Genomic DNA, 72,089 nt, shown 5'->3' on the forward strand with positions numbered 1-72,089 from the left:
TTAACAGGTAGAGGCTGGTTCAAAAGGAGGCTGTATAATTTTTATAACACAAAACTTAGATTCCAAGGTGGTGAAGGAACTTGAGCCCCTCTCAAGGCTTTGCAGAATTTATGTGAAGCAAGTGTGGAACCAACAAATCCAATATGAAAATTAGAAATTGCAGCTAGCTGCATTTTAATTGTAAAATAAGTTGTTCCCTCATTAAACTGTGCTAACAACTCCAGAATAGTGTGGATAGGAGCAGAAAAAGGGATCTACATCTTTTTTTCTGTGTCTAACGTACGAATCTCCTTCATTTACTGTTATACAGCTTTCATGTAGATAGCTTATGAGAGGATAATAGAATTTGACGCACTGGTGAAGACAGCATAGATTGTCTACCTATCAACAGAACTGGAGATACCAAGCTGTCAGCTTGAGAACATGAATGTGCAGATGAGGCATTCCTGTCGGATGAGACAGGTGGTCTGGAATCTGATCCAGAATCCATAGTTTATTCCATAGGTGAGGCCAAAGAAAAGAAACTACATTTGTTGAGACCAATATGGGGCAGAGGATTACTCCTCTCCAACCTGCTCCCTTTCTGAAGAAATTGGGGTTTGGGGAAAGGCATATAATAGACGAAGAGGCCAATCATAAATGAAAGAATCCCTCGGGGACTCCTCTTGTGGGGATCGAGGCAAAGTAGCTGCTGCATTTGTTGTTCAGAGGGAGTGCAAAAAGGTCACACACCAAGGCTGGCCCCACTTGCAGAATTCTGATTGAGGGACCACTCGTGAGGCATAATAATGTATCGGCTCAACTTGTGTGCCATCATGTTCTACTTTCCTGGAATGTGTGTTGCTACCAGAAAGTGACTGAACGAGATCACCCACTGCCATACTCTTGAGTGCGTCTCAACATAAGGGGTATGATCTGGTCCCCCCTTCTTTGTTGATGTACTAAATATATTGTCCACGTGAACTGCAACTGTGTCCAGAAGACCAGCATTCTGAAAGGCTTGCAAGGCTAGTAGCACTGCTCTCATCTCGAGGAGACATGTGTGTGAATTGGCCTGTTCTGTAGACCAGGTAACTTGGACTGTTTTTCCCTGGTAAGGTCCCACCCTACCGGGGAAGCATCTGTGGTCACTGTGGCCTTGGAACAAAAGTGCAACCTTGTACAAGTTGATCTGACTGAATCCACCATGAAAGAGACTTCTTGCAAGTGTTCGTGATTCTTACTGGGGCTGACATGGATTGGTGAAGGATTGACCACTGTACTGCAAGCAGACACTAAGATTCTCATGTGGAATCTTGCTAGTGGGACTAGTATTATTGCTGCTGCCATAGAACCCAAGGCTTGAAGCACCATTCAAGCAGATACTGTTGAATTGTGTAGTAACTTTCTGACCTGATCTCTTGCGGTTATCACTCTTGATGATGGGAGATGTGCTACCATCTTGATTGCATTTATGCTTGCTCCCATGAACTCCAATTCTTTAGAGGGGTTTAGATGCGACTTTTTATAATTTACTGTAATCCCTAACAAAGAACACGTTCAAAGAACCAGGTCTTTTGTTTCTAGGAGTAGATACCAGGTCAGGGCAGTGATAAACCAGTCGTCTAACTATGTAAACACCCGCAATCCTTGCTCCCACTACTGCCATACATTTGGTAAACACTCCGGGGCATTGTAGTGAGGCCAAACAACAATAGTACTTTGAATGGATAGAGACCGGCTCCCAGCCGGAAGCATAAATGACTTCTGCATCTCCAGTCCGTCTTTATGTGGTAGTACAGCTCCTGAAGGTCTATTGAGCATATTCAATTGTCCTTTTCCAAGAATAGAAGAATGGACTGAACCATAACAATACGGAACTTGCTTCAAACTGATTTGTTCAAACTGCTGAGATCCAAAATTGGTCTCCTGTCCCCTCTGCCTATTTTAGTACTAAAAAGAACAAGTATCGGATCCTTTCTAGTCTGGGGCCACTACTTGGATGACTCGTCTAGCAGTCTTTGTATCTGGATGGCAGCTTGATCCCCTCTGATTGGGTGGAACATCGAGGAGTTTTTTAGTCTTGCGGTGGTGGACGGGAAAAGGGTATGAAGTATCCTCTGGATATGATCCTCTGCACCCACCTGTCATCTGTTATGTTCAGCCAGACTCTCAGGTGCAGGGATAGTCAACCCCCAATTGCTCCCAGAGAACCGCAATCGGGCCTCCTTTCAGCAGTGGTGAAAGGATTTGCCAAAGAATGCATCTCTAGTACCTTGATGCTGAGCTCCTCTGCTGTGAGGTCAGCGTCTTCCCTCATTGTTCCCCCCTCTGCCCATGGGGGAACCTTCTCCACAAGCATGAGGAAAAGACCCTTGAGATTTTGTGAACCACACCTTTCCACTGCTTCTCTAACTTGAGTATATTTTTCCACTCCTCAGAGACCAAATGCCCACTGCCAAAAGGGTTTTCCCACCCTTCTCACACTTGGACAGCGCATCTCTAACTTTTGGGCCAAATAGGGAAGTTCAGTCAAATGGGGCATTGATGAATGAAGACTTAAAACTGCTCAGAGAAGTCACACATGTGCACCCAGGGGCAAGCCTCCTCATAGAGATGCCTAAACCTGCAGCTCTACCAGTCCCTTTGGCTACATATGAGATGAGCTTTATGGAGGCATTTACAGTAGCATGTGGGGGGCAATTGAGAAGTGACCGAATCCTGTACCTCCTCAGACTGCTCCTGAGACGGTACCTTACAGCGCATTGATCAGATCCCTCTGCAATCTGGTAAAATGGGAAAGATAATTCAGGGACCTCAAGGCAAAGATCACTGAACAGAAGACATACTTCTCACATATGTCCATCTCAGAATCCCTATTAGGAGGATGAATACTAAAACTTTCTTCTGCAAGTTCTTTTTTCATGACTGCTACGATGACCATGGCATCTACTGGGACACATTTTGACCAAAATCTTTTATCCTCCAGTGCAATTACTTTATTTGGTCTTCAAGTAGCAGGTTCAATGGAATATGGAGCCTCCCACACCCGCTGAGAGATCAACTTAATGAGCACATCAGTAGGCTGGATCACCTACGAGGGCAGATGGACGGGATCAAAAAGCCACCACATACACAGATTAAGGATTGCTTGGCTTCCAGCCACTTCTGTTTCAAAATCTCTAGGATGTCCCCGAAGGAAACGTCTGGAGGTGAATGTGGGGATCCCTCAACTTCAAAGTCAATGTTTTCGGTACTGGACTTCTCTATGGAGTCTAAGTGCTTCCACTCACACTTCCTCTTCCACGGAACCTTTGCCATGGGGTGTTTTGAGGAGGTATCAGAAGATGAGGGGGGAATCCTTGTGGGTATCCTGGGGCTTCTGGACCCACTATCCCTGTGGGAGGTCTGCAAGGCAGAAAGCTGCAGATCTGATGGGGGTAGATACTGACTGTTCTGCTGAGGCAGACACTGCCCTCTCCAGAGCATGTTACAAGGAACTCAGAGGGGAGGTCTGAACAGAGGAAGGGAAGGTCCTTGGCTCCAATGCAGACAATACTGGATCCTCTCCAAGTAATCTTCCGAGAGACTTCTAATTCAGAGAGTTGACAATGCCAATGGTGATGTCTGTCTCCCTGTGGAAGGAGAAGTAACTCTGGATAACACTGGGTGGAAGTCCTAGGTAAGACATTAATGCGTTTGAATGGGCTTCCCATAGGAACCAACAACAGCTGATCTAATCCATCTATGGGAGCAGAGAGATTTGGATCAGAAGCAGTTGCATCCAATGGGGGAGGGGGAGTAGTCATGGAAGTTTTTAGCTATGAAAGAGCCTTAGGATCAGACAGTTTAGCCACGTTAGGAGACAGCTCCATTGGTATCTGAGCACAAGGTCTTTTCCTTTCCTTGTCTGAGCTTCTGGAAGACAGGGAGGAAACTGGGATTGACTATCCAGATTGTGAATAGTCTTTCTATTTTTTGTCCGAACCAGAAATGGCCTCCCCAAAGGAGGAAGGCAAAATACCTTTAAGGATCAGTCTATTTCTATGTGCAACAAGGACCTGATGGTTGAACGCTTTACACAGATCACAGCCTTCCTGCAAGTGAAGTGGGGCCAAGCAATCGACCCATATTGTGGGAATCACTCAAAGGAATTGTTTCCACACTTTGAACACTTCTTAAAGCCAGCTGGTGTATCTGAATTATCCACCATAATAACCAATATCCAGACAAAAATACAGTTGTGTACACTTGCCATAAATGTAAATGTTAACAGTGCATTCACTGTTGCAGTCATCACATTTGCTTTATCCCTGCCAGGGTAGCCCTCCGCCTGAATACCAGAGGCTTAGTATTTCTGCATCAATTGCTGTCGCTTCAGGACTGATGTCAGGTCATCAGTAGTATAAAGTAAGCCAGCCGCCATTATGTCAGTTTTTCTTGTCCTGTCAGGAGCCCCCAAGTGGGAGCCAGGTTATGGTGGAAGAACCCAACCAGTAGAAAGTAAATACAAAAATGTTCCTTGCAAGGAGGAAAAAAAAAAAAAAAAAAAAAAAAAAAAAAAAAAAAAAAAGAGGGGGATGGAGGGGAAACCAGGACTGCAACAGTGAATACACTTTAACATCTACATTTATGGCAAGTGTACACAACTGTACTATGTTCTTCATGTTTCACGGTTACTGTCATCACATTTGGGTTGATTTCCAAAGCTGAGGAAAAAGGTGGAGGCAGTCAAGGAGACTAGGGGCTGGCTAGGATGCCCTGCAGGACTGATGTGGCAAAGGCTGCCCCACATTTGGAGAAGATAGGCAAGTGGTAATGCTTGGTGAAAGTTTGAAGAGATGTCCAGGTGGCAGCCTCCAGGATGTCCCTGTTGGGGACTCCTCTGAGGAAAACTGCAGAGGTGGAGGCTGCTCTGGTGGACTGAGTACTGACCCCCTTAGGGGGAGATTCCCCATGTTGCTTGTAACAGAAATGGATGCAGTGTGTTATTTGGAAATTGTTTGTTTGGAGATGGCTTTGCCCTCTACCCCTGCAGCAAAGCTAACCAGTAACTGATCAGACTTTCTGAATGATTTAGTCCTATCTAGGTAGGATCTGAGCCGTCTGTGTACATCTAGAAAGTGCAGGATCCTTTCCCCCTTGTTTTGTGGGTCAGAGAAAAATGATGGCAAATGGATTGGTTAAGAGCCACACTGGACACCACTTTGGGCATGAAGGATGTGTTAGTCCTGAGGGAAACCCTGTCAGCAAGGAAGATGATGAAGGGCTCCACAGCCATGAGTGCTTGTAGCTCGGAGACTTTTCTGGCTGAAGTGATGGCCAGAAGAAAAGCAGTCTTCCAGGAGAGAAATTTTAACTCTGCTGAAAATGCTGGTTCAAAGGGTGGGCAGGGTGAGCTTTTCCAACACAAAGTTAAGGTCCCAAGCTGGTGTAGGTGCTCTGCTGGGTGGCCTCAAGTTGCTAGCCCCTCTTAGGAATTGTTTGACCAGAGGGTGTGAGAAAAGGGGCTGCTCAGTGTGGAAATGATCAGAGACTGCAGAGGCATGAATTTTGAGAGAGGAAAGAAAGAGACCACTGTGTAGCAGGTCAGCTAGGTAATCCAGGATGAGGGGGGGTGGGGAGGGCTGTGCCATATCAGCTCCCTTAGCCTGAATCCAGGTGCAGAACTTTTTCCATTTGTCAGCATAAGACTTTCTAGTGCTAGGGCGTCTGGCCTCACGTATAACATCTAGAACCTGTTTACTGAGGTTGGCAGATTGATCAGTGGTTAGGGAATAAATCAGGCTGCCAAATGAAGGGTCTGCAATTGGGGATGCATGAATTCTCCTTCCCTCTGGGTGAGGAGGGTTGGGGTTTGATTGAGATGTCATGGTGGCAGTGAGTACCAGTGCTGGCAAAGCCAGTCAGGAGATATAAGAACTGACCTTGGTTATTCCTCCTTTATTTTGAGACGTACCCTGGTGATGAGTAGTAGTGGAGGAAATGCATAGACCAGTAGATTGACTCAGGGGAAGGATAGGGCATCCACTTTACAAGCCATCCAGTGATGTTCCCTGGTGCAGAACTTGCTGAGCTGATGGTTGGTATGGGAGGCAAAGAGGTTGACCTTCAGGGTTCCCCATTTCTGAGTTATTAGGGTGAAGGTTCTTTTGTCTAGCTGCCACTTATGCGAGTCAAGTAGATTTCTACTCAAGTGGTCTGCCAGAGAGTTGAGAGAACCTGGCAGGAATTGTGCTAACAGGTGGAGTTGCATGGCAGAAGCTGTGTGCCAAAGGGTCATGGCCAGCCTGCATAGAGGGTAGGAGTGAGTCACCCCCTGCTTGTTGATATACCACATCACAGTGGTGTTGTCCATTTTGATCAGGAGAGCCCCTGGAGAGAGCAGGGGCCTGAAAGCTGTCAATATGTGCTGGACAGCTAACATCTCTTTCTGGTTGATGTGCAGATGGATTTGCTGTGTGCTCCACTGGACCTGTATTAACCTGCCGTCCAGGTATGCACCCCAGGCATAGTCTGACGCATTTGTGGCGGGGGTGGTGAGAAAATAAGTCCCTTGTTATGGGAGCATGCTACTGCCCAGCAAAGAAAATCTTTCCCTAGGCAAGGTATCATTGGTATAAGAGTTTCCAGGTCTTTAATGTGTTGACAACAAAGTCTTTTTAGGTACCACTGAAGTTTCCTCATATGCAGTCTGGCATATGGAATAAGTAGAATGTGAGATGCCATGAACCCTAGAGCTTGCAGGATATTCCTTGCAGATAACTGGGGTCTGGTGGCTAGATGAGAGAAGTAGGCTGTCAGGTAAGTTTGCTTTTCTGGTGTAAGGAATGCCATCTGGGATGCTGCGTCCAGGCTTGCTCCCAGGAATATAGTCCTATGGATGGGTACTAGTTTGGATTTCTTTTCACTTAATCGTGCATCCTAGGGAGGTCAGTGGGGACTTTATAAAGGCCAGGTGCTTGAACAGCTTTTTCTCACTGTCTGTCTGACTTAGGCAGTCATCTAAGTATGGGTAAAATTGGATATTCCTTTGTCTGCAAAAGGCAATGGCAGGAGCCACATTTTGTGAACAGTAGATAAGCCAAAGGGAGGTGCAGTGAACTGAAAGTGCAGGAATCCTGCCCTGAAATGCAGATATTTCCTGCATGATTTCCTGATAGGGGTGTGGAGGTAGGCCTCTTAGGTCCAGGGTGGCTAGCCAAGCATCCTTGGAGAGCTTGGGCAGCAGTTGCTGGAGGGTGAGGATTTTGAATTTTGGTATTACCGGGAAGGTGTTTAGAATGGATAGTTTGAGGATGGGGCACCAGGTGCCCTCTTTTCTGGGTATCAGAAATAATCTCGAGTAGAAACCTTGGCCCATCTGTTCTGTAGGATGTGCTCTATTGCCGTCAGAGAGCAGGGAAAGGACTTGCTTTTCACCTCTGCCCACTGGTTTACAGGTAGATCTGGGAATCCTTTTGGGGTTGGAAGAGTGTGGAAAGAAAATCTGTACCCTTGGGACACTATGTTGAGGACCCAGTGGTCATTGGCAATAGCTGCTTGGTGACGGGACAGTTTTCCCTCTAGGGGTAAGTGCAGGTGGATAAGGAGAGTCACTGAGTTCTTACCATCAAGGGGTGGCTTATAACTCCCTGGTTTTGAAGTGGAGGAATTCCACTGTTTAGATCTCTGCATTCCCTGTGGCTGCTGTGGGGGGGGGGGGTGTTCTGCTTCCCTGGGGTCTGGGCTGAACTAGAATGGACTAGTGATTGGAGGGGCAATGCCTGCTGGACCTGCAGGAAAGCCTTAACTGTCTGCATAGATTTAGCTTTTTCTTTCATATTTTTTTAAGACTACCTCTGCCTTGGTGCCAAATAAGTTGTCTTTATGCAAGGGTGCATCCAATAATTTTGATTTAACATGGTCTGGCAAGGGCTGTTCCTTAACACATTAACCGCAGGTACCGTCTCATAGTGCCTCTGTGCTTACATCCGAGCACGCTATGAGACACTAGTAATTGAAGCATGCTACCCCCCCCCCCCCCCCCGAGTGCCTTCAACAAGCAGGAATTACTTTACAGTGCTATTTCATCCCTATTTTGTAAAAACTAAGTTGAAAAGGTAACTGAACTTTGGCAGTTGACTTCTCAACTTAGGTTTCACAACACAGTAATCATATGCTTACATTTAATTTTTTCAAGAAAATCAGCTTAGCATGCACTGTGTTTTCCTCTGCTTACACCAAGCCGATTGCATCCTGTGAAGCTAGTGGTGGCAGCCAATCAGAGAAATCTGAGCCACCACTTGTATAACACCTCCCCCCCCAGACATGTACCCACTGTAGTTTACGAATAAATAGAGGGGTCCAGCTGCAGATATTCTCTATTTCTAAAATGTGAAGAATTTACTTCCACTGCTGCTGGATCTCTCCATTTCATGTCCAGATCTGTTCATGAGGAAGACATGTTTGCAGCATAAAGCAGCCTATGGAACTGGGGCTTTTGTAGGAGCATGTTTCTGCAAAAACCTGTGTATTTTACGGCAAATCGGTGATGATTGAATAATGGCAGGCATTTGGATAATAGTGTTAATATCCTTCAGATAATACTTAATTGCCACATGTGGATACTTTCATTAACTTACCGTTTCCCTTACAAAACCCAAGATTTCACACAGGACTGAGTATAGATGCATTACATAAATGGTTGCCTTTATTTTATTTAGAAAAGAATAATTTTAAGCAAAAGCAGAATTTAAAAATCAAACAATGTGGTCCCCATTGAAGAGTTGTAGCATAACTAAGGTGCTGGATTCCTGGTGTGAAAGTAGGCAAATAAGTGACAGCGAGTTATAGGGGTCTGGCCTTCTTTGCTGATGAAGATGGGTGTTGTTCTGGGTTGCAGTGCTCCATTTCGTTTGTGAATGTTTGCTTGGTTTTGGGATATTTCTTTCTGTATCGTTAACACACAGAAAAAATCCTTCTGAAATGGGTTTGGATATGGTTTACCTTCTAGTATGCATCATCCATACCTAGTGATATAACACTAACTACATCATTGCCACTCTTCAAACAAAAGCTCAAAAATCACCTCCAAAGTCACTGGCTATGTCCTTGTAGTAAACCTGACTAATCAATACCTATACCCTGTTTTTCTCCTCTTCTACCTTCTTCCTAACATTTAATAATTAGTCTTGTAACTAAGACTATCACTAAACCAAACTATATTCAATGTATTGCTTAAATCCCTCAATTCTGATGTAAATTATTGTACTTAACTCTTACTAGAGTGCATCTAGTTCACCTTTTTAAGAAAGATTATGTTCTATGTTAACTTTCTGAAGTGTCTTTGATCTCTGAAATGTTATACTGTATATGTTTTTTAATCCTTTTTTACCATGTAATGATATTTTTTGTATACGTTTTTGTTTGTATTTGTGCAGAGCTTTTCTCCCCGGGCCTCTGCTGAAAATGGATATATATCCAGCTGGACTAGCCCGGTTAACAAATGTAAAATAAATAATAAATATTTTGCTGCATGGGCTTCAACCAACCAAAATCATATACATTGATAATGAGCGGAGGATTGTTTACAGTCAAGATGCACATTTTGACTGCTGCCCTGAAAAGTATTCTTAGCAACTGTTTATAAGAGCAAGATTTAAAATTTATTCCTATTTCTGGGTCTTTGACCACCTGTTACTTTTGGTTTTGTCCAGATATGGTGTGCCGAGTCATTGAGAGGTATGGTAAGTACCAATCTGAAATTATTTACCAGCAGTTTGGGGGTGTGGGCAGTTTGTACCAATGGTCTGTACAATTGTGGTGTATTCACTGAAGTAGAAGCCTTGTAAGTAATCCACCACCAGCCCCCCCCCCAAAAAAAAGTTTTGCGTGGTTGTGAAGATTAGATCTCTGCATTACATCTCGGCAGTGAGTTTTTTGCTTCCCTGTTTCCCAAAGGACTTTTCCCAGTGTTGTGAGGTTGCTGCAAACAAATGCATTCTGTGGTTGAGTGGATGGGGGAAATGAACTTGCTTTGTGATGTACTAGGGTTGGGAGCATATCCATTCTCACTTAATATTTTGCTTTTTTTGAGGGGTCATGGGAACAACCTCAGTCTCCCTGCATCTGGGATGGATCAAGCCATTGCTAGGCTAATCATACTCTAATCTATAGTGTTTACACAGTCTCCATAATGGCACTTTTTTTTGCTCATCTGTTGCATCGTTCTATTGGGAACTAACAAATAATACTTTGAAGCGTTTTGTAGGAGGATTATGTTTTTATTCTTTCTTGTTACCTGCAGTTCACAGCATTTCTGTAATCTCTTTAGATCCCATGTTTACAGCTATGTATACTATCGGACACAAATTGTGATATCACACTCTGGACTATCATTTTATTCCCCACTTTTCTGGCACTTTGTCAATTTGCATTTCTGTCCTATGTATCATTGTAAAATTCCTATGCTTCTTCTTAAAACACATACACCTTCAAAGTGTTCCTGCAGCTGCAAGATTGCAAGCTGAGACCTGCACCCCTCACTTTGTTACTGTGTTTCTGCCTGGGAGAGAGCATGAAATAAAGCACTGTTACAATTGCCAGTACTTCAACAGAGCCAGCCACAGGAGATAGTGAGAGAAAACAGAAGCCTTCATTCGTGCAAAGATGATGGCGGCTGTGGGGACAACTTGTAAAGTGACTGGCAGAAGGGTCTGCCACATTATACCAGGTCATTGCTGGACTGATAGTAGCAGGCAATGGATACAGAGGTCAGAGAGTCAACAACTCCTTCTAAGGTGTTCATAGCTAGCTAGCTTGCTGTAAATTTAACTGTTCTAATTGTATCCTCAGTGAACCAGGCTCAAGCATGTGTCCATGCCCAGTGGTCTGATTTAGGCTCTCTTCCTTCAAAGATTGAATCTACACAACACATTGTTCTTTTTGGAAATGCATCTTTTTTGAATAGGCTTCCCAAGACTATGTCTGTGTCCTACAGAAAATCTGGGTGCTGAACACAGTGAAGACCTCTAGAATGCCTCCAGGTCTTCATCAACTTGTTTCTGTCTTTCCCAATTTTCCAAGAAGAAGAAGCTATCTTCTAGGTTGAGGATGTCTTCCCAAATGTGAAGCAGTGATGTTTTACTTGGTTTTATTCTAAGAGCCTCATTAAATGATGACTCAGTTGTGCAGTAGTCACAATCCTAAGTACCTCAGAACACCTCCTGAGAAGAACACTTCTCAATATTTTCTCCAGCCTGGAGTGGCATCAACATGGATTGGTAGGTTTTAGACATGTCCTGGGATAACAGTATCATAGAGCTGCTAGAGCCCTACCAAGAAAGAGCTCCTTTTAGTGACCAGGCATTTCTCTGCAGTGCTCTTGGAACAGGCCCAGTCTGTACACCATAAGCTGCCTTTTCCTTTGGAACTAGGTAAAAGCTCTGTTTTTATTGATCCACAGGTGGAGTGAGAGTGTTTTCCCCCAGTTTTGCCTCTTGCAGTTTCAACAGGTACATCTGATTTTAGATTGGACTCTCCAAAGGGGGGGTCATGCTTATGCTGCAGCAGCACCTGGGTCATGCCACTAGGCTTGATAGATGACTTGGAATATTAGTACCCAAGATCCATGAATGAAGTTCCTTCAGTTTGCTATAAGTTTCTCTGTAGACTTCACTTTCAGTACAAGATAGTGCAGCTTTTTCTTTCCTGTGCACAGGTTCTATCTGTTCCCTTACCTATGCGACTGGCTCCTGGTAACCCCTCAAAAGACTGAGGGGCCTTATTGTGCACTGTCTCATGGCTGGAGGCCCTGGAAATATTAAACTGTTCTTACTGTACCTCTGTAAAAAGAGAACTACGTATTTCAAACATGCATTTCTCCACACATCATACCCATTTGTTCTTCACATCATACCCACTTTTTTTCCCCTGAAATAAATTCCCCATGCTTGCCAAATGATAGTATTATATATTTTTTGGCATTTAGTTTTGATCCATGGTTTCGATGTCCAGTATTTGTATGGGAAAGGCTCTCTGAGGATCCGAGTCCAGGTTAGTTTCAATATACGATGCACAAGAGACATAGGTGTAGTTAATTGACAATACCCCTATTAAAATCAAAGTTAGCAACTGGCCCCCAAATCTGACTCAAGATGCCCAATCCAAATAGCTGGACCTCTTCAGTCATGACTGATTTGGGCACCCAGGTTGATAGCAACCAGACTTTGACCACCATGTTCCTTCTGTTGTACAGAAAGCTTTCTATATAGCCCTCCTCATAAGTAAGGGTATTTCATCTAGGGACATGGAGGTCATAACATCCCTGTATTCTTCCCTTATAATACCCATTATTTAGTACATCCCTTTCGGCATGTACCTCACAAAGCACATGCAGCAGCTGGACAGAACAGTTCCTCACCAGGAGAATCCAGGGCCTCAAACATCTGCCATACACAGAGAGGGTGAAAGCCCTGTCCCTCTACTCAGTTTCATATTCACTCCTCGTAGGTAACCCATTTCATTTGGTGGTCAGGGGAGTGCTTTAGCATACATGAATAGGCTGCAGAAGAGATCATTAGTGGAAATAGAGACAAATAGATAATGAATAAAGGCAATTGTGCATTTGCAAGTGAAATGCAGACACCAGGTCACTTCTGTGTTTACATTCTCTACTTTGATGGGGTTTGTGACACTGCTACCTGAATCAGCCCTCCTTTCCAGAATAGGTACACTTGTCTTTTCCAAGCCAGCTCTAGGAGATGCCCTGGCTACTCATGGAAAGTACAGTTTTGTACCTACCATAAATGTAGATGTCCGAGAGGTATGCATCTGCAGTCCTAACATATGGGTTGTCCTGCCTCAGGCAGCCCTTCGGTCGGCCGGATTCCAAAGTCTGGGTCTGGCCTCTGCTGATGTCGCACTTCACCCGACGTCATAGCTGCTGTTTATTGGGTATAAAGGCATCAGCCGACGCCATTTTCCTCAGTGTTTCTTGCCCCAGATGCCAGGTGCCCTCTAGGAAGGCTAAATTTGGATAAATGCAAATGGTTCCAAACAGTAGAGAGCAAACAATATAAGCATGTATATACATATATACAAATACACCATAACAGATTCCCCCAGCTAGCTACAAGATGGGCAAATACCCTAGGAGTACCACAGAAGGGAAGGAGGGAGGGTAATCCTGACTGCAGATGCATACCTCTCGGACATCTACATTTATGGTAGGTACAAAACTGTACTATGTCCTTCAAGGATGCATCTGCAGTCCTAACATATGGGTAGGATACCATAGCCAAACTGGGGGTGGAGGCACTAAGATGATTATGGTGTAGTTAAGATCCCTTGCAAAACAGCAGTTGCAAAACCTGCTCGGGATCTGGAGTATAAAGGTAGATTATAATGCTTGGCAAATGTATGCACAGAGCTCCAAGTAGCAGCTTCTAAAATGTCTTTGGTAGCCACTCCTCGTAGGAAAGCTGTAGTAGTGGCTGTAGCCCTTGTGGAGTGAGGTCTGATGTTTTCTGGAGTTGTCTTTCCATGAAAAGAGTAACAAAATCTAATGCAATTTCCTATCCATTTTGAGATTGTCTGTTTTGAAATTGCTTTTCCTTCCATTCCTGTTGCATACGCTACCAGAAGCTGGTCAGTCTTTCTGTTGGTCTTGGTTCTGTCCAGATAATAGCGCAATTGCCTGTGCACATCCAATGTATGTAGTAGTCTTTCCCCCCTGTTCTGTGGGTTGGGGAAGAATGTTGGCAGGTGGATTGCTTGGTTCAATGATACCCTGGAGACCACTTTTGGCATAAAAGTAGGATTTGTTCTCAAGGACACTCTATCCTGATGGAAGTTAAGGAAGGGCTGTACTGCCATTAATGCCTGTAATTCAGAAACCCTTCTTGCTGAAGTGATTGCAAGCAGGAAAGCAGTTTTCCAAGATAAGAACTGTAATTCTGCTGTTGCTGCTGGTTCGAAAGGGGGAAGTGTTAACTTTTCCAGCACAAAGTTAAGGTCCCATGTAGGCAAAGGTGGCTTCCTTGGAGGCTTTACATTTTTAATTCCTCTCAGAAACTGCCTGAGTAGAGGATGAGAGAAGACTGGAGGATCCATGTTGTATTCTGCTGAAATTGCTGATGCATGAATCTTAATGGAGGAGTAAGACAGGCCATTGTGGAAAAGTTCTGCCAAGTATTCCAGGATGTTAGCTATGTTTGCTAATGATACATTTTCTCCTTTTGCTGCACTCCAAATGAGGTATCTCTTCCATTTGGCTGAATAAGTCTTCCTTGTGGAGGGTCTGCGAGCCTCCAGGATAATGTCTTTAACCCTCTGGGATAAGTCTGGGTTATTTTGCTTTATGTAATATTCCAAGCAGCTAGCTGCAGTGTTTTCAAGTTTGGATGTAGGATCTTGTAGTTGTTCTGTGTTAGCAGTAAAGGAACCAGAGGTAGAGGCCATGCGTGTGTCCGAGACATACTCCTCAGTAGCGGGTACCAATGCTGCCTCGGCCAGACTGGAGCTATCAGGATGATCCTTGGGTGATCTTCTTTGATCTTCAGTAGCACTTTGTGCATCAAAGGAAGAGGTGGGAATGCATATGCTGTCAGGTTTTCCCAACTGAAGGATAGGGAGTCCATCTTCCAAGCAAGTGGGTGGTATGCCCTTGTGCAGAATTTCCTCAATTGGTGGTTGTGTGGGGATGCGAACAGGTCTATTTCTGGTAGTCCCCATTTCTTTGTAATGGTTTTGAAGATGTCTGGATGCAGCATCCATTCGTGGGCATCCGTGGTAGTTCTGCTTAAGGTGTCTGCTAGTGAATTTTCTTTTCCTGGCACAAATTTGGCCTGGAGTTGAATGTTGTGGTTCAGGGCCACATTCCACAGGTCCATTGCCATCCGGCATAGAGGATACGAGTGTGTGCCTCCCTGTTTGTTGATATACCACATGACTGTGGTGTTGTCCGTCCTTATCAGCAAATGACCTTGTTGAAGAAAAGGTCTGAATGTCTGAAGTGCCTGTTTCACTGCCAGCATCTCTTTTTGATTTATATGTAGGTTCAGCTGGTCTTGTGTCCATAGGCCTTGTATACACTTGTCCACCATGTGTGCCCCCCAGCCTAGGTCTGAGGCGTCCGTGGTGATAGTCTGGCTTGGGTGAGGTTTGTGGAAGGGCAGACCTCTGTTCAACTGACAGGCCTGATCCCACCACCGGAATTCTTGTTTCAGGCATGGAATTATTGGAATCTGGGCTTCTAGACTGTGCTTGTGTTGAGACCATATATTCCTTAGGTACCACTGCAACTTCCTCATATGTAGCCTGGCATGTGGAATCAATATTATGCAGGATGCCATGTATCCCAGGGCTTGCAGGACTTTCCTTGCTGTAAGCTGGTTCTGCGTTGTTAATGCCATGAAATAGAGTGGTAGTTGCTTTTGCTTTTCTGCTGTGAGAAATGCCATTTGATTTGATGTGTCCAGTTCTGCACCCAATAATGTTATCCTTTGGGATGGTACCAGCCTTGACTTTTTCATGTTGACTGTGTATCCCAGGGCTTGCAGTAGTTGTATAACCTTTTCCAAATCTTTTGTTAATTTGGTCTTGTTGTCCGCTTGTATCAGGCAGTCATCCAGGTATGGATAAATTTGAATTCCCTGAAGCCTGCAATGAGCAATTACTGATGCCAGGCATTTCGTGAATACTCTGGGCGCAGTAGATAAGCCAAAGGGCAATGCTGAGAATTGATAATGCTCTGATCCTGCAAGAAATCTGAGGTATCTTCTGCAAACTGGTCGTATAGGGACGTGCAGGTATGCCTCCTTGAGATCTAGAGTCACCAGCCAAGACTCCTTGCCCAGCATGGGAAGAAGTTGCTGTAGGGTCAGCATTTTGAATTTTGGAACAATGAGATATGTGTTCAGAGCGGACAGGTCGAGAATAGGTCTCCATTGGCTTTCTTTCCTTGGTACCAGGAAAAGTCTGGAGTAAAATCCTTGCCCTTGTTCCATAGGCGGTACCTTTTCTATAGCGCTCATCCTTAGGTGGTTGATTTGTGCTAGAGCATTTGTTTTTTTGGTTTGGTGGTAGATTTGGCATTCCTCTCTTTTTTGGTAGAGTGTGGAAGTGAAACCTGTAGCCTTTGTCTATTGTCTGTAAAATCCATTTGTCTCCTGTAATGTAATGCCAGTTTACAGAAAATAAGGCAAGCTTTCCGCCTAAGGGTGCTTGCAGTTGTTCCCTGGTAGGCGGTATCAGAGTCAAGTCATTGTGTCTGTCCTGTGGGAGTGGTCGTAGCTGAATCTGTGGCAGTACTTCTCTGGTTGTTAGGCTGCCACTGACGTCCCCTGTAGGTACCTCTGGATTGACCTCTGCCTCTAGGGCGCCTATTTCTGCCTCTTTGTGCTCTGGAGGTGTCTGGAAAGGACCAATTCTTCGAAGGCCAATTTCTACTAAACCTCGGAGGCTGGACCTGTAAGAAATCCTTGACTGTTTGGACAGATTTTGCTTTTTCTTCCACCTTCTTTAACACTTGCTGTGCAGGGGAACCAAACAAACTTTGTTTCTCCATGGGAGCATCTAGAAACTTTGACTTTACATGGTCTGGTAAGGATTGCTCTTTTAACCAGGCATGCCTTCTAATCACTAGCTGATCTAAAGGAAGCCTCCAGTGCATCATAGCCGCATTTTAAGGAATGATTACTGACCTGCTGAGTGTTATGTACCAAATCCTGAAGGGACTTACGGTCTATAGGTTCAGGAGAGGACAGTTTTTTATTTAGCTGGTCTAACAAAAATTCCTGATACTGAATCATGTGGAATTGACAGTTTAAGGCCCTAGCCGAAAGAGTAGCAGAAGTATAAACTTTTTTACCCCATCTCTAATGCTCTAGATTCTCTTTCAGAGGGGAGGGGGTTTTTGGCAGAGGCAGCTGCTACAGCTTTGGGGCCCTGTGAAATGGTTTCAGGATCTGCAATAGGAGCCTTATACAAGTGAAAGTGTGTGTCCGGGACCCTGTAATATCTGTCAGGCTTGGCAGGGGCCGGGGGAAGAGAGTCAGGGGCAGTACAGGCATCATTGTAAGCATCATGAACAACTGTAAGTACTGGAGGAATGGCTAAAGGCCTATGCTGTGGTAAATGTAAAAAGGTCCTTAGCCTTTTCCTTGAATCTGAAAAATCCTGGCCCTGCCATTGAAAATGCTCTCTCATAGCATATAAGGTTTCCCCAAAAGAAAATTCCTCAGGAGGAGAGGCAGAAGGAATGGAGTCTTCTGCATCAGAATCCTCATAAGGAGAATATGGGCCTTCTGGAGGACCTGAGTTTTCTGAATCATCCGAGGAATAGTCTGTAGAAACAGGATCCGGGGGCTCTGCTCTAGGCCTCTTCTCTGGAGGGGGTTGAGAGGCCCTGTCTGGGTGAGGTTGGGATCCCCTGATCAAAGAAATGAGATCCTCAGCCAAGCTGAGCATTTGGGAACTGGAGGTAGGCCTGTGTGAGGGGGTTTTAGCAGGCAAGGCCTTAGAAGATTTAGCTGCTTTAGCCCTAGAAAAAGCCTTGATAGACATAGATGCAGGGGGCCTAGCAGCTCCACGTGCAGGAGTAGATATGTCTAAAGGAATAGTATCTGATAAATCCTGGGAGCCTGCTACAGCAGGGGTAAGTTCAGTAGCGGATTCAGCCATGCTGTGTGAGGCCTCGGCTATCGGAGGCAAGCTTTCGGCCGAAGGAAGAACAGAGGACTCTGTTTCGGCCGAAACAGAGACACTCGCGGTTGGCTTAACCGTGGTTTCGGCCGAAACCGCGGACCGCGAGTGTCGGTCCTTTTCCTTACGCTTTTTAGCTAATTGTGAAGTCGGAGTCTCCGACGGCATTTTGTAAGCAAAAGCAGGACCAAAAAACTCCTCTGCAAACTCCGACCGACGTCTAAGTGTCCGTCGGTTGAAGGAAGCACAGGCTAGACAAGCTGATATGTCGTGGTCTGGGCCTAAGCAAGGAAGGCAGTAAGAGTGGAAATCCTTATGAGGTATTTGTTTCCCACAAGTTAAACAGTTATTTACTTTTTCTGACATTGGCTGAGGCAAGAAAGAGTCCCCAACGGGGTACTTAGCTTTTTAGAAGTCTTCGGTAGTAGAAATCTCTGGATCTGACCGACCGGCACTTGCGAACAGCTTCTGCTTCGGGCACCACGCGGCAAGAAAGACTGAGGAAAATGGCGTCGGCTGATGCCTTTATACCCAATAAACAGCAGCTATGACGTCGGGTGAAGTGCGACATCAGCCGAGGCCAGACCCAGACTTTGGAATCCGGCCGACTGAAGGGCTGCCTGAGGCAGGACAACCCATATGTTAGGACTGCAGATGCATCCTTGAAGGACATCCTGGGTTTCCTGGGTCAAAGTCAAGCCACTGACACCAGTATGTTATTACTGATTTTACACTAATTGTGACATTGATCAACCAAATATTTGGGACAATATTTCTGCCTTTGTCACTTGTGCATCTAATTCTAATCAGATGGATGGTTCAGTGAGATAAAAGTTTTATTTTGGACCAATTTTTACATGGATCAACCAGATAGTTTAGATATTTCTGACTGTGTGCCTGATTCTAGTCAGCGAGATAAATATTAGTTGTACACCAATTATGGCATGGAGCAACCATATATTATGGACAAGATTCATGGTTTTGTCATGTGTAGAATGTAGGTGAGAGAAAGGGCTTAATAATATGCAAGTGTCATACTACTTTTATTAATTTACTCTGGTCTTTCTCTGACAGACGGCAATGACTCAGTCTTACATTACACCTGCGCCAGGAATGTAATGAATGTCTCTACTCAACAGGTTATGTGCAGCAGTTGTCACCTTTGTCTGAGCATGATGAACCTTGCAGTAATGAAATGCAAGTCATTATCACAACACTGAGTCATCGTCACTCGTCAGGTAAAACCCTCAGCAGCTGTCACTGCTATTCACATTACTAGCTGTTATCACATTGTTGAATGCACCTGCCAAATTTTGGTTTCTGTCATTGAGGAGTAATGCAGAAGTCCCCCCCCCCCCCAAAAAAAAAATTCTCTCTTCTTTTTCCCCCATTATTTTTATTGTAAGATAAAGGTATCCATTGTGGTTATGCGTTTCATATTTTTTGTGGATGACTCTCCTGTCACTCTCAGTCCGTTCAGATAAAGTAAATGCATCATTCGGTTAGTTCCCACTTTGGTTCCTTATATCCATTGCTGAAAACGCAGAGGTAAGGAAGACTGCAGACACTGAATTAAATCATGAGACAGTGCTGGTAGGAGCAGTGGGAAGTCAGCACTGGTATGGGACACTTCAGGTGCCACTGAAGCCCCACAGCTGTCCAGGTTCCATTAGTAGAGTGGAGGTCCTGAGCCTGCTTTTTTTTTTCTTTCTTTACATGTCCTTTCTGCATCCCCTCATCAGTATCCAATCATGCAGTATTTTCCTAGAGCAAGAATGTTTTTGTTTACCACAATTTGTACCCACAGCCACACTAATAGTCAGGGTTTTCCTGGTTGGTAGATATGGTATGGAAAGATGTCATCAGCTATCACAGTTTATAACTCATGTCATGAAATGTATTATAAGTTTTTATAATTTGGTAAATACCTGTGGTAGGAATTTCAACAGGTTGACAGACTGCATTTTGAAGACAGTATTAGTACTTGCAAGATGGTAAAAGAACTTTGTATGCTGTGCATATGTAGATATCACAGTGATGGCTCAGGTTATGAAAATTATATTGTTTCATATTTTAGCTAATAACTGGGGTAGGGAACATGTTAACATGCTGTAGAAAACCCACTTTTTGAAGACAGTATCAGTACTTGCAAAATGGTAAGAGAAGTGTATCTGTGTACTGTACGCATGTACAGAGATCACAAATTGTTTATGACTTAAGCCATGAAATTATAATTTTAATTTTTTGGTAAATAATTTTGCTAGGGAAGATATCAACATGCTAAGACCACATTGTGAAAATAGTATTAGTACTTACAAAATGGGAAAAGTACTTTTTAGGACTAAGGTTATAAAAATTATATTGTTTCATATTTTAGTGAATGACTTAGCTAAGGAAAGATGTCAATGTGCCAAGTAATACCTCATTTTTAAGACTGTATTAGTCCTTACAACATGGTAAAAGAAATGTGGTCTCGTGCTGCATACATATATCAGTTTAGAGCTTATGTAACTTATGAATTTTTCATATTTTGGTAAATAACTGCAAGGGAGCATGTCAATATGCTAAGTAATACCTCATTTTGAAGACCGCATTAACAGTTCCAACATGGTAAAAGAACCATGTCTGTGTGTTGTACACATGTACAGGTAAAGTTTGTTTGGGAGTTAGGTTATGGAAATTTTTTTTTTTCATATTTTGGTAAATAACTGCGAGGGAACATGTCAGTGCCCTCAAGTAATATCTCATTTTGAAGATAGTTTCACTCCTAGTAAAAGACCTGTGCGCTGTACAGATGTCAGTTTTAGTCTTGTAGGATTATGAAAATTATACATTTCCAATACTTTTTATTATGCCCATAGCTTTGCAAGTGAGCATGGTGATGACAAATGATGCATCATTTTAAAGCTGATACCGAGCCACACAACTTGTACACTATGTAGCCTCTGTTACAGGTGATGAGATATTAAGTTCCGTTTATGAATTATTAGAATTATATTAATCATATTTCTGTAATGGTTAAGGTATCATTTTAAAGCTGACATTCATACAAATTAAATACAAATTGTATGGGTCTACATGGTACACTGAAAGATATTGTGCTTTGTTTTTCCAAAAAGGTAAAAAAATATGCACAATATCAGCATTCCTTGGCAAACATTTAATAATGACAGATATGCACTAAACATTTATACGGTTGGAAAGGTCAGTGTCTGCTGAACAACTTTCAGATTTACATTTTTAGTCTAGCTCTTAGAGTTATGAACATTTGTTTTCTGTATGGTATTAAAATGGATTTTCTGAAAATGAGCTCAGGCTGCACTGTTGTTCCTATGGTGGAAGTAAGCAGGCAGCATTTTCTGAGCTGCTCGAGTGAATGAGTTAAGCCATGCATATCTTCCAAAGACAAAACCAGTGACTGCTGCCCTGCAAGAAGCTTCTAGGGCATCAAAACCACAGTGTAAGGTGTGTTTAGTCACTTGACTTGCAGAATGCATTAACTCTTGTAACCTTTATTTTCCGCGCAAGAAAGGAAGACACTGAGGAGTTCCATGGTATGTTGCTGAAATTTCAGCATATGGAACTGGCACTTTAGTGTGCCGAGAACAAGAGTAGCAGAGGTGTTTACTTTTACCCCATCTGTCTAGTGCTAGGCAATCCCCATCTGAAGGGGTGGGATTCCTAGCAGAGGTTGCTTTAATTCCTTTAGGCTCTTGAGAAATTACCTCAGGGTCAGCAGTAGGGTTTTTGAAAAGGAATTTGAGAGAGTCAGGGACCAACACCTGTCAGGTTTTCTGGGTGCAGGAGGGAGGGTGTCAGGAGTCAAACTGGATTCCAGGAAAACATCGTCCACAACATCCAAGACTGGGGGAATGGCCAGGGGTCTGTGCTGTGGAAGATCCAAGTGAGTCTCTTTTTAGACTGAGGGTAGTCCTGACATTCCCACTGAAAATGCTCCCTTAAGGTATGAAGGGTTTCCCCAAAGGAAAGTAGTCGATTTATGTAGAGAATCAGTAGTGCCAAGTGCTTCCTCAGAAGCCAGAGCCTGCTCAGCAGCTTCAGACCCATCCAAGGGTGAGACAGCCAGAGGATCCTTAGTCAAAGATGAGTTTTGCGGCATACCAGACTCAGAAAGGGTCTCAGTAGCAGCCTGCAAATCCACAGAAGCAGGCATCAGGGGGTGAGGAAGCACCTCACTGAGGACCGGAGAACCGACTACTAGCTTAACAGAAGCATTGTCTGTAGATTTGGACCTGTGCGGTCTGTGTCTGTCTTTATCCTTATGCTTTTTCAGAAGATCTGCTGTCGGATGGCTTACTGAAGCAATGTCGGAATTAGAGGGCTGTAAGCAAAATTATCTAGCTACAATAATGGCCCAACAACGTATAGTTCTGGCATTAAAGCACAAAAGCGACAGGGAGGAATGCCGTGGTCTGGGCCTTACCAAGTGACGCAGTAGGAATGAAAATGTCGGTGTGGTATTTGCTTTCCACAGGCGAGACACCATTGTTAACTTTTTCTGACATCGGTTAGTGCAAGAAAAAAAGGATACCCAATGGGGTACTTAGCTTTAGAAGACTTCAGCTTCAATGCAGTAGACGAAACTCAGGTAGCGGCTGACCGGCACTCGTGTGAACTGCTTCGGGCTCCTCGGCAAGAAAGACTGATGTAATAGCGTTGGCTGCCTTATACCGATGGCCTGACATCAGTCCTGAAGCGACAGCAACTGAAGCAGAAATACTAAGCCTCTGGTATTCGGGCCGGCCAGGCTACCCTGGCAGGAATAACCCAAATGTGATGACTGCAACAGTGAAACACAAACATCCTACCTTTTTTATATTTTTTCTGTTATATAAAAAAAAAAAATGGCTAATAGAACTATAGCTGTAGGGGAGAAAGGGCTACTAACAATAGTAGTTGAAATGTACCGCAGTGCAGGGAACAGCAGAAGGGAGAGGCACAACTATAGTAGAGTATAGTAAAAAAAGGAAAACCAGTTAAATCAGAAAAGGTTTCTAAGTTATCAAGATGTTAAAAAAAAAAAAAAAAAACTTGTTTGTTTCATAACGGTTAGAAAACTATGAAATTCACTTAACTGCCCGAGAGCTATCTGGAACACTATGCCTTTGTAAAACAGCAAATGAGATCTGAGATGACTGGGAAAGATGCATTATGGGTAAAGTAGGGAGCTCAAGAGCTTTTTGGCTGTCACAAGCTGTTGCAATGGCAGAGTCAGATACGAACCCATATGAGGGGATAAAATGAAAACTGATCAGATCAGGAGTTAGAATCATCAATAGGTACTCTTCAACCACAACCTACCGTTTTTTTTCCCTCCTGCTGAATGGAAAACTGCTACAGTCATCCCTTTACACAAGGGGGGGGGTGCATTCACAGACCCTGGGAATTATAGACCCATTAGCCTAACCAGCCTTATCTGCAAGGCCATGGAGAGCATCATGGACCTTATCAACAAGGATATAGACCACCTTCAAACACTTCACCCAATCCAGTCTGGTTTTGTTAAAGGGAGATCCTGCCTCTTGAACCTGGTGAACTGCAAGATTATCACCAAAGTCCTGGACAAGGGCAAATCTGAACATATGGCCTACCTAGACTTTGACATAATCCCCCACTCAGGCATTATTGAAAAACTCACCCAGCTGAAGGTCAACCCATACACTGTCAAGTGGGTTACAAACTGGCTCACCAACAGAATGGATACAGTCAAAATAGAGGACTCCACCTCCACCAGCAGACCCATTACCAGTGATGCTCCACAGGGATCGGTGCTGGGACCCCTGTGGTTTGGAATCTACTTCTCCAAAGTACAGGCAAAAACAAAAGGTATGTGGCCAACAAAGTTTGCTGATCACTGCAAACTGGGAGCAGTTAGAGTCCTCAAATGTCAACATTCTCCAAAAAGGACTTGCACAAACCAGTGATTAGTGCCAAAGCTATGGTCTTAAATCCAATGCAAAAAAATCCTCCATCATCCACTTTAGCAAAGGCAGTGGCCCTGCAGATCACCATATTAATGCCCCCCCCAAGCTCAATCAGTGGTGAGATATTTGGGCATACAGGTTGACAGCAACCTTACTTTTGATCATGGTGGTTAGGAAGTTCTTCTGTATTGCTCACCTCATAAAACTAAAAACTGGTTGCAGAAAGGAAGGCACCAGATGTGAAACGTGATCCAAAATGAAGTGCTTTTCGTCACAGTAAATACTGTGACTTCTTCAGATAAATACAACATTGGGCACATGCCCTTAAGTAGTCAATGAGCAGCAGTTAAATTGGTTAGGTAATTAACCAATATTAGTTCATTTCGTTCTTCTTGACAACTAAATGAAGACTAGTACTCAAATACTACAGTTACTGAAGACTACAAGTGTCTCAGACACATGTAGACACACCCACATGCAAAACTCAAACCCTAATCCTACAAAAAAGACAAAAGTAAATATTCTTATATACCATAAGAAACCTACAAAGGTTGTTGTACTTTGTAAGTACAAAATATCTAAAAATACTAAAATGACATGGTGAACCCATGTTCATTCATACTGGTGACTTTTAAAAAAAACTTTATATACAATTAATATATACTTTACATGAATTCTATGTATAAGAACCCAATCTAATAAGGCTTTTTAGTTTCAGAATACATACAATAGAAAATCTTTCATTTAGACCTGGATACCGCCCTGCATTGTTGTTCCAACTGCCATATTAATTCTAAAAGTTCCAACTCCAATGAAACTGGACCCCCCCCCATAATCGGGTACAATTTGGTCTACTGCCCTAAACAGAAACCTGTGAGCCGTATGTTTAGCTAGGTTACTGCCTTTGCTCAATTTGCCAATGTGGTATAGGTGTTCGTACATTCTTTCCCGCTTTCCCTATACAGAATTACAGAATGAGAGACATTTGGCATTGGGCTAGGTATATGACCCCTTTAGACTGGCAGTTTAATCTAAATCTGGTGGTATAGTGTGTGCCTTTGATCTTAAACTTCTGGCCCACATCCATGTGTTTACAGTACCTACACACACCACATTTATATATCCCACATCTACTGACTAGTGTTTTCAGGTTTCTTTCCTCTTTTGAAGGCAATTTTAGGTGCACGAGCCACCTTCTTACTTATAAAGGTGTCCGAATGTAGTAGGTCCCAGTTCTTCCCGATTCCACTTAAGTCAAGAGCATCTACACTGAATGATAATGAAGTTACTGAAGTTCTGGGGTACATTACTGTCGGTATTCCCTTCAGTATATATACCCATAGTATCAGTGGATATATCAATTAGATTTTGGCTTAAAGTTTATACACTCCATTCGTATGCTTGTGAATCACCTCTTTAATGAGCAGATTCAACATCTGTATAGGGTAACCTCTCCTAATAAACATCTCCTTCAAGTTGTTACATTCCAAATCGAAGTCTATCTAGGGAGGTCATCCTTGCCGCTCTAACCAATTGTCCTTTTATTACCGACTTCTTCAGATGGTAGGGGTGACAGCTAGAAAAGTGCAAGAAACTGTTGGAATAAGTTTTTCTGTATATACATGCATTGTAGCATTCACTATTTGTATCTTTACAAATCAAAGCATCCAAGTATGATATAGAATTTGCACCAAATTGTGATGTAAACTGCAAGTCAGTGGTCTCACTGAAGTAACTGAGAATTGCATTAGGTGTATCGTCACCCCTTATCACCCTGACGATGTCATCCAAGAATCTAGTGTAATACTGTACCTTGTCTTGGACCCAGTTGTCCAAATTAGTGTTCCCAGTCCGCCATGACTAAATTGGCGAAACTGGGGCCACACGGGGACCCCATGGCTGTTTCTACAACTATCAGGGATAATCTTTTGTCAACGATTACATAGTTATTGGCTAAAATAGTGTCCAATAACTCACTAAGCAAGCTTATTGTGTCATTAGGTACACCCTTGATTCTCAGGATGTGGCTAATTCTCTTGATGCCCTCCATGGGTGGGATGGACGTATGCAAGTCCTTAACATCTACTGTTAAATTATAACTATTGTCATATTGTAAATTTAGGCAATGTAAACAACCAAGGGTCCTTGCAAATTTGTTTCTTACTAGTTACATATTTTTGTAGCACAGAGTCCACATATTTTGCGCACATGCATACGTTATGCTATTTTTGGCATCAACTAGAGATCACAAGGGGGGATGCTTATATCTTTGTGCATTTTAGGCACCCCAAAGATATTGGGTATTCTGGGCACTGGCATAGATACGTAATTGAATAGGTTAATATATTCTGCTTTCAATGAACAATTCATATATGAAAGAACGTGATTGTAAGCTATATTTAATTAATTTCTAGAAACTTCTTTGTAAGCATCTGTGTTAAGAATTTGTAGCATTCTAGTACTAAAATCACTGGTGTTCATCATAACAAGTCCCTCCCTTGTCAAGTTTCATTATTCTCAAACCGGCCATTTGCAATTCATCTAACTGCCTCTCTCTTACAGTAATATTTCTTTCGAAATTCTTGTTAGTTTTGTTTTTCAACAATTCATTCCTGGTCCAACTCATAAATTTGCTCAAAAAGATCTAAGATTGGATGGAAGGGTGGGTTAAATATACTTGGTATGTGGAACTCATCATTCCTGGCAGTGTTCGCCTAAGATGAGATTTAGATTAAGCTTACGCACAAACAGTTTTAGGTCTATAAGCGAAGAAGCAAGATTTGCTCAATAATGCGGCACAAAAGTCAACCCTTTAGCAAATAGTTCCACTAAGGTTCCATCTATAGTCAAGCCAGAGAAATTATATATAATAAAGTCACTCTGTTGTGAAGCAATTTACAAAAACTGTTACCTGCATCAGCGTTCACTTACTCGTTCTGTTCCCCTTCTTGCTCTTCCTCTGATAGTACGCAGGTTGCTGGGGTTGTGATTTAGTGAACGGTTCTGAAAATTTTCAACTTGGCCATTGTGTGAGCTGTCATTATTAGACGTGTTATATGATTTTTGTTGCTGGTGGATCCTTTCACTCCTATGAGGTACAGTTTGTGCTGCCACTTCATCATGATTAGTAAAATTAAGATTGTCAACTTCATTTATAGTAGACACACCCCCTACTACTCTTGGCCTGTAGAGTTCCACTGCTGAGATGGGGGTGGTTTTGGGTATGCTGATTTGTTGTTGTACGCTGCCCGGTCTCTGTTCAACTTTATTTTGGTAAACTTTGATTTACTAATGAACTGCTCTAACTAGAGAAAGTCCTACTGTAGCCATACTGATATCTTTGAAAATCATTACTAGCTTTAATAGCTGCATCAAGGTCAGTAGATTCTTCCATCAACTGTCAATGGATCGTTGGTAATGTTTACACATGACCTGCAATAGTTCAATCCCTTGTCTGTTAAAGAGCTCGATGAGCTCTTGATACCGGACCCCTCCTCCAGACCAGTGGGATACTGCCACCTTCTCAGCCCCTTCAGGACAATATTCTCAATAATGCATTGGCAGAAATAGCCGATTTGCAACTAACTTTTTTATTTTTAAGCATACAGGAGTCCAGTTTTTGCAGGTTGGAAACTGTTTTTTGTATTTAATGTTCCTCCAGCCGGTAACTCCTGTTCACTTTCCTCTGAGAACAAGTTTAAAGGCTCATTAAGCCCCGAAGAACTGTTTCCAACCAAAGAATTGTTGACAATTTGAATTTGTGCAGTTTGGTTCCCGCCGGAATGTTAAGGTAAACCAACATTGTCAACAGGCGGAATACTGACATTTTTAATGCCAGAAGTAGATGGTACAATATTGGTAACATTAGTTGAGTTACCTTGTATTGATGAAGTATTAGGGCAAGGGCTGGACAAGTGATTCACCTTGTCTGTAAGGTCCTCGATCCATTGGGTCAATAGACGGATAAGTAAAGTGAGATTGTCGTTATTGTTGCTATTTTCCTGTGATGACTGTGTCCTGGTGAAAACATCTCCTTCCACAGCCATGATCCACAAACACAAGCCGATGAAAGAACACAAAACTAAAAACTGGTTGCAGAAAGGAAGGCATCAGACACAAAACATGAAAACAAGCAGTTTAATCCAAAATGAAGCGCTTTTCATCTCAGTAAATACTGCGACTTCTTCAGATAAATACAACATTGGGCGCATGCCCTTAAGTAGTCAATGAGTAGCAGTTAATTGGTTTGGTAATTAACCAATATCAGTTCATTCGACAACTGAAAACTAGTACTCATGAAAACTACAGTTACTGAAGACTACAAAAGTGTCTCAGACACATGTAGACAACACCCACATGCAAAACTCAAACCTTAATCCTACAAAGACAAAAGTAAATATTCTTATATACCATAAAATACCTACAAAGGCTGTTGTACTTTGTAAGTACAAAATATCTAAAAATACTAAAATGACATGGTGAACCCATGTTCATTCATACTGTTTATTTTTTAAAAAAAACTTTATATACAATTAATACATACTTTACATGAATTCTATGTAAAACAAAAACCCTATCTAGGTAGGCTTTTTAATTTCAGAATACATACAGTAGAACATCTTTCATTTAGACCTGGATACTGCCCTGCATTGGTGTTAAACTGCCATATTAATTCTAAATGTTCTAATGAAAATGTGGGAAAGAATATACAAACACCTATACCACACTGGCAAATTGAGCAAGGCAGTGCCCTAGCTAAATATACCTGCAAACATATGGATCACAGCTTTCTGTTTAGGGCAATAGACCAAATTGTACCAGATTACAGGGGGGGGGGGGTCCATTTTCATTGGAGTTAAAACGTTTAGAATTAATATGGCAGTTGAACATCAATGCAGGGCAGTATCCAGGTCTAAATGAAATATGTTCTATTGTATGTATTCTGAAATTAAAAAGCCTTACTAGATAGGGTTTTTATACACCAAATTCATGTACAGTATATATTAATTGTATATAAAGTTTTTTTTAAAAATCAACAGTATGCATGAACATGGTTTCACCATGTCATTTTAGCAATTTTAGATATTTTGTACTTACAAACTACAACCACCTTTGTAGGTATTTTATGGTATACAAGAATATTTACTTTTGTCTTTTTTGTAGGATTAGGGTTTGAGTTTTGTATGTGGGTGTGTCTACGTGTCTGAGACTTTTGTAGTCATCAATAAATAGAAGTCATGTCCTTACCATAACGTTCCATGTGGAGTGTTCATCTCGCCTTTGTTCTTACACCTGGGTTCGGAGCCGATCCTCGGCTCCATGTCGGCCGCTTGGCAAAGCTCTGCATCGAGAAGAAGCTCGAGACCAACCTAACTCCCACAATCCCCCTCTGCCTTTACCTCAGATCTAGTTTGCAAGCAAACTAGAAGCCAACAGAGAGAATATAACATATTCATGCCAACAAGAACAAACATAGTTGAAAAATATAACCACAACAACTGCATAAGGCAGAAGCAGGAGAACCAAACCAGACACCTAAACTGGACGTTCTTCCTGAGGGTGGGAGGGTGGGAATGTAAGAACAAAGGCGAGAAACACTCCACATGGAACGTTATGGTAAGGACATAACTTCTATATGTGAGTGTTCAATCTCGCCATTTGTTCTTACACCTGGGTAGCATCCCTAGCTCCATGTTCCTGAGGAACTCACGGGAGAACGTTCCTGAGCACAGTGGAACCAAAGGTTGCCCTGTCCCTAGAAATCCTGTCTACTTTGTAATGAGTAATGAATGTATGTGGTTTAGACCAAGTGGCAGCCGCACAAATAGTGTCTAATGGTAGGCGGGCTGCATGAGCCAGGGATGTAGATACTGATCTTGTAGAGTGCCCTTTGGGCTTGACAGGTAAAGTTTGCTCCGAGGCAGCATAAACAAAAATAATACAATCGGAAAGCCATTTGGAAAGGGTTTATTTCGTAACTGCCATACCCTTCTTGCTGTCTGCAAAGGCTATAAAAAGCTGGTCTGTTTTTCTGTGATCTTTTGTTCTATCCAAGTAAAATCTGAGTTGTCTGAACATCTAACTTGTGTAACATATATTCCAACTTATTGGAGTGGTTTTTGAAAAAGGTAGGGAGCTCAATGGACTGATTAATGTTAACAACGGAGCAAACTTTGGGAAGAAAGGACAGATTAGTGCGAAGAGATACTCTATCAGAGTGAAAGATCAAATAAGGGTGTTTAACGGAAAGAGCTTGAAGCTCCAATACCAGTCTGGCCGATGTAATGGCTACCAAAAAGAGGGTCTTCCATGACAAAAATTTCAAAGGACAGGAAGAGTCTGGTTCAAAAGGTGGTAGCATCAGCTGAGATAAAAGAAGGTTCAAGTTCCAAGGTGATGTAGGAGTTCTAACTGGTGGTCTAATATGGAAAGATCCTTTTAGAAAGGCCTTACAAAGTCTGAGAGCCATAATAGGAGCCCCACATTCTTCCACATGAAAGTTTGAAATGGCAGCCAATTGCACTCTCAAAGTGGCAGGAGAAGCTCCTTGGTGGAACAGTTCGGTCAAAAATTCCAAGATCCTATTTAGAGGAGCTATCATGGGGTCCAATTGTTGTGTATTAGCCCAGTGCACAAAACGCTTCCATTTACTAGTGTAAATCTTTGTAGTGGAAGCTTTATGAGAAGCCACCAGTATATTCTGAACTGCAGGGGAAAGATCAGACCTGGCTAAGTAGGGAAGTGGAGCAGCCAAGCTGCTAGTCTGAGGGAGAGAAGCGACGGGTGGGGAGCCCCTGATGAATGGGTCAATAGATCCGGCTCCAGGTCCAGGATCCAGGGTTCCCGAATTCGGTGTGCCAGAAGAAAGGGAAACCAGATTTGACGAGGCCAGAATGGGGCAATGAGGATAATAGTCCTTTGCAGGTTGTTGGCTTTCTGCAGAAATTTTGCAATCAGGGGGAAAGGAGGAAAGGCGTACAGGAGACCCGGGGGCCAATCGTGAACCAGAGCGTCCCTGGGGACTTCCCCTGGAGGGGGTAATAGGGCAAAATAGCTTCTGCATTTGGCGTTCATTGGAGATGCAAACAGATCGCAGGAAGGCTGGCCCCACTTGCGAAAAATTTCCTTCGCAACTGACTGTTTGAGGGACCACTCGTGAGGTAACAGGATAGCTCTGCTCAACCTGTCTGCTATGACGTTAGATAACCCCAGGATGTGCATTGCTATCAGAAAGCGACCCGTGGACTCCGCCCATTGCCAGATTCTCATGGCCTCTCTGCATAGTTGATAAGACTTGGTTCCCCCTTGTTTGTTTATGTACCAGACTACAGACATGTTGTCCGTCTGAACTGCAATTGTCCCTAGAGGAAGAAGGGGAGCAAAGTGTTGCAATGCTAGAAACACTGCCCTCAACTCTAGAACATTGATGTGCAGATTGTACTCCAAATTGGTCCATTCGCCTTGGACTGTCTGTTCCTGAAAGATGCCCCCCCCACCCTATCAGGGAAGCGTCCGTGGTCACCGTAGCTGTCTGCGTGGGTAGCACAAATGGTCTTCCGCTGGAAAGATTGCAAGTCCGAAGCCACCAAGCCAGGTGTGATTTGCACATGTTTGTGATGTGAATTTCGTGCGTCAGGGGTAACTGTTGGAACGACCATTGTGCAAACAGTAGCCATTGAAGAACTCTCATGTGCAGTCTTCCCAAGGGTATCACAATGAGAGAAGCTGCCATGAGACCCAAAACCTTCAGAACCAGTTTCGCTGGGGATTTTCTGGATGATAGAAGAAGAGATATATGGTTTTGTAGGGAGGCTATCCTTTCTGGAGGAAGCCTTAGAATTAAGCAACGCATATCCAATTCTGCTCCTATGAATGAGATATGCTGTGATGGCTGTAGTAAAGATTTTTCGAAATTTACGGAAATTCCGAGATGAACACAAAGTTGTAGTGTGTAATCCCTTGCCTGAATCAGTCGACGCTCGGTGGTGGCAGAAAGGAGCCAGTCGTCCAGATACAGAAACACCTGGAATCCCAGGCGTCTCAAGTGAGACGCTACCACTGCCATACATTTGGTGAAAACCCTGGGGGCTGAGGTCAGACCAAAGGGCAGGGCTCGAAACTGAAAGTGACTGGCTCCCAGCCGGAAGCGCAAGTGATCCCTGGACGCCCTGGCCATTTTGATGTGGTAGTATGCGTCCTTTAGATCTATTGAGCACATCCAGTCGTCCTTCTGTAAGAATGGAAGGATCGATTGAAGCGTGACCATCCGGAACTTTTCTTTCTTGATGAAGGTATTGAGTTTGCTTAGGTCCAGAATTGGCCTCCAGTCCCCTGTCTTTTTTGGAACTAAAAAGAACCTTGAGTAAGTTCCGAAGCCTCTTTGGTCCACTGGGACTGGTTGGATGACTCTTTCTAGCAGCTTTGAAATTTCTATAGCTGCAGGGCCTCGCAGATGGGGCGGCACATCTGGTAGTCTTTTCTGTGGAATTGGGGGCAATAGGAAGGGAATTCTGTAACCTCTGGTAACAATGCTTTTTACCCAATTATCTGATGTAAGACTTTGCCAGGCCTGAGGGTATAAAGCTAAGCGACCCCCGACTGCCTCCAGAGCAGGACAGTCGGGCCTCCTCTCAGGAGTGCAGGAAAGGTTTCCCGGGGAGTGTATCCCTGTCACCTTGGTTTTGCGGACCCCCTCTGCCACCAGGGTGACGTCTTCCACCTCTGCCCCCTCCTCTGCCTCTAGAGGGGGCATCACCCTGTGTGCCTGGGAAAGAACCTTGGGGTTTTCGAAACCACATTTTTCCACCACGTTGCCCTTTGGGGTACGGTCTGGATGGGGTGGAAAAACGGACTCCGACAGCAGACAGAGTCTTTCCCTCTTGCTCACACCGGGTAAGGGTCTCCTTTACTTTGGGGCCAAAGAGAGTGGCACCATCAAATGGGGCATTAGTAAAGGAAGACTTGAAGGCTTCCGCAAAGGAACATCAGCGCATCCAGGATTGTCTACGAAGAGCAATCGCTGAAGCCGCTGCCCTACTCGACCCTTCGGCTGCGTATGAGATCAGCCTCATGGACGAGTTTGCAATAGATGTAAGGGTATTGAGATGTGCTGTAACTTTCTCCGAGACAGCAGCATCTGTAGTACCCTGGAGGGTATCTCCCAACTCTTTGATTAGATCCCTCTGTAACCGTGTAAAGTGGGTCAAATAGTTCAGGGATCGCATAGAAAAAGCCGCTGAACTAAAAATACACTTCCCATACCTGTCCATAGTCCTTGAATCTCTGTTAGGCGGATGGACAGATGAGGAAGATTCAGACATCTCCTTTTTCGTGGCCGCTGCCACCACCATAGCGTCCACTGGCACTCCCTTTGTTAGATAAGCCTTATCTTGGGGGGCAGTAATATATTTATTAGGCTTTCTAGGGACTGGCTCCACCGTGTCAGGTGTCTCCCACGCCCTTCGAGCAATCAATTCCATCAACTCATCGAAGGGTGGAGTGACCCAGGAGGAAGAAGGGCGAGCACCGAATGCCTTCAGCAAGACTGACTCATCCTCAGAAGGGGGTAGGGATTGCCAATCACCTCTCCATTTTAGGATCTCCAGGATGTCAGAAAAGGAGACATCCTCTGAGGGTAATTTTGGGGACCCTTCTGACTCATCCAAGTCAGTGTCCGATGTCAAGGATTCTTGTGGAGAATCCAAGTGTCTCCTCTTACACAACCTTTTCCTCTGAACTTCCTCGGGGGGGGCATCCAATGAAGCCTCCGAGGAAGAGGGGGCACCCTCTAGGGGTGGCTGAGACACTGGTGCTTGACGCTTAGATGTAGCCGTGGGTGCAGAGGAGGATAACGGACCTTTATGGGAAGGAGAAGCTGTTTCTGCTGAAGTGGTTGTCTGAGTAGACAACACCTTCCTCATGAGGTCGAAGGCCCCCGGGTCCCGAGTCGAGGTATCCCCCGGTTCTGAAGAAATCGGAGGAATCCCCGAGACAGGCACCGAAGGTATCGACCCAGAGGACGGAGCCAAGCCGATCCGAGCCGAGGCCCCGAGAGGGAGTGTCGGAACCGAAACATCGGTCCGACTCTCAGTCCCGGATCCAAGGATGGATCTTCGGCTCAGAGACTCCGGTACTGAATCCGACGGAGTCGAGGTGAATGGTGCCGACCGAGAAAGACGGTTCCGGCACCGAGGGCTCCACAATCACCAGATCAGCCTCTCCCGGCTCCGAAGACTGGATAGGCCTCGGAGGAGGAACAGGTGGAGATAAGGGAAGGCCTTAGAGTCTCAACACCAACTGGGAGGAGACAGAGATGAGTTTGGACAAGGCCGTATTCTCCATCAATTTCTGCACCACGTGGTCTACATCGGTGTCGGAGAGGGGCCTGGAAGAACGCATCGAAGGAATCGAAGACGGAGCCGACCTCAAAAGTGCAGGAGGAGGAAGCTCCGTCACCGATTCCAAGACTCGAGGCTCGGTAACTGACAACAGTTCAACACTCGGCCCCGAAGTCTGTGGAACCGGTGATCGAACTTTGAATGAAGAGCTCTGAGCCGATGACCTGGGCTCCGACGTCTTCGATTCCTTCGAGGATTTAGATGTCTGGTCTGATGCATCCAGAGCCTCTTGGAATGCAGGCTTCAAAAGGCCCCTATCCATAAGTTTCCTGTGCCTATCTGTCATGACCCTTCCACTGAAAGAATGGCAGATGGAGCAGTCTTCCTGCAGATGGAGAGGGCCAAGACAGTAGACGCAGGAACTATGATTGTCTGTGACAGACATTTTCTGTCCACATTGGCACCGTTTGAAGCCTGATTTAGCTTTTTCAGACATGTAACAAAGTCAAATCCAGTAAACAGTGAAATAGCCAGTACAATTGTCCAATCCAGTAAAATTTGTCAAATCCAGTAAAATTTGTCAAGTCCTGTAAGGTAAGTCAAATCCAATAGTCAACTCCAGTAAAAGTTAAAGGGTGGGGTAGGCCCTGAGGGAATAACTAAGAAAGTATATAAAAACTATATACGGAACCGAGAAACCCTCGATACACTACTCACACACACAGTCAACTAAGAGAATTTTTATCCAAAAAATATAAGAAAAATATAAGAAATAATTAATCTTAGCTTTGAGGTGGTCCGAGCTCATCAAAAATGATGCGAACGTTGCAGCGGCAAACTAGATCTGAGGTAAAGGCAGAGTGGGATTGTGGGAGTTAGGTTGGTCTCGAGCTTCTTCTCGATGCAGAGCTTTGCCAAGCGGCCGACACGGAGCCGAGGATCGGCTCCGAGCCCAGGTGTAAGAACAAACGGCGAGATGAACACTCTCACATCTGTAGTTTTTATGAGTACTAGTTTTCATTTAGTTGTCAAGAACAAAATTAACTGATTAATATTGGTTAATTACCTAACCAATTAACTGCTGCTCATTGACTACTTAAGGGCATGCACCCAATGTTGCATTTATCTTAAGTATTTACTGTGACGAAAAGCGCTTCATTTTGGATTAAACTGCTTGTTTTCACGTTTCACATCTGGTGCCTTCCTTTCTGCAACCAGTTTTTAGTTTTGTGTTCTTTCATTGGCTTGTGTTGCTCACCTCATAAGCAAGGGCACAGCTTCCAGAACAAGACAGGTCATAACCCCCCCACCCCCACGTATTCTTCCCTCATCAGGACATTAGAGTACAATGATCCCTTTGGTATAAACCTAAACAGGCACCCGCAGCAAACAGAGACCTCAAAGGTTCATCACAAAGAAAATTCAGGGTCTTCAGCATGTCTTATGTGGACAAACTGAAATCACTGTCACTATACTCTATTGTACAGACTGAGTGGTGACCTGTTCCTTGAATACAGAGCAACCTCTGATGCTGCCTTAATGAAATGTTGCACATTCGTAAGGCAAATGGTACACGATACACTTGCTCTAGGTACCTTAACCTAGCATGTGACATCAACAGGATTTGCTGGAGACACAAATGTCTCCCCCCCCCCCCCCCCAGAGGTTGCCCGTCCTCTAGAATAAACTTCCAATAATGGATAAACAAAGACCCTTCATTTAACCTTTTTAAAGTTAACTTGAATGATTGGATGGGAAACCACAAATTCACTCCAGGGGTTTCACCTGTGCCCCTCTTGGATAGGGGTAGTTGGTGCAGATTTAGATCTGCTTATAACACAGACCTTCTCTCTAGACCCTTGAGGGAGCAAAGGTTGAACTTGGCTAAGCTTGCAAGGGCCCTAGGGCCATTAGCCTAGTAAACTCCTATGAATCAACGGCCCAAAACAATACATCTAGCATGGTGGCTCTTCTGTCTTTTTGCATGCACTACACAAGCAGGAGAATCCTTAGGGGAGATCAACACTGCCAATAGATTCTGAGGTCCCAACTTCCCCAGCACCTAAAAGGTTGGCTTCTACTGTACTTGACCCAGTCAATGGTACAGTACTGGAGAATCTGCCTGACCCTCATGTCACATACAATTGTGGAACTACACCACCACACCAGAAAACAAAGAAGCTGAGTGGTCCAATAGCCTGCCCAAGACTACTGTAGATGTCACAAGCTGTAAGCGGAGACATACTTCGTTTACTTTTTTTTGTGGTAAAGTACACAGGGGGGCTGTCCAGAGCCATGCCAAAGAATCACAGCACAGTCATCCCAATAAAAAAAAATGGGGCAAATCCCACCATTCTCCATCTAAATAGCAATCTGAAGTCTATTTCTGCAGGAATAATATTCTGAATACTGCACAGAGTTAAAAAAAAAAAAAAAACAAACAAATGTTATTCAATTTTAATAAAAAATTATTTTCATCCCCAAATGATTGGAAACAGAATAAAACTGTTAGACAAAACAAACTTATGAAAGATTCCGGTCACATATGTTTAACATAAAAAATGGCGAGAATGTATGTGTAAACCTGCTAAATCCCCTCAAATAATTATAACCCCAAAGAAAAACACTGCAAAATCAGCAACTTTTCTTATCAAAGCTAGAAAATGGCAGTAGAAAACTGAAAGGATCCTGTCTGCGGGTCTGTAAGAATGCTCGTTCATCTACCTACTTAATGAATAAACTACTTGAAACTCAGTCTTTATGCTTCACTATATCATCTGCATGCTAAGGTAAGTGTGAGATACAATTTGAACTGATGATGCCACATGCCCAAACACCTTCACCATTGCAGTAACAGAGGGCTATTTATCTTGCAATAGATGCAGGACTTCAGAGATTAGACAATATCATTTCATGTGTAACTTTGTTAGATGGCTGACAGTATCCGACTGTAAACTGTCATCAGCTGAAGCTTGGCCACACTGACCATGATTCCCCAATGACATATCTGGAGAAAACACTCCAAGAGAAGCTGCCAGGCACCAATCATCCAGGTACAGAAAAATAAATACACTATACGTTACATAAAAATTGTGACTAGAACCACTCATTTTGTACAGAGTGGTGAATAATCTGAAAAGCAATGCCCAAAACTAATAATGGGTTCCTAATTTTAAGCAGAGAAAGTTTCTCAATATCTTTGCTGTTTTAATGTGCAGGTAAGCAGCTTGAAGATCTAAGGAGCACAATCAATCCCCTGTCTGAAGAGACAACAGTAGGCGTGCAGAGACCATCTAGAGGGACTCACTATAGAAATCTGGCTAGTTGACTTAAGCAGAGAATCAGCCTGGAATTTTGTCTTTTGGCAGTAAAGAGTCTGGAGTAAAGCATGGATAATCTGATCTGGCAGGACCACCTGAAGGCAGCTGTGCATTACAGTTGGGGGAAGGAGATGTCAGCTCTGTGGGCATTTTCAAAAAGGGAGTAAAGTAGCCTTTGGATAGGATGTTCCTTATCCACTTCTCTTGCTCAGCCACTCTAGGACAGGTAAGAAAAGATGAACGGCAGTGGCTTCTAGAATGGAAGAGTTGGGCAGACCTTCAGTATTCAGAGGGGCAAAATCCCCAAACGAATCCTCTTGGACCACAGTGACTGAGGCCACCCTCTCTCGAGTGGCAGACTGGATGGAAGTCTTCCTTGCCACAGGAACTCATCCTGCTGTTGTCAGTTGAGGTTATTTGGACTTATAAAACCATAAGTTCTTAGCCCCTTTTTGGTTCTGTTGAAACATTATCTGAGTCGTCACAAACTTCTCCCTAACAGCTGTGAGCATTTTTGTCCTGCTCACAATACGGCTTCTCTTTAAACTGTTGTTCAAACAAGGTGGTGCTGTCAAAGGGGGCTTTGATGAATTATTCCTTACAATGGTCAGTGAAATCCGTACGGTGCAGACAAGCATCTTTTCTCATAGCAAAGCCTGAACATGCCATCCTCAGAACTGAAAGCCCCACTAGGAATGCCACTCCAAGGATAAGAGGTAACAAGTGCATCCAGAAGGAAAGTACCAAGGAAAGGAGGAAGTCAACTGTAGTATGTCCTTTCATTTCACTGCTGCAGTATTCTTTACAAGAACAGTGCAAAAGCTCAGGAGGAAGGACCAGCAGAGCCCTCTAGGAACCCATGAAGGATGGCCTTGGCAAAACCAGCTCTAGCCCTGGATATCTCATTCAACTAATAGTGCTTACTAAACGTATGCAAAGAACTCCAGGTAGCTGCCTCAAGAATAGAATTAGTATCTAACCCCCTGAAAAAAGCAGAAGACTCCACAGCACTAATAGAATAAGTCTTAACAGAAGGAAGGCTCTTGCCATTAAAAGAACAAAAAGAAATGGCTTTAGATATTCAAGAATAATGGTCTGCTTGGAAACAATCCTAAAGATCTATGAAGAAAGGAAATAAAGCTGATCAGATTTATGAAAAGCTTTAGTCTTATCCAAATAAAACTGGAGTTGTCTATGCACATCCAAAGTATGCAACCATCTCACTAACAGACTGCAGAGAAAGTGGGCATATGAATAAATTGGTTAAGTGACAACTCATTCACCACTTTGGGCATAAAGCAAGGATTAATATGAAGGAACACCCTGTCCTTCCAGAAAACTAAAAACGGAGGAAGAGCTGTAAGGGCTTTAAGTTCAGATAGCCATTTGGCAGAAGTAAGGGCAAACAGAAGTGTCTTTCAAGAACAATACAGCAAGGAAACTGAAGATGCAGGCTCAAAACCATGGGTCAATTACTCCAAAACAAAATTAAGATCCCAGGAATGTGGTACATGCTTCCTGTGAGGCCTCATATGAAGGATGCCTTTAAGAAACTGTTTAGCTCAAAACTAGAGGCTAAAGGGGGGCGTTAAAGGCAGACAAGCAGAAATAGCTGACAAGTGGGCATTAACAGAATATGCCAACCAAGCATTGAGTATTTGACACAGATAAGATAACCAAAATAACATCCAAAGAAAGTGGATCCAGGTTACGAGAAAGACACCTAACAGAATACCTCTTCCATTTGGAAGAGTAGGATTTCACAGTAGTGGGCTTCCTGGCCTCCTGCAGGACCCTAAACATGTCCGCAGAAGTGTCTGTATGGAATCAGAATCTTATCACTCAGTGTCAGCTGAAGACTGGATAGGTGGGGGATGGATGAGAGATCTCGTGCATCAGTAGGTACACCCCCGTGAGGTAACTTGTGATGACTGCTCTTGGCTAAATGCAAGAGAGGGAACCCATGTTGTCTGGGCCAAAAAGGAGTCACCAGCAAGATTTTGGGAGCATCTTGCTTTATCTTAAAAAGGACTTTTGGAATGACAGAAAGGGGAGGGAAGGTATCAAGAAGCATCCCCTTCCAAAAAAAAAGAGGGCATCCACTTTGCAGACGACAGGACATGGGGCTCTGGCACAAAAAAGACAAAGTTGCCTGTTCTGAGAGAAGGCAAATAGCTCTACTTGAAGAATACCCCACTGGTGGATTATGTCCAGAACCACATCCACTCATGAGATTGTGATATGGACATGCTCAGAAAGTCTGCCACAAGTTTCTGACTTGAGAGAATGTAAATTGCCTGAAGCATCATTTGATACCAGATAGCTGGCCCCCACACTTGAAGTGCTAACCTGCACAGAAAATAAGAACTTGTCCCCTCCCCCCTTGATTGTTGACATACCACATCACTGCAGTATTGTCTGCAAGTACCTTGAGGGGCTCTTGAGTAAGAGAGGATGAAATGCTTGAAAAGCCAACAAAAGAGCTTTCATCTCTGACACTGATGTGGCCTTTTGTGGAAGTGATCAGAGGCCCTGCACATTTAGAGCGCTGAAGGAAGCCCCTCAACCTATGTCTGAAGAATTTGCTAACAGTTCTTGAGAGGGGAGTGAAGGTTGAAAAGGAAACCCTGAAATGAGTGGCAACTGCAGAATGCACCACTGAAATTCCAGCTTGATGCATGTAAGACGGGGACTAAAATGTAGAGAGGATGGGAGTGCCAACGCCAAACTGACTTAAGAAACCACTGAAGCTTTCTCATGTGGAGTTTGGCCAGAGGGAACATAGGAATGGTGGAGCTGTGAAGATAAGTGAAGGCTGCCTACCTAGCCAGATAGGATTTTTGTAGCTAATTCTGTCATTTGTAAATATTAATGTAAGCCACATGTTTGTTCTCATTGCTAAATGTTGAACTTCAAAAATGTAACCACATTGCACTCTGCTGGAGGAAAGCTGATAAATCAAGGATGGTATAATTCTTTGATCTAAAACCCAGAGTCGAGATGTCTGGATGAAGGAATTCTGGCTATTGTTTTGAGACCAGAGTTAATTGCTAGAATTTGCATGTATAATGCCTTTTATTGCTCTGGCTTCCTGACCAGCTGCAAGATCAAAACGGCTATTAACCTCTTATTTTGCTAGCCTGAGAAGAATGATGTAATGTGAAGTAGCACTGTGTTATCAATTTAAAGAGAGAGAATCAGAGGGCATTTAGCATTTTGTCTTGAGAACATCCAACATCACTAGCACTGTCTTGTTCTACATGCAAGTTTATTTTAGAACTGTTTTCTCTTCGATATAGCTAGGAACTAGGAAGATGATTTTTTTTTCAGTACTGATGTCAGACCTTTTCTACTGTATTTTAAGTATTTCACTGATTTCTCGACTAGCGTAGTATGAAGTATTATCTTGTGTTATTTATTATTAAATATTTTAAACCTTTCAACTGTGGTTGTTTTGTGTCGAGAAAATTTAAGCTCTAAGAGTACATTGCATGTATTTAGTGATATTGTACAAAGCCTCTCCAATAGCCTTGCTGTTCAGTCACTTACCATTTGGATAATATTGCACAGCATAATTGGACACCCTTTCATAAGGGCCTTTTGGTAGCTGATAAATAGTGGGTGGTGGCAGTGATTTCTACTGTATAGTCTGGGTAAAAGAGGCACAGCTGGAGACCCTGTGTTAGCCTTCCCCACGAGTGTCTGTGTGGTTATATATAACTCTCAAAATATGTGCATCAGGTACTTGGGCAGGGACACAAAGCACTGGTTGGACAGAGAAGGTGCTGGAGGTTTTAGCTTACCCACTAGGCTGAAATATGGACCATATAGCTGTGTCAGTGGGGAGTCTTATTGGGGATCTGCAGAGAAAGGGAGAAATCATCCCCAGACTGTGACCTCTGTGTGGTCTTAAGGGGAAATTATACTTTACTGTGGGTGTATTTATCTTTTCCCTATATGGATGCCCCTTCACTGGTGTTAGTGGTAAGGACTGAGGCTCCTTGATTGCTCGGCCAGTGCATGGGCATCATATATTATTTGGCAGTGGTGGTATATCCACACAACATATTAATTTGGTTGGCAAATACTAATTGGTTTGTAGTGGTGTGGGTAGTGTGTGGGTAGTGTGAATTCCTGTAGCTTGTGTAGTGATCATTGAAGGCGTTTTTGTACTCTAAATCAGCCACTCAGTGAAGACTCAGATTTAAGATCACAATTGTTTTATTTATTTTGTTAGCTTAGTCAGTCAGGGAGAGCAGGCAAGCATGTCATCAGAGGTGTACGGAAAGCTGACCAGCTGGCTGAGATGTGCCAGGCTAGGGGACTGGTGCATGGAAATCTGACAAAGGCAGACATGACTGCAGCTTTGGTCAAAGCTGCATCACAGCAACCAGGACAACTATCAGACTGGCAGTATGTACCACACCCAGAGAATGGACAGTTCAACCTTTCTGCAGAGGACTTAAAAATCCATCTGGAGCTAGAGAGACTTGAGTTGGAGCCGGGTGTGTGGAAATAGAAGCAGCAGACAGACTGAAGTGTCTAGAGTGAGGACAATGAGAAACTGACGTTTGCAGGCTGAGGAGAATGAGAAACTGCTACACCTGGAAACTGAGGAAAAGGAAAGGCAGACACAACATGAAAAGGAGATGCTGACTCTTCGACAGAGTCATGGAGGTAATGGGGAAGGGAGTAACTGGACCCCAGCAAAAAAGGTCAGAAAATTTCTTCCGCAGTTTACAGAGGGGGAGAATTTTGACAGTTTCATTCATATGTTTGAGGGGGGTATGTAAACAGTATGATGTTGACCAAATGCTCTAGGTACGGTTTCTAACCCCCTTAACTCCATGGTAAAGCTGTAACTGTGTTTTCTAAAATTTCTGATCATGAATGTTTTGATTATACTACTGTTAAGAATGGTTTGTTAGAATTTAAGCCAACACCTGAAACATACAGGAAAAAGTTTCGTGACCACAGATGAAAGTGTATGTGAACACATTACTGAACTGAGCACTTATTTTCATAGGTGGGTGAGTGGATGTCAGGTCACCACTTTTGAAGGTCTGGCAGACCTTTTGGCGAGGGAACAAGCCCTTAGCATTTTGCCTGAGGATCTGGTTAACTGATAGACAATGTGCTACTTCAGAGGAGTTGGGGAAGAAGGGAGACCTATACCTAGCAAGCAGGGCATCCCTGCATAGGAAAGGGACCCCCAGAACTGCTCATGGGTATAAAGAAACCCATGGTGGGCAGCACAGACTGCTCCAACAGAATCTGCAAGTAGCAGGGGGAGCCACTAGTCCAGGTACACATCCAGGACCTAGGGTTAAATGTTTTGAATGCAACCAGTGGGGCCATGTGGCAAACAGATATCTATGGAGGCAAGGTGGGGAACAAAAGGTGAGAGCCAGTAGTGGGGAAGACAAAATGCCAATAGTCTGTTTTCTCGGGACAACAGGGGTACCGAACTACCATCCTGCAGATGTCCTGATAGGGAAGGATCTTGATGAGGCAGTACTGTGCGTTAATGCAGTTACATGCAGTCAGGCTTTGAAACAAGCATGTGGGTCTGGTAGCCTGAGGGAGACTCCAACAGACAGCATACTTGCAGCCAGGACTGGTGAGGTGGGTACTTCAGGGAGGAAGCTATGCTGTAGCAGTGGGACTGAAGGTGAGCCACAGCTGCTTGTGGGTACTGATGTTCCCTTGGGCGGAGTGACTGCAAAGGTAGAGGCGAGTAGTAGTACCCAGGCTGACAGTGAGGCACCACTGTCAGAGGATGCCAGACTTCCTGTGGAAGGGGAGCTGGGAAGGGTTACAAAGAGAGTTGAGACAGGCTCAGCTCTCAGACCCTACAATGCAAGGCCTGAGGCAGGTAGCTAGTGAGGCACCCGATTCTCAAGGGAAGAGGGAATCTGCATACTGGGATAAAGGGACTGTATAGAGAGTGGACCCCTGAGGGAGGACTGGAAGGTGAGAGGGTACAGTAGTTGTAGTGCCTACAGCCTACCATCAGGCACCTCTAGCCATAGCCTATGATATTCCCTTTACACGTCATAGGAGCATAAAACATACAAATAGATGTATTATGCCGAACTTCTATTGGCCTGGAATTAATAACAGGGTACTGCAAGACTTATGAGCAGTGCCAAAAGGTAGGCAAGGCCTCAGGTGAGAGCTCATTTGATGCCTTTGCCTGTGATTAAGGAGCAATTTCAGATGGTAGCTATGGATATTGTGGGGCCTCTGAGTACCAAGTTCCATAGGGAAAATATATCCTAGTAGTAGTAGATTATGCTACAAGATACCCTGAGGCAATGGCTTTGTCCTCTACTGAGGCAGAAAAGGTGGTAAATGTTTTGTTAGAGATTTTCAGCAGGGTAGGTTTCCCAAAAGAAATGCTGACTGACAGAGGTGCCAATTTCATGTCAGACCTGCTGGCTTGTCTATGGAAGTACTGAGGGGTGAAGCACCCGAAAACAATCCCTTACCATTCCCAGACTAATGGTCTTGTTGAGAGGTTAAACTCCCAAGTCCATGCTACGGGCATTTGCAAACCAGTTTAAGAGGAAGTGGGACAAATATTTACCCCATCTCTTTGCTTACAGAGAGGTTCCCAGGAATCCACAGGTTTTTCACCCTTTAAGTTGTACGGGCAAAGGGTGAGGGGACCTCTAGATTTAATTCATTATGAGTGGGAAAGGTGAGTGTGAACCTCACAAGGAGTCAGTTGTGGCATATGTCCTAAACCTCAGGACAAGTCTCATGGAACCCATGGGCTTGGCCCAGGTGAACCTGGCAGAAGCCCAACATAAAAAGGTATGGTAGGACAGGAATGCTAGAGAGGATGCTGTTTTGCAGCAGGTAATGGTTCTTATTCCTGTCAGGCACAACAAACTGCAATCAGCTTGGGAGGGACCCTACAAGGTGGTAAGAAAGGTAAGTGATGTTAACTACATGGTTGAACTGCTAGGCAGGGGCACAAGTTTTACCATGTTGACATGATAAAACCTTACCATGATAGGGAGGCCCTGTTAACATGAAACCTTACCATGATAGGGATTGCAGGAGGAGTCCGAGGGGGATCTGGTGACTGATGATCTCAGTGAGGCTTGGACTGACACCTCAGTGGAAGGGGTAGCTATGGCCCAACAGCTATTTCCTACCCAGGTTCAAGAAATTCGAGCAATGTTACCGGAGTTTGGAGACATGTTCACTGGGAAACCAGGGTGCATCCACTTGGTGCAGCACCAGGTGGCTACAGGACCCCAAAGCCACATTAGGCAGGCCCATTATAGGGTGCCTGAGAGTCTCAAACAGACTGAGGGAGGAGATGCAGGAAATGTTGGAACTAGGGGTAATTCAAGAGTCCAACAGTCTTTGGGCCTCCCCAGTGGTGCTGGTGCCAAAGAAGGATGTCAGCACCAGGTTCTGTGTGGACTACAGGAAATTAGTCACAGTGTCAGATGCTTACCCCCTGCCTAGGACAGACGAGGTCCTACAGCAGCTGCATGGAGCGAAGTATCTTACCAAAGGTTACTGGCAGGTGCCCTTGACTCCCAGTGCTAAAGAGAAGTCAGCCGTTATGACTCCTTTTGGCTTGTATGAGTTCACAAAGATGCCCTTGGGATGAAAAATGCCCCAGTGACTTTCCAGAGGCTGGTAGATCATACCCTAGCAGGAGGGTAAGCCCTTGCTTAACTAGATGACATTGCCATCTACAGCCATTCCTGACAAGAGCACCTTCAACATGTCAGGGAGGTGCTGGGCAGGGTTGACCATTAAGCCGAACAAATGTCAGGTGGGTTTGGCAGGTCTCCTACCTGGGACAGAGTGGGGAGTGGTTAGATCAGGCCAAAACCTGCCAAAGTAGAAGCCATTCAGGCATGGCTTGCACCCGTTACCAAAAAGCAAGTGTGGGCATTCTTAGGGACAGCAGGTTACTACAAAAAGTTTGTCCCCAGTTATAGTACCATAGCCGCTCCCCTCACAGACCTGACAAGGAAAAAAAAACAGCCAGATAAGGTAGTGTGGACTCCAGCATGTGAGCAGGCATTCCAGAAGCTTAAAGAAGCTTTAGGAGGACCCCCTGTGTTAGCCAGTCAAGATTACAACAAATAATTTGTTGTGCAGGTGGATCTGCTTCGAACCATGGGGTGGGGGCCGTACTTAGCCAGATTTCTTTAGAGGGCGAAGAGCACCCAGTGGTGCATCTCAGTCATAGGCTCCATCCCAGGGAGGAATGCTATGCAGCTGTAGAAAAGGAATGTCTAGCCATAGTCTGGGCACTGCAGAAACTTCAGCCTTATCTGTATGGAGGAAAATTCACCATAGTGACAGATCACGATCCCCTAACATGGTTAAACAGAGCCAGTCAGCAAAATGCCAAGTTGCTAAGATAGACCCTACAGTTACAAGAATATGTCAGTGCAGCACCACAGTGGGATTAGCAATGCCAATGCAGATGGGCTCTCACACGGAATGGGGTAAGGTATACTCAGATAGACCTAACCCTCTCAAGCAATGTTTCTCAAGGGTCACTTGAAAAACTAGCTTGAATTCTCCTGGGGGGAGGGGGGATGTGTTAAGATAGGTGAAGGCTGCCAGCCTAGCCAGATAGAAGTTTGTAGATAATTGTGTCGTATGTAAATCTTAATGTAAGCCACATGCTTGTTCTCTTTGCTAAATGCTGAACTTCAAAAATGTAACCACATTGCTGGAGGAAAGCTGACAATTCGACAAGTCAAGCATGGTTGATCTAAAACCCGTAGCTGAGATGTCTGGATGAAGGAATTCTGGCTATTTTGAGACCAATGTTAATTGCTAGAATTTGCATCTGTCTTTTATTGCTCTGGCTTCCTGACCAGCTGCACGATCAAAAGGGCTATTAACCTCTGAGTTTATTAGTCTGGAAAAATCAGAAAATTGTTAAAAATGATATAATGTGAAGTAGCACTGTGTTATCAATTTAGAGATAATCGGAGGGCATTTTGTCTTGAGAACATCCATCACCACCAGCACTGTTGCTCTTATATGCAAGTTTATTTTAGAACTGTGTTTTCTCTTAAATATAGCTAGAAGTTGGAATATTAGATTCATTTTTTTTTCTGTACTGTCAGAACTTTTCTACTGTATTATTTCAAGTACTTCTCTGTGATCTCTGAACTCTTAACTAGCACTGTGTAGTAAGAAGCATTTTATTTATTATTAAATATTTTTAAACCTTTCAACTGTGGCTGTTTTGTGTAGAGATGATTTAAGCTCTAATAGTACATTGCATGTATTTAGTGATATTATACAAAACCACTCCAACAGCCTTGCTGTTCAGTCACACTTACCATTTGGATATTATTGCACAGTATAATTGGACACCCTTTCATAAGGGCCTGTTGGTAGCCGATTAGTGGATGGTGACAATGATTTCTACCGTATAGTCTGGGTAAAAGAGGCACAGCTGGAGAACCTGTGCCAGCCTTCCCCAGGTGTGTCTGTGTGGTTGTATATAACTCTCAAAGTGTGCGTGTGTCAGCTACGTGGGTAGGGACATGAAGCACTGGTTGGACAGAGGGTGCTGGAGGTTTTAGCTTGCCCACTAGGTTGAGATCTGGACCCTACAGCTTTGCCAGTTGGGAGTCTTACTGGGGATCTGGAAAGAAAGGGAGAAACCAGCCCTAGACTGACTGTTCTCTGTGTGCTCTTAAGGGAAATTGTACTTTACTGTGCATTTGTTATCCTTTCCTTATATGGATGCCCCTCACTGGCGTTGGTGGAAAGGACCGAGGCTCTGATTGCTGGGCCAGTGCATGGGCATCACAGAGGCTATGAAACCTAGAGCTCTCAAATTCCCTGGCTGTAATTGAGGCCAGAGGAAGAAGGGATTGAAAGAAGGCAATGAGAGTTGAGGCCTTGGGAGGAGGCAGGGATGCCAGCATTGGAACAGCCTGGACCCTGCATCCCAGAAATGCATGATCCTGGAAAGTAATCAGGAGGGATTTTTGGAAATTTATGGTCAACCCCATGCTTAAGTGAAGAGGCTGCCGATGAATTTCTGGAGAGGCCTAAAAAATAAGGTCTAGGTAGGGAAAGACCTGTAACCCCCTTTACCTGCAAAAAAGGATCACAGGAGTGAGGCATTTGGTAAATACCCTTGGGGCAGTACAGAGGCCAAAGAGCAAAGCAGAGAACTGAAAATACCAGGAAGCAACAAAAAAGTATAAAAACTTCCTAAAGAGAACATGAAAAGGAATATGAAGATAAGCAACCTCGAGATCCAGAGAAACTAGCAAAGCCTGAGGAAGCAGGAGAGGAAACAAAGACTGAAGAGACAACATCCGAAAGGAAGGGACCTTCAGAAAGGTGTTTAGGCAAGAGTGATCCAGAATGGGTCCCCAAGTGCCCTCCTTCCTGGGGACTAAGGACATTCTGGAATAAAACCCCATCCCCTTTGAGAAACTGGGACTTCCTGAATAGTTCAAGTCAAGAGAACCTGAAGCACCTCTGAAAAAGGTAAAATGTTCCTGAGGGGGCTGAGAAATGCCCATGAAAGGGGGAAAGATTTTCAGACCATGTAGTACCCTTGGTGAATGATGGAAAGAACCCAGAAATCTTGAGTGATCTGTAACCAAACAGGAAGGGACAGGGAAAAATGAAGAAAGAGAGGAGTGTGACTGAGGACAAGATAGCATACAGCACCTGGCCTGTCAGGAAAAGGAAATTTCTGAGATGAAGAAGACTGGGTAGCCTTAGCCAGGAGAGCCCTTATACCACCCTTCTTATCACTGGGGAGAGGCTGACACTGCCTTCAAACAAAGGCTGGCTTATTAGGATAGTTCCTTTGGAATTTAGGTACAGGAAAAATAAAGATATGTTCTAGATCTTGTAAGGCCTCAATCTTCTCCTGTATGGACTTAAAGCTTCAGCAGCAGTAAACAAATGCTCGTTATCCAGAGGAACATCTATCAACTTAGCCTTAATATCATCAGGCAAACACTGAACCCAAACCAGGAATATCTCTTCAGCAATGTGTCAAAAGCAGCAGCCCTGGAAGCATCATCAGTTGCATCATAACTGTATTTAATAGAATGGTGAGCCACCTGAGAAGTCCTTAAAGAGCAGAAATCTTCCCCTTAAAGTCAGGAAGGTAAGAAATAAACTGACAGGCCTGGAACAGAGGAGAGAGAGAGATAATGTATCTTGTAATATGGGTCTGATAATTGGCAGCCTTAAAAGGAAGAGTAGGAGATGTATACATTTTCTTACCCAGTCCTTCCATAGGTCTGCCGTCTTTATCAGAAGGTTGATGGCTTGTCATATGCCACATGACCACAGATGGGTTAGCAGAGGGACACTTCTAAATGAACCTGCAATTATCAGGCACCTTATAAAACCTATCAGGTGTTCTGGGAGCGGTGGTCTGAGATCTAGTAGAAGAGGTATCCAGCAAGGCAGCCAAGACAGGACCACCAACAGGTCTAGGGAAGTCCATTTGCAGAAGCTAGCAATATCATTTCTGATCCTCAGAAAACTAGACACAATCCCATTTGAAAAATTCCATCACTCTGTAAATTGTGTCCCAAAGAAAATCTCAAAAGGAGAGTTGGGACTAGTGGATGACTTCAGAATCAGTGTAAGGGAGAAGGAATATGGAAAGAACAGGCAAGGCATTCCTTACTCAATCCTCCTCCTCCTCCTTAGAGGAATCTTGTTCCCTAGGCCTCTTAAGAGAAGACCAAGGAGAAGGAACAGAAACTCCTTGAGGAGGCTTCAAAGCCATAAGGGCATTAAACGAACCTTGCCTGAAATTCTGCCATTCACTCTGAGGGACCTTAGGAGCATGAGAAACGTTTAACTTTTTATTTTTTCTTTAGGGGGACATCAGTCTTGTAAAACTTACCTCCTCTCTAAACATAATTTGAAGAAAAACCCTAGGCACTTTGGAAATCGGATATTCCGGGGGAACTGTGGCTGAAATGAACGTCTGCAAAGCCTCCAGGGACATGCATGAAGCCAGATCCATGCCAGCCTCTAAAGCAGTCGCAGAAGAGGAATCCAACAAAGCCAGGTGGTCTTCCAGGCTATCATTAGCCTCGAGAGACATCTGGTGGAGGCAGCACAGCCACAGAATGAGACCTAGCTTTTTTGGCCTTCTTTGCAGAAGGCTGGTCCTTGGAGTGGGAACGTTCCTTCCATTAAGTCTTTTGCCAAAACTTATAATGTTTGTTTTATAAGTATATGGCCAAAGAGGAAAGCAGACTGCGCAGTCTTAAGGACGAAAGCCTGGTAATAGAACAGAACGTGTGGTTGTGGGAAGCACCTAGACAAAATAAAAACGACTCATGATGATCTTTAATGGGAATCTGTCTCCTGCATGGACATTTACCCTTTCGGGATGACGAACCCCACAAGCAACAAAGGAAAAAGGGTGCAGCAAAACCCCAAAGGGGCACTTATTAGAAAGATAACTTGATAAACCAGCAAACGAAGCGAGCGTTTGAACACAGCCTTCGATTGTTAATCTGAACTGGAAGCAAAAAAAGTTCTGAGGATGGCACATCCAGAAGCCACCTTTATACCTTACACTGTATGCAGGGAACATAGTGTGATATACAGCACACCCTTAGCAACCTAAGGGCTTTGGTATACTGGATGGATGTTGGACTGCCATTGGCAGAGGATTCCTATTGTAAGGAATACTGCAACAGTGAAATCGAAGGACATCATACTGGATGCATACACCCACTTCCTGAGCCTATCCATCATCTTGGATTCCTTAGTGAATAGCCACAACATCTTCTGGGACATAACTTGGCTGCAGCTACCACTACGAAGGTCATATGAGGTCCCTTGCTTCAGTGCGGTTTTGTTTTGGGGGGTGAGCAGTACTATGTGCAGTTTCCAAGGGAAAGAATCTGACACACGGTTCCTTCAGAGCTTTGCAGCAAACAGTATATACCGACTTGACTGGCACAGGCACTACCCAAGATGTATGGTAAGAGGACTTGTAAGCCTCCTGTAACATCTCTTCCTCTGGGGAGATGTGGTGTATAGGTCAGGAACCCTGCTCTCAATTCCAAGATGTCGATAAAAGGTGCACCTTCTGATGGGGATCTGGGAGACCTCTCTTCTCCATAAAGATCGGTATATACAGGGAAGGGTACACTGAAGGAGAGTCTAAGTGCTTTCTCTTCCTGTGGAGACTAGGAGGAGAATCTGAACTCACCTAGGAAGAGGGTACCTTAGTTGTAACCCTCTAGATCTACAACCCTCTCATCCTGAGGCAGCCAGTATGATAAATGGTCAAAGACCTGAACTTCAGTGGTGGCTCAGGGCAGAATTGGTGGCCTTCCCCACCAGTCTTTGCATAGAGCTTTGCACAACTCTCCTCTGCACCATCAAATCCACACTAATCAGGGTCAGAGTTGAGGGTACTGCTGAGGTCTAAGTCAGTACTGGTAAGCAGACACTTGTACCAAAGACTCATATGAAACCAAAATAAAAGGACCTTTGGTACAGAAATGCTGAGCACACTGACAATGGTGCAGAGAATGTTGGTACAACACTGCTGAAGAGGCACCAGCAGTGAGTATCCGCCACTTAGTGACCCCTGGCATTAACAATATGAATCAAGGAAATTGCCACAGAGGCCAGCAGCTGGGAAGCAGTAGTATCAGTCTGCCCAGGAAGGACTGCTGTAGTAGCCAGCATTTGCTGTTGGAGACAGGGTCCCACAGAATGAATGACTTCTAGGGTTGTGGACAGCGCTTCTTGGTCCACTAAGTACTGTCAGGGTTGGAAAAACACTACTTACAAAGCCTAACATTATATACTCCTAATCTAAAAGTGTAGGTCTCTTAAAATAAGACTTGTAAAGGAAGGAAGACACTGAGGCTAGCTTGGAAAACAATCTTGACAGTCCTTGTTGAGACAAAGTTTCAGCTGGGCTATGGCAGACGTTCCCAGTCCACATGAAGGTGAAGCAACACTAAGGGATTTAAGTGGTGGAAGTTTCTCCAGAATAGTGAGATAGTTGGGGATGACTAATCCAGCTCCTGAGAGGTGAAGGCAATCTGCATCAGTGTGGAGAAATTCTTTCATTACAGCATTACCAACCCCATTCACAAGAGCACAGGACCTAAAGTTTTGGCAAACACAGCAACCACTGTCCAAGCGAGATGATTCATAAAACAAGAATCGAGAACTAGTCTTCACTGTAAAACTTTATTCCCTCTGGCACCGCGGCAAAAAGTCTTCCAGAGGAGATAAAAACCCACAAACAAAATACTCAGATTTAATTACTATTAGAAAACGTATGTTAATTTCTTTACAAAATGACAGGCATAATAGTAATGTTCAACAACATGGTCAGAAAAGAGATTTTGATAGAGATAAAGGGGGTCCTCAACCAGGAGAGCAAATGATACCAAAGATAAAAAGATGACTGTTAATGTTTCTGAAACTGTCATTCTCCTCTCAATTTCAAGTCAGAGAACTGTAGCTACTCTCCATCTAATGGTTGCCTGGACATTTTTCATACATCAGGCATTCCTTCATCAGGAGCAGAATTGAAATGTATATGGTTTAGACTTAAAATTTACACCTACTGTTTTGCCACAACTGTATACAGATAAGATGGAATGCTTTAACGTCATGAAGTTGCATTTTTTTGTACAATAATTTTTAATTTAAATACAAAAATACAGTTATGCAAGTGTACTACAAGACTAAATGTTCACATCATCACTGCTGCTGCAGTAGCCTTAGCTGTATCAATTATATCTTCCAAAGATATAACAACTTGCCAGCTTCCCAAGCTTAATGGCTTCTTCCACGCATGGAGTCAAATCACCTCGAGTTGAACTGACTTAACACAGGTTTGGGCTTCAAGCCTTCATACCAACAGTGGGAGGGATCTGTCCTGAAATGGCAATAGACTGGCATGAACACACCAAGAAACACGGTGGATGGAGGAAAGCAGCTACTGCAGCAATGATCAAACATCTGCGGTTATGGAAAATTTATTTACACAACTGCACTACGCTCATCATATTCATTATGCTGCGGTTGCCTTAGCTACATAGGTAGATTACCCTTACATTTGGGAGGTGGAAAGGGAAAGGTCAAGGAGTCCCTGGAGAATGGTCCCAGAATAGCTTGATCTAGACAGAAAAGGATTCAAGCCTGTAATTCCTTGTAAATGTATGTATAGAGGACCAAGTTGCTACTTCTAGAATCCCTTACCAAAAATGTCATAGATGAAGTCAAGGCCCTGGCAGTGTTTGTGCCTTGAGCCTACTTGGAATAATTTTGTCGTGGGGAGTATACCAAAAGATAACAGCTAGAAACAACCATTTGGAAATACCCAGTCTTGACAGTTCATCCCTTCTTACCTTCACAAGGATTGAAAAGTTTAGCTGAAGATCTGAAAGGTTTAGGTCTGCCAATGTAGAACCCAAGCTGTCTATGGACATCCAAGTTATGGAGTATCCTCTCTTCCTAATTTCTAGGTGCAGAAAAGAAAATGGGAAGATGGAGAGTTCAGCTTAATGTAAACTTGGATACCACTTCACACATAAGAGGAGGATTCGTTCTCAAAGAAACCCTATCTGAGGAAAACGAGATATGGTTGACTGACCATAATAGCTGCAACTTGGACACTCTTCTTGCCGAGGTCAGAACAATCAGTAAAACAGTTTCCCATGTTGAGAACCTCAAGTCAGCCAGATTAACTAGTTCAAAAAACTACTGTAAAGCAAATTTAAGAATCCAAGGAGGGGCCAACGGTGTTCTGATCCATGGGTAGAAATGCTGAAATGGCCAACAAACCTTGATGGAGGAGTACAAAAGACCATAGGATAGCAACTCTCAAACTGTAAAACCAGAAAACAACTAGCCCCCAAACAGGTGCTGGTTATGTTGTTGGCACCTATCAGAAAACCTTTTCCATTTACCAATAAAAGATTTTCTAGTAGCAAGCTTTCTTGCCACCAATAGTACCTGCGCCACACACTCGGTAAACGGGTCCTAAAGGGAAGACCTCATCATCCAGGCAGTCCAGCTGAAGCTTATTGGGGTTGGTGTGTATCAAACACTTTCAATTTTGTGTGTGTATCCATTCTGTAATTACTCAGCCATTTCTAAAATGGGGAGCTACTGTTATCTGGACCAGAATGGAGTCACCACAATGATCTTGGGGATTCCTTCTGAATCTTAAGAAGGGACCCTGGATATCATGTGGAAAATCCATAAAATTAATTTTCTTAGCGCCCAAAACAAATATTCAAAGAATTCACAAAAGTTCTGGCACGCCATTAACTCCATACTAAAGCCAGGCAAAACCATTACCTCAGCACCCAACTCTACAGGCAGTATCCTAGACATAGTAAAATGGTTATTAAATTGAGAAGCTAAGTCCATCTTAACCCCTGTCCAGTCAAATAACCAAAAATAGCTTACCTCAATTGCAACCCAACCTATCCCACAGTACCCCCTCTTTCAGCCTCCACCTCAACTATCAAAAACTCCTACTAAAACTCAAACCAACCACACTAGCATCTGATAACATACCTGCTTCATATCTAAAAAATGGCTAGTGACTCCCTATCATATCCTGTCCCCATCCTAATCAACCTACAAGCATCTCATAACTCCTCTCCAGAAAGGAGGTAACTCCTACAACTTCTCCAACTACTGACCTATTGCCACCCTGTGCCCCCTATCTAAAATTCTTGAGAAATGCATCCACTTGCAGGTGATGACATTTCTTAACTCACACAATCTCCTATCTACCACACAATTTCCATCCACATCACAGCACTACCACTGTTCTTCTATCCTTCACTAATCATATCAACCTTCACAGGAATGACAAATGTATCAGACATTTTCCTAGACCTCGCAAAGGCATTTGACATGGTCCATCACTCTATCGTACTAGACTCTCATCACTATCATTCACCTCCTCTACTATAGCCTGGTTCAGTAGCTACCTATCAGACAGGCAATCTGTCCAGTGGAAAAGAAATCTGTCTCCACAACCTCCAACCACCATAGGAGTCCTGCAGGGCTCTATACTGGTCCCACTACCATTTTCTATATTCACAAATAACCTCAATAACAACTCTACACAGCAAGTCACACATTCAATATGCAGATGATTCAACCTTGACCTGCTCTGCCTCATCTCCCACCACCCTACACTCACTCAGGATACCTTCAACTCTGTAGAAAGATGGATCTCTGGTATCCAACTGATTCTAAATCCCAAAAAGACAAAATTGCTACTATTCTCCTCTAACAGATCAACCTCTCCCCTTTACCACAACATCTAAGGATGGCACTATCATCTCCCCCCTCTAACCATACCAAACTTCTGGGCACTGAAATTGACAATCTTCACTTTGATGTCCACATCTCACATACCATAAAACTAGTACACAAAACCTAGGCTCCCCTTACAGGCTTAAGTCCTTTCTCTCACAAAAAGCTAGAGTCACTCTTGCACAAAGCCACCTCTCTCAACTCTATTATACGCAGCACCAATCTTCACCCAAATCAGAAAGTGCGACCTACACAAACTTAAATCATGTTACAATAAAACAGCCAAGTTTGCTACTAACTCTACCTATAGAACCCATCATTGTACTGCACTAAAGACTAAAATGGTTAGAGTTACCACAGCTACTTAACTATCACCACAGCTGGGTAGAGCCTACAATATTCTCAAATACCCAGAAAAAAAAATCCAATCTACTTGCTGTCTACACTGCAAACCGGTACCTCAGATCTAAGATCTAGTGAAAAATCTCTCCTCTTCATCACCAAGGCCAATAATAATGCAGGGAAAGCACACTACTCCCACACCGTTGCCAGAAATTGGAACTCTCTACCCCATTCCGTGTCCACTGCCCCCTAATCACTAAATTCAAAAACTCAACCAGGTACTAAGATGTGATTTGTGTATGTCCCTGTATCACAAAACCTTACCCATACTGCTATTAACTCCCCAAATTGCTCTCTGATCACCCACATGCTTGTTTCATTTAAAAGTTGAACTTTTAACTGTAGAATTTACTTAATATATTTTCTTTTTCCAATGTATAACTGACATTGTCAATTTACTTATTTTCTACACCATAACTTCTTAGTTATTTCTTGTTAGATTATGTTCACCATATATGTTGTAACTGGTTTACTACATCTTATTTGTGTATTATACCTGCTGTAATATCTTTGTACAACTAGATGCCAGAGATTTTCTCCCTGGGCCTCCACTGAAATGAACCTGGTCCAGTCAGAATTTTCTGGTTAACAAATGTAAAATAAAGGAACATTCCTATCCAAGGAAAAGAAAACGCATCTCAACTTCCAGGCCTTCCTGCATGGAGTCCTGAAGCAGGATCTTGCCAGCTAATTGTTTTGAGAGCTGAAAAATGGATCCATTTGTGGAACTCCTCACAGATAGATCATGTCTTGGAAGACTGTCTTATCTGGTTTCCATTTCTGGGGATCAGCCTTTTGTTCTAGTAGAATACAGGATGACAGAGTGAGATTATATTGTGAAGCTATACCCCAAGCTAACATGGATAGTCTGCAAATGGGGTAGGTCCTGGCTTCCCCTTTTTTGTTGATGCACCACATGATTATTATATGTAATAACTTGAACAGGTCTCAGGGACCAAAGGTAACATTTCTTGATCAAGGCAAGCATCTTTTGTGGGTTTGCTTCTGTCCTAGTGTCCCACACACCTTGTACTTTTACACCTCATGAAACTGCTTCCTGAGCAACAGGCACGATGACTCCTTTACAGCATGGAGGCTGAAGGGGAGACCTGGAGTTACGGATATTTGCTGTCTCTACAAAGTGATTTCTGACAACCCCAGCAATGGGATTTGAAAAGACAAAGGGTGACTTTGGGACAGCTTTATAATCTCTGAAGCTGCTTCTTTCCTTTGACTGGGTGGAACGTTGGGAAGTTTTCTTGGGAGATTTAGCTGGAAAAAAAAGGGGGGAATGGTGTAACCTCCGGTGATAATGCTCAACACCCAACAAATCGGTGGTGATGCAGTGCCAGGCAGCTTGGTGCAGACAGTAACGACCCCTGAATGCTTCCAGAGGTAAGCAATCAGGCTGCTCCTCAAAAGCACTGATAAGGCTGGTCAGAGAAGGAATACCTGGAGCCCTAATTACAAAGACCCCCTCTGCCTCTATAGGAGTGTCTTCTGGAATTGTTACCCCCTCTCTATAGGAGTGTCTTCTGGAATTGTTACCCCCTCTGCCTCTGGGAGTATCATCACGACGTGCAGCAGGGAAGGGACCCTGAGATTTCTTATGCCACATCTTCCCACTCCTCTGATTCCCGGAGAAGGTGCGTTGAGGATTGGGAAACCATAGGCCTACAGCAGTCTTTCCATCTTGCTCGCACCTGGCTAGCATGTCCTTCACTTTGAACCCAAAAAGGGACGAAGCTTTGATGAGAGCATTCAGAAAAGATGAAGGGGTCTGTGAGGTCACAAATCCACATCCAGGCAAGACTCCTCAATGCCTGAATCCGCTGCTCTAGCTGTCCCTTCGGTTTAATGTGACAGCAACCTTGTGGACGAGTTGGATATTGATTCCAAGGTTGCAAGCTGCGAGGCCACTTGTCCCTGACCTAGTCAGGCAACTGTTCTGCGAACGTCCCAGAGAGTTCGGAGATAAAGTCCCTCTCGAGTCTTGTAAAATGTGCCAAATAATTCAGGGACTGTATGGCAAAGGTCTCTGATGCAAAAACAAACACCTAAGTCTATCCACCGCCTGGGACTCCCTGTTGGGCGGGTGGACAGCAGGACTTTCCTCAGCCAACTCCTTTTTCGTGGCCACCGCCACCACCATAGGATCAGCTGGTAACCCCTTTGGACCAATGTGGGTTTTCCTCAAGAGGGGAAATTTTGTTTGGTTTCCGAGGGATCGCCTCAATGGAATCAGGGTTCTTCCAAGCATGCTGCATGATGAGCTCGTCAGCACGCAGGGTTCCCCCAAGAAGTAGAAGGCCGGGTGCAAAAAAGCCTGCACGAACCCAGATTTCTCAGACGAAGGGTTGGAGGCTTCCAGTCACCTTTCTGCTTTAACATTTCCAGGATGTCTCCAAAGGAGACATCAGTAGGTGCTCGTGGGGACCCCCTCACCATCACTGTAATCCATGTCTTCCATTAAGGACACCTCGGGCAAGTCCATGTGCTTTCTCTTGCACGTCTTCTTTCGATGGGGCTCTTCGGTGGGGGTCTCTGAGGAGTACTCGGAAGAGTGCGTACCCAGAACAGGGGCGTCCTTCGGCTTCCCTGCCCAGTGTTCCTGGGGGTGGTCTGTGACAGCTGTAGCTCAGGAGGGTGAAAATTGGGGTTCTGACATTGAAGGAGTGTTGCCAGAAGCAAGAGTCCTCTCCACCGCGTGGAAAGCAGGCCCGCCAAAAGAGGGATGGGAGCTCGGAACCGGAGTCGCATCCCTCTTTGAAAAACCAACCCCCACAGATGGAGCCTCAAGCAGGATCAGCGCGGATGCATCTCTTGGCACAGAGGATGAAACAGAGGAGAGGTGGCTCCATACCCTGGGCCGACGCACCCATCCCCCAATCCCTAGATTGAAGAAGGACCAGTTTAGTGGGAACCGAAGACCAAAGGGACAAACTCAGAGCCGGCGTGAGATGCACCGTAGGCGCAGAGGTGATGTGTTCCAATAAATATGTCAGAGCAGAAGGCTTTGGAACAGAGATGGTCAAAGGAGTGTAAAATGGAATCCATGGATAAGGCAACCCACGTCCTGCAGGTGGATGGGTCTTAGAAAGAGGGAATCGAGAGGGAATCCCCCCTGGCTAACAGCAGCTGGTCCACAAGACGCACAACGCCGTGTTCAGAAAGGCTCCTGGTGGATCTAGTGGATGCTCCGGACGGGCAGTCAGGACGTTCGATGAAGGGGCTATATGCTTGGCCCAGAAATGATCTACAGAGGGGAAGTATCGGGTCCATGGTGCAGGGTCTGCTGGCACCGAAGTCTCTAGTTTCAAGACTAGAAGTAAAGGGGTCAAATCCAGTGAGGTCGGTAAAACGCTCTGTGCCGAAGTGGCACTAAGGTTCCCAAATGGAAACTAATGATGTAGTCGAAAGTGTCCCCTGAGCCGAAGTGGCCACAGGTGCCGAAGTCGAAATAGACATAGTAAGGTCTATGATCGGAGCCAGAGGCAGGACCGGTGCCAAAATGCACACCAGTATCAATAGTTTCGAGATGGTCAGATTCGAAGACTGAGCTGAGGGGGCTGATTTGTGCTCCGAAGATAACTTTGGAACCTTTGATTTCCCAGACTTGCTCTGATCTCCCGATGGTGAAGGAACAGAGTGGGATCTCTTTGTCCTTCAAAAGAGGGAATGAGACCTCCAATGCAGAAATGGCCTCTGAGAAGGGAGACTTGAGTAACCCTTTCAGAATAAGTTTATTTTTGCGCTCATTAAGAGTGCGTTGACAAACTGACAAATGTCACATGGAGGTTGCACTGAAAGGTGGGACACTCCCAAACAGTATACACAGTCATCATGAAAATCACTTTTGGGTAACTTGCCCTTACATGAAGTGCAATACTTAAAACCTGAAGTACCCTTCTTATCCCACATCTTGATAGAGAAAACCCACCACAAGCCAACTGTATAAACTATAATCAAAGTCAACGCCGTTCGAAAAAGTCACATTTGTATGATATAGAAAAGAAAGGAAACACCTGAATAGGTTAAACAATGCCAACTATGGTATTGAAAGAATACCACAACGGTAAGGGAGGAAGGCCGTACCAACAATGGTACTTGAAAGTGTACCAATGGTAACTATGGGTTGAGGGGAAAAAAACAAGGTCAGGCAGAAAAAAAGACACTAGAAAATTTTTCACAAAAATATCAAAAAGGTTTCACTTAGCTGAGAGCTCGCATGAAACATGGCTTTACAGCTATTCGGCAAATGAAATCTAAGGTAACAGGGAGAAGGGCGTACTGGGTACAGACTTAGCTCGAGAGTTTTTTGGTTGGTGCGAGCTTAGTAAAAAGGCTAACTTGGTTCCGAAGGCTCAGAACCAGACCCATCTGTGATTGATGGAAAGAATATTATCAAATGAATGCTTCTTCTCATTCTTCTGACAATAACAAAGCTTTGTAGAGCTGGTAGCAATGCTCACATTTCCCAGACGCTGATGTGCTCCAATTTTTGGGAGGGAGACAAAATTCCCTGAACTGTGAATTTGCCCAAGGCCACTCCCCAGCCCAAGTCTGATGCATCTGTATAAAGTTATAGGACTGGGGTGAGAGGATGCAGGATTAGACCTGGATTTCAGTCCATCTGTTGGATCCACCAGAGCAGTTCCCTTTTTTGGCAAGAAACGAGGGAGACTTTGTATTCTAGTGGGTAAAAATGCTGGGTCAACACCAATCTGAGGAACCACTGGAATTTCCTCATGTGGAGTTTTGCCATCAGTACCATGGGAATGGTCGCAGCCATAAATCCCTGCACCCTGAGGAACTCCTTGGCCGTGATACAAGTCAAGGGGGGAAGTGAGTAAAAGGACCAAAGGTCATACACCTTTTGAAGTGCAAGTGACAAAATGTCTGTCTGGATTAGTCAACCCAGGAAAATCTAGTCCTGCAAAGGGGTGAGGACAGACTTCCTGTAGTCGATGGTGATTCCCAGTTTTCAGAGGTGGGAAAAGGTGGTCTCCAGGTTTTGGAGTAGAGCATGGGAAGTTTGTGCCTGTAAGAGCAGGTCGTCCAAATATGGAAAAAATTGGATGCCCAAAAGTCTGCAGTGTGCAATCACTGGAGCCAGGCATTTTGTGAACACCCTCAAGTGCTGCAGAAAGATCCAAGGGCAAGGCAGGGAATTGAAAAAGCCAGCAACCCCACAGAGAAACACAAGAATTTCCTGAACATGGGGTGAATGAGGATGTGAAGGGAAGCATCTTTTATATGCCATGTATTCATGTGGAAGGATAAGGGAGAATAAGAGTTTTGGAGTGTCAACATTCTGAAGGTAGGAACCTTTAAGAAGGTGTTGAAATGGGATAAATCCAGGACTAGTCTCCAGGGGCCAGCCTTTCTGGGTACCAAGAACATTCTTTAATAAAAGCCTTTCCCTCTCGAGGTTTGAAGAACCTTTTGAATGGAGCCCTGTTACCAAAGCTCCGAAAGGAGCATTGGGAAGATGGGCAACTGCTCTCAGTGGTGGGGGGTTGAGAGATGCCCATGAGAGTCGGGGTAGAATGCAAACCATGAAATATCCTTTTTTCATTAGGGAACAAGCCCATGTCTCTTCAGTGACACTTTCAGACCCTGTGAGTGTCTGACAGGTGAAGGGGAAAGGGAGACATCTGCAGGGTAGTGTTAGATTTCCTGTTTTATCAGAAAAGGACAGTCTTTCTTGGGAGGATGGCTGAGAACTCCTAGGCTTCTGCTCTCTCTTGCCTCCTCTGGAAGACTTACAAGATGGGTGAGTGCGACTACGGGCTTAGATGGGAAATTCCTATGAAACCTTCAATGCCGTGAATTCCTTGATTTTTTTCCTTACCTGCTGCCTTACCAAATAAGGTTGAATTGTCTAATGGTGCGTCTATTAATTTAGATTTGAAGTCATCCTGGTGGGGCTGCAACCTGAACCAGAAAACTCTAAGAACTAAATCAGTAGCAGCTGCCCTGGCACAAGCCTCCTCTGCATCATAGTTGCATTTAATGGAATGTTTTGCCACTTGGAAGGAAGCTACCAGGACAGACAGAATCTGCAGATCTGCAATGTCACTAGATGCCAGACAGACAAAAAGGCTCCAAGGAATACTTAGTCATATGTGCCCGATAACTGGTGGCACTGAAAGCCAAGGTGGCTGACATACAAGTCTTTTACCTAGTCTCTCAAGGATTCTACTCTTGGTCTGATGGAAGACGACTGGAGGAGGGCAGCATCCTGGAATAATTATCTGTAGCTACAGAAATGACTGCTGGGTCAGCAGCAGGTCACAGAGAGAAATTTACACTCCTAGGGCCCTTGTAGAAGCAGTCTGGCTTCTTGGGGGCCATGACCTGGGAGTCTGTGGTTTGTGAAGGTATCCAGAATGCACAGGAAAACTGCAGAGGGGCAAGGGAGTAAACTTGTAGAAGTTAACAGCATCTTTTCTGGACATCAGAAATTTGGGAAGTATCCCACTTAAAAAAAAGTGTTCCCATTTTCAAGATACTTTCACCAAAAAGATCTCTCTTCCATAGGGGAGTCAGCACCAACTGACTCCTCAGGGGAAAAGTATTCCATGGGAGAAAGGATTTGTGTGGAATAATCCAGAGATTCCTCTAATAAGGAAAATTAGATGAGTCATTGTCCCCAATACTTTTTTTAAGAAGGTTGGAGAGCAGTTGTAGGAGCAGGCTAAGAGGAAGGTGGCTCGAGTGCCATGAAGGCGTGAAACAAGCCTTGAGAAAAGGCCTGCCAATCTAATCTGTAGGGGCCTTTACAGAAGAAACAATCCTATGCAATGTCGGAGGACCGGACAAAAGCCTACATTCAAAGGTGTCTCTCTCTTCCCTTGCTTGACAGCGAGGTACCCTCTATACTTTCGAGACTAGGAACGTTATGCTAAGTACATAACTTCTTTATCTGAAATTGTCTTCATTTGCTCTTCAACCTGTGGAAAAGTCCCCAGCTACTAAACACCTGGGAGCCCCTCATGGAAGGGTATTCCGGAGCATGGCGGAGCCAAAGATAGCCTTGTTCCTGCACAGAACATCCAACTTGAAAGGAGAGATGAAAGTATGTGAAGAAGCCCAAGTAGCTGCAGAGTAAATGTCATCTAAAGACACGCTGGACCAAAAGGCAGCTGACGTAGCCATAGATCTAGTAAATGCACCTTCATATGACCTGGCGGAGATAAACCTCTAGCCGAATACGCCAGGGTGAAACACTGGGAAATCCATAGGGCAATGGTGACCTTCGACAATGGTTTCCCTAAAAAGGCCTTAGAATAAGAAATAAAAAGAGTTGGCACGACTTACAAAAGGATTTAGTCCTATACAGGCAAAAATGTAGCTGTCTATGCATATCCAGTAAGTGCAGTTTGTACTCCTTTATTTAGAAAATTTGGGAAGAAAAACAGATTAATCACTTTATTAATATTGGATTCTCAAGCTATCTTAGGAAGAAAGAATGGATTAGTACGCAAGGACACCTTGTCCTTATGAAATAGAAATAAGGAGGCTTAACTGATTATGCCTGAAGCTCCAAAACTCTCTTGGTAGATGTAAATAGTAACCAAGAAGGCAGCTTTCCAGGACAAGAATTGTTAAGTTCACTGAGGCTGCAGGCTTGAAGGGGGAAGAGACCAAAGCTTGCAATACTAGTGAGAGATCCGAAGGAGGCACTGGGCCCTTAACCGGTGATAAAAGCAAAAAGATGCCCATCAAAAAAGGCTTTACAAAGCTTAGAAGCTAGAAAAGCCATATCGTTGCCCACATGAAAGTTGGAAATTACTGCCAGTTGGACCCTGACCATAGAAGAACTGGCACCTTGCTGAAAAATACTTGCTCAAAATTCCAAAACCACCAGAACCGGGACAGTGAAGGGGTAGTGGTCACGCTGAGAAGCCCAAATAGAAAAACATTTCCACTTGCTGGAATAATCCTTCCTGGTAGTAGACTTATGACCTGCAACCAAAATCCTTTTGACTGGTGAAAATAACCCAGGGGTTCCGGTTATCAAGAGAACTGGAGCAGCCAAGCAATGAGCTTTAGACTGACCAGGTCTGGATGGGGAATCCCTGAAGGATGAGAGAGGAGATCCAAAATCGGATCTAACATACAGGATAGACAAAGAGGGGAACCATACTTGGCGAGGCCAGAATGGGGCAATAAGGATGACTAAGCTATTCAGCCTGAAAGCTTTCTGAAAAAATTTCAGTATTAGGAGCAGCGGAGGATAAGCATACAGAAGACCGGAGGGCCAAGCATGAACCACAGCATCTCTGGGGGCTTCCCGGGGTGGGGGTTCAGAGTGAAAAACTCGCTGCACTTCGCATTGCAAGGAGACATGAAGAGATTGCAGCAAGGCTGACCCCACTCGAGAAAGTTCTGTTTCGCTACCGAAGGATTCAGAGACCAATCGTAAGACATCAGGATAGACCTGCTGAGCCTGTCGGCTAGAATGCTGGACCTCCCTGGAATGTGCGTTGCCACCAGAAAACAGCCAGTGGAGATGGGCCACTCCTACACACTCATGGCTTGGCGACACTGGGGATAAGACCTGGTTCCCCCCTGCTTGCTGATGTACCAGACCATGAACATATCTGTCTGGATAGCAATCGTCCTTAGGGAAGATGGGCATGTAGCGTTTGCAATGCTAGCAGCACCGCCCTCATCTCCAGGATGTTGAGATGCAAGAGTCTCATGCAAGGACCATGTACCTTGGACTGTCCTTCCCAGCACTGCCCCCCCCCCCCACCCTAGTAGGGAGGCACCCATGGTCACCATGGCCAAAGGAGAATCTAGCATTGACTACTGAACTGCAAGGGTCCATCGAAGTACCTGCAAACCAGGCCATGGGTAAGTGTGATCGTGGGCACCATGGACCCTAATGCCCACAAAACCAATTCCACTGTCGGTGACTGAGCTTAAAGGATACAGAGGATATGTAGCTTCAGAGACTGGATTCTCTAGACGTTGGAAAAACCTTGGTTTGAAATGTTTCCAGCAGAGCCCCAATGAAATCTAACACTTGAACCAGAGCCAGTAACAATTTAAGATGCCCAAGTAGCGGGCCAAGTGAAGCAGGAAATCCCTCGCTTGGCAGAGTTGATGCCTGAAAGGGGCAGCAAGGAGCCAATCATCCAGGTAGGGGAATCCCTGTAGTCTCAGGTGAGCCACTACCACCACTTTGGTGAACACCCTCGGTGTTGTGGTGAAACCAAAGGGGAGCACCCTGTAGTCTCAGGTGAGCCACTACCACTGCCATCACTTTGGTGAACACCCTTGGTGTTGTGGTGAAACCAAAGGGGAGCACTCTGAACTGGTAATGACTGGCTCCCAGACGGAAGCAGAGAAACCTCAGAGAGCACCTGTCCATTCTGATGTGGCAGTACGCATCCTGAAGGTTGACCAAGCGCATCCAATTGCTCTCCTGCAGAAAGGGTAGGATAGACTGAACAGTGACCATCCAGAATTTCGTCTTGGAAACTGACAGGTCTAAGATAGAGATCTAGAATGGGTCTTAAGTCTCCAGTCTTCTTTAGCACCAAAAGGAATGTGGAATAAATGCATAAACTGGTCTGGATGGGTTGGATTACTCACTTTTCTAGCAGCTTTGCAATTTCCAGTGCTGCTTCCTCCCTCTGCATGGGTGGAAGAGGTGATTGATTAAAAGGGACTGAATAGCTTCTGGATATGATTTGCAACACCCAACAATTGTCCATGATCGACTCCCAAGCCATTGGGTGTAGCGAAAGGCATCCTCAGACTGCCTCCAGCGCTGAGCAGCAGGGGCAACACCTTCGGGATTGCTGCACAGGTTTATCAGAGAAAGGCTCCTGAGACCCTCGATTCCTCAGACTCCCCCTGCCTCTTGGGCAGTGTTTATTGAAACCCCCCCTCCCTGTCTCTGGGAGAAGCTCAGAGATTTCCAGAGCCACATCTTCTTGGCCTCCCCCACCGATTCCTTGAAAAGGTTCGTTAAGGGGATAAAAAGCGGATCCCAACAACAGTCTTCCCATCATTCTCACTCTGCACTAGTGTTGTGCATGAACTTTCCAAAAAGGGTGGAACAGTTGTATGGGGTGGGGTGTTAATAAAAGATGCCTTAAAGGGCTCAGAGAAGACACAAAAGCCGGAGCCAGGCATGGTGCCTGATGGCAATGCTTGTTCCAGCAGCTTTAGCAGTGCCCTCGGTAGCATGGGAGGGGAGATGCATATGGGTGTTGGCTATAGACGTGAGGGTGGTCATTCTAGAGGAGAAAACTTTGTCTTCCGCCATGGACCAAAGGGTAGACTCAGCAATCTCCGTGACCAGATGTCGCTGAAGCCTAATCACATGTGCCAAGTAATTCAGCGTGCACACAGAAAATGTCACTGAAGCATACAACTGCTTTCCAAAACTATCCATCTTCCTGGACTATCGGTCCGGTGATAAAGCTCTCCTGTGTGAACTCCTTTTTAGTGGCTGCTGCCACCACCCATGGCATCAACAGGGGATCTCTTTGTTCAGTAGTTCCTATATGACGGGGCAGTTATCTGGGCATTTAGGGATTGGCTCCACCATGTCTAGATCTTTCCACGCCCAAGATGCAACAAGGTCCACTAGTTGATCTGTGGGAAAGGACACCCAGGAAGTAGAGGGTCCTCTGCAAACTGCCTCCAGGAACACCAATTCATTTGGGTAAGGTTTATGGACAGACCATCTCCCTCGCTGGCAGAGTATTTCCATGATGTCTCCAAAGGAGACATCCTCAGGGGTGACCAGGGTGAATCTTCCCCTTCCTCTAAATCTGTGTCTTCCGTGAGGGACTCCGGCAGGAAGTGAAGTGCCTCCTTTTACATGTACAGTTGTGTGGCACCTCCTCAGTGGGGGTCTCTGGGGAGAGCTCGCGCCATCTCGCTGTTGCCAGGCAGGAGCTCCATGGGGCAAAGAGGTGGCAGGCTGTCCCTGAGGTAGCAAGATGGCTAAATCCGCACCAGAAACAGAGGGAGCTAGGGCGGAATCCTAAGATGAGATTGTCAAGGGTCCAAACGGGATCGGAGGAACCCTCTCCACCACGTAGAAAGCAGAAAGGGAAACAGACCTTCTGAGAAGGGGCTAAAAAAGGATCCCCAACCCTCTGAATCAATGGGGGAGCCAGAACTGAACCTCCGTGGAGAGATTCCAAGAGGAAGGCTCTGCTCTGAAACTCCAAGCTGATACCATCACTCGGATCTAGCACAGAGGCTACGGCTCAAAGCTCATCGAATCCGACCTACTAAAGGTAATAGCCGGCATCAAGGTACAGTCGGTGCTGACCCCTCGACAGTGTCCACGAATCCAAGGGCTCAAACCAGGCGTCAGATTACTACTTCTCCAATTAGTATGAACGCGGACTGCATGCCCCCCCCCCCCACTCAAGGGAGAGGGGGCAAGCAAGACTCCCATTTATATCTGGGTGCAGATAAATCTCCACATCATCCTGCCCACCTCCGCTTCTGAAAGGCTACAGGTACATCTAGATGAACAGGCCACCAATACGGGCAGGAAGGGAGGTGAGGTGAAGCCTGAGCCAGCGAACAGATCCGAAGCTCCTCCAGCTCTGGGGCAAAATGAGGTGAATGGAGCTGGGGAGACTCCATTCTCGGAGATGAATGGACCTTGGTTGGAAGACTAGTGGAGGAAGAGCAATCAGGGGACCACTTCCTCTGCCTGTCCTCGGACTTGGCTGGTTTGCCTCTGTCCCCGGACCTCTGGGCGGGAGGGTGAGTCCCAGAGGTTGGAGCGGAGATGGAAATGGAAGCCTGGGCCCCGGTAGTAGGAGGGTGGAGGCGGCCTTTAATCAGCTTGTTCCTCCTGTCCATCAATGCACAGGGATTGAACCCCTCCCAGATGGAGCAGGAAGATTCCAAACGGACAGCTCCTAGGCATTCGGCGCTCAGTGTGGCCATCTGTTGGGAAGAGCTTATGGCCACATTTCGTGCACTTACAGAACCTAGGTTTTGGGTTCTCAGGCATGGCAGGTAAGAGCTAACACCACCATCTCCTGCCTTCCCTCAGATCGAGTTTGCTACAATCCAAACTAATCAGCAACTCAAACTAGAAGAAACCATACATGATCATCACATGAGAAGGTTCTGCAGAAAAATGAAGTATAACTACTCAGATGGAACATTATGGCGAGTACATAACTTCTTTATCTGAAGTAGTTAACTTCATTTTATCTTCAACCTGTGGGACAGTCTCTCCAGCTACTCAAACCCCTGGGAGGCCCTCATGGAAGGATATTCCTGAGCACCACAGAGCCAAAGGATGCTCTCCCTCTGGAGATTAAATCCAACTTATAATGAGAAATGAAGACATGTGACTAATCCCAAGTTGCTGCTGCACAAATGTCATCCAATGACGCCCTAGACCAGAAGCAGCAGACGTCACCATAGATCTGGTAGAATGAGCTTTAACAGGACCAGGTAGAGACAAGCCTTTGCAAATTTGCAAAATACATAGTGTAATCCATCTAGTTAAGCAAACTTTGGAGATGGCCTTACCCAAAAAGGGCTTAGAAAAGGACACAAATAATTGGTCAGACTTACGGAAGGGCTTTGTTCTGTGTAAATAAAAACAAAGTTGTCTATGAACATCTAGCAAATGCAGTTTATATTCACCCTTGTTCTGAAAATTTGGGAAGAAAACAGGTAGGTCAATTGTTACAGATTAATGGTTTGATTCAGAACCCACTTTTGGCAAGAAAGAAGGGTTTATGAGAAGAGAAACCCTGTCCTTATGGAAGATCAAGTAAGGGGGCATGGCAGAGAAGGCCTGAAGCTCAGAAACCCTCTTAGCCTTAGTAATAGCCACTAGGAAGGCGGTCTTCCAGGATAAGAACTTTAAATCCGCTGATGCTGCAGGCTCAAAAGGGTGAGCAACTAATGCCTGAAGAACCAAGGTAAGGTCCCAAGGAGGAACAGGGTTCTTAACTGGAGGGTGTAAAAGAAAATAAGAAGTTATGTCTTACCATAACGTTCCATGTTAGTTGTCTTCTTCTCACCTTCTTTCTTGCTGGATGGGATCGGAGCCGAACCTCGGCTCCGACTCTGCCTATACTATAGCTCGAGAGCTATTTTTACCAGCTCGAGAAGCCACACCATGCGCTAACTCCCCAGATCTCGTTTGGAAGCTAAGACATAGTATAAACACAATCTTGTAATCAAAAATTATAACCCTCTATTAGAAGATTACCAGATAGTAACACTAAGGATACCAGGAAGACACAACATATTGTATCCCCAAAAAGGAAGGACTCAATCTCGAGTCTGTCCAGGCTAGGGGGCAGGAGGGAGGGATGCAAGAAAGAAGGCGAGAAGACGACAACTAACATCGAACGTTATGGTAAGACATAACTTCTTAATGTTACGTTGTCATTCTCGCCTACATTCTTGCTGGATGGGACAGCGTCCCTAGCACCTTAGTCCTGGGTGGCTCAATGAAAGAGACTCCCGAGTACAGTGGAACCAACATCAGCTCTATTTCTGGAGGCCAAGTCAAGCTTGTAATGAGCAATAAAAGTATGTTTGGAAGCCCATGTAGCTGCTGCACAAATGGCATCTAGTGGTAACCTTGCTTGAAATGCCGTTGAAGCACATAGAGCCCTGGGTTGAATGAGCCTTAGGCCTAGAGGGAAGTTGCCTGTGCCTCAACTCATAGACCAAGGTAATAATAGATGGCAGCCATCTGGAAAGGGTAACTTTCGAAACCGGAAGCCCTTTCTTACCTGCCGCATAAGAGAGAAAGAACGGATCTGATTTTCTGAATTTTGTCCTGTCTAGGTAATACCGTAATTGGCGAACATCTAATGAATGTAATTTTTGTTCAGCTCTGTTGGTATAGTCTGGAAAAAAGACAGGTAAGTCAATAGAATGATTTAAATTTGCTTCCAATAGAAGGAAGGGTTTGTTCCGAGAGTTACTCTGTCTTTATGAAAAACCAAATAAGGAGGACGGACAGACAAGGCTTGGAGTTCCGAGACCCTTCTGGCAGATGTTATAGCTACTAAAAACAGCGTTTTCCAAGAAAGTAGTTTGAGGGAACAAGAAGCTGCAGGTTCAAAAGGGGGCAGAATTAGTGAGGTTAGAACTAAATTCAAGTCCCATTGTGGAGGCGGATCTTTTACTGGAGGTCTGAGCAAAAAGATGCCCTTGAGAAAAGCTTTACACAGCTAGTGGGACATATTTACTTCTGAGAGTCCAACATGAAAGTTAGCAATGGCCGCTAATTGTACTCCGATAGTGGCCGATGATCCAGAATGAAAAAGCTCCGCCAGAAAGTCCAGAACTTCATGAATGGGTGCATGAAAAGGATCCAAGGACCTATTTTGCGCCCAGAATGAAAAACGCTTCCATTTACTAGCACAAGTCTTTCTAGTATTGGACTTATGGGAGGCCAGAATGATATCGCGAACAGGAGGAGAGATGAGGGGAAGCCTGGCTATGGCTGGAAGTGGAGCAACCAAGCTGCGAGGTTGATGGAATGTAGAGACTGATGCAGCTTGCCCGTGAGGTGGGTCAATAGATCCGGAAGGGGTTCCAGATGCCAAGGCTGTTCCAGTAGGCATTTGTGCAGGAACGGGAACCAAACTTGTCGAGGCCAAAATGGGGCAATGAGGATCATTTTGGATCTCAATGCGATTGCTTTCTGAATTAACTGCGGGATCAACGGAAAAGGAGGAAAAGCAGAGAGAAGACCCCGGGGCCAAACGTGAACAAGAGCATCTCTGAGGGGTTGGCCTGGCAGAGGAAAAAGTGTGAAGTCGTCGAGGCACTTGCTGTTTTGGGGAGTTGCGAAAAGGTTGCAGCAAGGCAAGCCCCACTTCCGAAAGATTCCGTTTGCTACCGCTTGATTTAGAGACCACTCGTGAGGCATGAGGATAGTTCTGCTCAATCTGTCTGCTATGACTTTGGACTTCCCGGGGATGTGCATTGCTATCAGAAACCGTTGAGATGAAATCACCCATTGCCAAAGTCTGAGTGCTTCTCGACAGAGGGGATAGGACTTTGTTCCGCCCTGCTTGTTTATGTACCACACGACATATTGTCCGTCTGAATTGCTATAGTCCCCTTGGGAAGAGAGCTCTGAAGGGCTTGCAACATCAAAAGCACCGCCCTCATCTCCAGGACATTGATGTGCAGGTGGCATTCTGTTGCCAAGTGCCCTGGACCGTCCTGCCCTGATAATGCCCCCCCACCCGATCATGGAGGCATCCGTTGTGACAGTGGCAACTGGAAGGGGGAGAACAAAGGGTCTGCCCTGAAAAAGCTGGGGGGAAACCATCCACCAGGAGAAATGTTTCTTGCAAGATGGGGTTATCCAAATGTTGAGAGTCATTGGTAGCTGTTGAAAAGACCACTGAGAAAAGAGCATCCACTGAAGGAGCCTCATGTGGAAGCGAGCTAATGGAAGTAGAAGAATCGCCGCCGCCATGAGGCCCAACACTTTCAATACTCGGTTGACCTGGACTTTCTTGGGCTGAAACGGGGTCTGAACATTCCGCCTTATGTCTGCCACTCTCTGGGGTGGTAGTGTTGCAGACATTTCTGTGGTGTTTAATACGGCGCCTATAAAGTTTATACATTGACAAGGCAACAAGGAGGACTTTGCAAAATTTATAGAAATACCCAGACTGTTGCAAAGCTGAATGGTGTAATCCCTGGCCATTATGAGATCGTGTTTGATGGTAGCGGAAATGAGCCAGTCGTGCAAGTATGGAAACACCTGGAATCCTGTCTCAGGTGAGCCGTGACCACTGCCAAACATTTGAACACCCGGGGGGCTGTGGTGAGACCAAAGGGCAGGGCTCTGAATTGAAAATGACTGACTCCCAGCCGGAAGCGGAGAAACCTCCTGAAGCGTCTGTGTATCTTTATGTGGTAGTACGCGTCCTGGAGGTCTAACGAGCACATCCAGTTGTCTCTGCCCAAAAAGGGTAGAATGGACTGCAGTGTTACCATCCGAAATTTTGTCTGTAGCACAGATTTGTTTAACCTGCTGAGATCCAAAATAGGTCTCCAGTCTCCTGTCTTTTTTGGTACCAAAAAGAACCTGGAGTAAATTCCGGACCCTAGCTGATCTGCTGGGACTGCCTGGATGACTCTTTTTGCTAATAGCTTTTCTATTTCTAGCTGAGCCTGACCCCCTTTGTGCGGGTGGTACATCTGGTAGGGGTTTTGGCGGTTGTACCGGGGGGATGGTAAAGGGGATTTTGTAACCCTCAGATATGATCTTCTGTACCCATGTGTCTTGGGAGACGGATTACCAGGCTTCCGGGTACAGAGATAATCTTCCCCCGACTGCCTCCGAAGGTGGACAGTCGGGCAGCTTCTCAGGGATGCTGAAAGGGTTGATCAGGAAAAGATTCCCTAGAACCCTGGTTCTGAGGACCCCCTCTGCCCCTGGGGCAGCGTCTGTTATTTCCCCCTCTGCCTCTAGGGGGAAAAATCACCACGTGCGGCAGGTGCGACTCCCCGTGGTTTGCGGAACCACATCTTTCCCCCTTCTGTCCCTTAGGATAAGGTCTAGAAGGCGTGGAAAACCTGACTCCCACGGCAGGGAGAGTTTTACCATCTTGCTTGCATCTGGTGAGGGTATTCTTCACCTGAGGTCCGAACAATTCCAAAACATCAAAGGGGGTGTTAGTGAAGGACGCCTTGAAGGGATCAGCAAAGTTACAGAGCCGCATCCAAGCACGACGTCTTTAACGCAACACCTGTACCAGCGGCCCTACTCGCTCCATCGGCTGCATAAGAAATTAGCCGCATGGAGGAGTTAACATTGGAGTTCAGGGTAGCCAGCTGAGAGTTTATTTTGTCCTTAAACCCCGCAGAAGGATCCTGTACCGTTTCACCCAGCTCTTTGAGCAAGTCTCTTTGAAGGCGGGTGAAATGACAAATAGTTCAGTGATCGCATAGAAAAGGTCGCTGAAACAAAGGTCCGCTTGCCATACCTGTCCATGGTCCTAGACTCCTTTTTAGGAGGATGAACAAATACAGAAGGATCAGCCAATTCCTTCTTAGTGGCTGCTGCTACCACCATAGCATCAACTGAAACGCCTTTGGTGAGAAAG

Source organism: Protopterus annectens, chromosome 7.part0 (assembly GCF_019279795.1).
Source record: "Protopterus annectens isolate FY-2018-M chromosome 7.part0, PAN1.0, whole genome shotgun sequence".
Classification (NCBI taxonomy): domain Eukaryota; kingdom Metazoa; phylum Chordata; order Ceratodontiformes; family Protopteridae; genus Protopterus; species Protopterus annectens.